The 72,089-nt window shown below is 36.1% G+C and overlaps 3 protein-coding genes across 4 annotated transcripts; all 3 read right to left on the bottom strand.

Moving 5' to 3' along the window:
* Nucleotides 1-15,766: 15,766 nt before the first annotated feature.
* LOC141648028 (uncharacterized) lies at nt 15,767-19,979 on the bottom strand. Its single transcript, XM_074456443.1, has 4 exons — nt 19,864-19,979; nt 17,578-17,835; nt 17,216-17,482; nt 15,767-16,530 (listed from the first exon to the last, which is right to left on the bottom strand). The coding sequence occupies exons 2-4, from the start codon at nt 17,620-17,622 to the stop codon at nt 16,498-16,500; spliced, it is 345 nt and encodes a 114-aa protein (XP_074312544.1). The 5' UTR covers nt 17,623-17,835; nt 19,864-19,979; the 3' UTR covers nt 15,767-16,497.
* A 6,338-nt stretch (nt 19,980-26,317) lies between these two features.
* Nucleotides 26,318-31,602, bottom strand: LOC141648027 (uncharacterized). Of its 2 annotated transcripts, XM_074456442.1 has the most exons (13): nt 31,421-31,602; nt 30,339-30,651; nt 30,045-30,251; nt 29,856-29,948; nt 29,530-29,670; nt 28,597-29,437; nt 28,261-28,521; nt 27,853-28,172; nt 27,577-27,759; nt 27,372-27,482; nt 27,206-27,290; nt 26,970-27,068; nt 26,318-26,591 (listed from the first exon to the last, which is right to left on the bottom strand). In XM_074456442.1, the coding sequence occupies exons 6-13, from the start codon at nt 28,672-28,674 to the stop codon at nt 26,466-26,468; spliced, it is 1,263 nt and encodes a 420-aa protein (XP_074312543.1). In that variant the 5' UTR covers nt 28,675-29,437; nt 29,530-29,670; nt 29,856-29,948; nt 30,045-30,251; nt 30,339-30,651; nt 31,421-31,602; the 3' UTR covers nt 26,318-26,465. The 2 variants fall into 2 exon arrangements, with proteins under 2 accessions (XP_074312543.1, XP_074312542.1); XM_074456441.1 differs by lacking the exons at nt 27,577-27,759; nt 27,853-28,172; nt 28,261-28,521 and having other exon boundaries at nt 29,304-29,437; nt 31,421-31,595.
* A 6,936-nt stretch (nt 31,603-38,538) lies between these two features.
* On the bottom strand, nt 38,539-39,243 carry LOC141649681 (secreted RxLR effector protein 161-like). The gene is made up of 2 exons (XM_074458363.1): nt 39,075-39,243; nt 38,539-38,987 (listed from the first exon to the last, which is right to left on the bottom strand). The coding sequence occupies exons 1-2, from the start codon at nt 39,241-39,243 to the stop codon at nt 38,539-38,541; spliced, it is 618 nt and encodes a 205-aa protein (XP_074314464.1).
* Between the last annotated feature and the right edge of the window lie 32,846 nt (nt 39,244-72,089).

Here is a 72,089-nt window from a genome sequence, read left to right as displayed (position 1 = left end):
CTCAAGAGAACTTTAGCCTTAAAAATGAACTAAAAGCAACAGACAGCGTCACTGTCACCTCTGAGGCTTATGATGAAGTTAAAAGAGTCAACAAGTTCAACAAACATTTAACTAAAGAACTAGAGCGTCTTAGGATGACCCCCACGGACGTCTCTGACCTTGAAAATGTCAACACTACCTTGGTGATGCAAGTTTCCTCACTAACCAAGGAACGTGATGATCTTTTAAAGGACAAAGATGCTCTTGAAAATGAAGTCTATGACCTTGTGGTAGAGATTGTAGACCTAAGAGAAACAGTGTCTGAGACTATTGCTTCTGACAAACACTTAGACAAGTCCAAAGAGAAAATTGAATGTTTGGTCAATGAAAACAAGTGTCTAAAAGGTGAGGTAGTTTGTCTTAAGAAATAAATAGAGGTTCTTCATGAGAGGCTTACCTTTCTTCAAAAGGGTATGCCCGAGTGTAGCACTTCTAGATCTACTCCTCATCATAGATCCGATGAATTCGTTGATCTAAGCAAACGTCTTGATGAGATGACATCTAAGTATGAAGAGTCCAAAGAAAAGGTCAGATATCTCGTGTCTAAACTCAACAACCACACCCATGACTTCATAGTTCAGAAAAGGTTGTCTTTAGAAAGTGTAAACAATGATAAACTCAAAAGGGAAAAAGAAAAGAATTTGCATCTCCTCTCAAGAGTCAATGACTTGACCAATGAACTTGTAAAAGCTAAAAACATCACTGAAAAATGGGAAGGAAGTCAAACCGTGTTAAACTTTCTCACAAGTCAAACCGAGAGATGTAACAAACTTGCTGGTTTGGGCTTCAAATGGAACAGTCAGACAGACTGTTGCATCCAGAAGCCTAAAATTGATTTTAGAAGAAGGAAATACGTTGGTCTTCCCGAGGACATTATTTGCAACTATTGTGGTAAGAATGGTCATGTTTTCAATGGTTGTAGAAAAAGATTTGAGGACATTAACAAGAACATCAAAGTAATAAAGCAAATATGGATTAGGAAAGACACCGTAAGATATGTTGATCACAAAAGGGGACCCAAGTTTGTTTGGGTTCCTAAACTCAAAGTCTAATCTTGTGTAGGGCTTGGTGAGAGGCGGCCGCAATTGGTACTTGGATAGTGGATGCTCTCGTAACATGACGGGTGATAGAAGCCAATTCCTCTCACTTAAAGCATACAATGGTGGCACGGTAAGGTTTGGTGACAACAAGAAAGGTGAAGTAATTGGCATTGGAAAGGTTGGTAAGTCACCATTACTTTGTGTCGACAACGTGCGGCTTGTCAAAGGTTTGAAGCATAATCTCCTTAGCATTTCTCAACTTTGTGATAAGGGTAATATTGTAAAATTTAGTGCTAATGTGTGTCGAATAATTGATGCCACTACTAATGAACTACTACTCGAAGGAAGCCGTGTACTTAACTAATTTGAACACTCTATCCGGTCATACATGTCTTGCATGAGTGTAATGAACAATGATCCTTGGTTATGGCATAAAAGGTTTGGTCATGTTAGTACTAAAACTCTTAATACCCTTAAAAGACTCGACTTAGTTAAAGGTATTCCCAACATGAAGTTTGATTTTGATAAAGTATGTGATGAATGTGCTAGAGGCAAGCATGTTAGAAGTTCCTTTAAATCCAAAAGAATTGTGAGTACATCTCAACCTCTACAACTTCAACATATCGACTTGTGTGGACCAATGAGAACTAGAAGTAGAGGTGGTAGTCGTTATGTGTGTGTGTCATTGTTGATGATTACTCTAGGTTTGTTTGGGCACTCTTCTTAAGCTCTAAGAATGAGGCATTTGATGAGTTTCTAATTTGGTTAAGAAAGATTCAAAATAAACTTGATTTAAACTTGTTTCAATAAGAACCGATCATGGAACTGAATTCGAAAACTCATTATTTGGTGCTTATTGTGATGACAATGGTGTAGACCATAACTTCTCGGCTCCTAGAACCCCACAACAAAATGGTGTGGTTGAAAGGATGAATAGAACCATTGAAGGTATGGCTAGAACAATGTTATTATGTAGTAAGTTGCCTAAGAACTTTTGGGCCGAAGCGGTAAATACCGCTTGCTACATTCATAATCGTGTCATGATAAGGAGTATCTTGAATAAAACTCCCTATGAATTGCTACGTGGAAGAAAACCCAATATTTCATATTTTAGATGTTTTGGAAGCAAATGTTTTGTTCATAACAATGGTAAAAACAACTTGGAAAAGTTCGATCCACGTAGTGATGAAGGAGTATTTATTGGCTACTCCGATCATAGCAAGGCCTATAAAGTTTACAATAAACGAACCATGTTGATTGAAGAAAGCATCCATGTCATTTTTGATGAATCGAGTGTGCTTGGACAGGTACAAAACGTGGAAGAAGAAGAAGATGATGATGATGATGATGAGTTTGAGATTGGTCTTGTTCGAAAAGATTTTGTGTTCGAGGAAATAGAAGCTCACAACGCTGACTTGCAACAGCCATAGGGACTGTTACCTTCAAAGGAAAGCTGTAACTCAGGGGGAACACGTGGTACACCTGCTGCTGTTTCCTCTCTAGATGAAACAGACCCAACGACTGTTGCCTCCACCTCCAGAACTGAATCAACTCAAAACAGTGCTGATGAAGATCACTCCAAGCAAAAAGAAACAGTCACTGTGACTGATGCTGCTGAGGGGGAACAAGAAACTGTTGTTCCAAAGAACTGGAAACATCAAAGCTATCATCCACTCTCTAATCTCACAAGCGACCTCAACTCGGGAATTCGAACAAGATCATCCCTCAACAATCTCGCTCATCTCAACAAATATTGTGCCCACAATGCCTTCCTTTCTCAAATTGAACCCTCAAATGTAACAGTCGCTCTGACTGATGCAGACTGGTTGCTTGCCATGCAAGAAGAACTCAATCAATTCAAGAGAAACGAGGTATGGCACTTAGTCCCTAGACCGCCTAATCGTACCGTCATTGGTTCTAGGTGGGTCTTTTGCAATAAGCTTGATGACTCGGGAGAAATTGTAAGGAACAAGGCTAGACTAGTGGTGCAAGGCTATAACCAACAAGAAGGTATTGACTATGATGAAACCTATGCACCGGTAGCTAGACTTGAGGCCATATGATTACTTATAGCTTTTGCGGCTCACAAAGGCATTAAACTCTTCCAAATGGATGTTAAAACCTCTTTCTTAAATGGATATTTGGAAGAAGATGTCTTTGTAGAGCAACCACCGGGTTTTGAGAACAATGATTTGCCTAACCATGTTTTCAAATTAGAAAAAGCTCTTTATGGTTTAAAACAAGCACCTAGGTATTGGTATGATAGATTGTCTAAATTTCTTATTGAAAATGGTTTTAAAAGAGGCTCCATTGACAAAACATTGTTCTTAAAGTCACAGTCAGACGAAATGTTGGTTGTACAAGTATATGTTGATGACATTATATTTGGTGCAACAAATGAACTCCTTTACTTATATTTTTCGGAACTAATGAAATCGGAGTTTGAAATGAGCATGATGGGTGAGCTAGGATTTATACTTGGGCTCCAAATTAAACAATCAAAGGATGGAATCATGATTCATCAACAAAAGTACATTAAGAAAATGCTTAAGAAATTTGGGATGACAAATGGTAGGTCTCATGATACACCTATGGTAGCCGAGTCCAAATTGGACAAAGATGAACTCGGTAAGAATGTTAGTGAAAAGGTGTATAGAGGTATGATAGGCTCACTTCTCTACTTGACCGCAAGTCGTCCCGACATTCTCTTTAGCGTTTGTTTATGTGCTAGGTTCCAAGCAAATCCGAAAGAATCCCATTTTAAAGCCGTTAAACGAATTCTTCGGTATTTGATTGGAACACAAGATCTCTACTTATGGTATCCCTTACATTGTCCTTTTGATCTCATAGGCTTTTCGGATGCGGACTATGCGGGGTGCACGGTCGATAGAAAGAGCACCTCCGGAATTGCAACATTCTTGGGTCCTTGCTTGATTTCATGGGGCTCAAAGAAACAAAACACGGTAGCTCTTTAAATGGCCGAAAGCGAGTATGTTAGTGCCGCACATTGTTGTTCTCAACTCCTTTGGGTAAGACAACAACTCTTGGATTTTGGTATTATTTTTGACTCTGTTCCCATAATGTGTGATAATACGAGTGCAATAAATATTTCCAAAAATCCTATTCAACACTCTAAAACCAAACATATTGATATTCGTCACCATTTCATTCGTGATCATGTGGAGAAAGGACACGTTAGACTTATCTTTTGCAAAACCGAAAATCAAATTGCCGACATTTTCACTAAGCCACTTTCAAGAGAACATTTTGAGAAATTTAGACTAGAAATTGGGTTAATTAATTGCTTGTGATTTCTAGTGTGAGTCTTGCTAATTTCTCTAATTGATTAAACTAAAATGGTCATATGTTTTAAGTGTTCTAAGTGCATTCATATCATTTTTAGACCGAAAATTGACACCATATTCGTGAGTCGATAATCACTCAACCTCATATCTAAATTTACGTTTATATTATGCTATCTCGCTTTTTATTTCGAGTGATCAATTAAATTAATTGGGCCAACCACCTCCACTTGCCTCATTTATTGTTTGGGCCATTTACTCCCTTAACCCACCGCCCAAACTCCTTCATCCCACAAAACCTTCACCTTCCACTCCCTCCATCTCACCTACCCATTAAATCCTCCTTTTACCCACCATGGTCAAAACCTCGTTTAATACCACTATACCTATCAAAACCGTAAAAATGACTACTCCATCCATCACATCAGACCAACAACCCACCTCACAAACTATGCCAACTCAAAAAGATTCCTATGCCTTTCCTCGACATCAAAACCCATCCACAAATCCATCATCAACCCCTAACCCAGAACCTGTAAACTCTCATCCAACACCTCTCGCCACTATTCCCCCAACTACGGTCCCATCTGACGACGTTCCAATCTCCACCATGGTTGGGCGTCGAACCCGAGGTGGTCGCAAAAAGAATACTGCGGTCTCAAGCTCCTCCATCGAAACTGTGACTGTGGATATCGATGAAAATGAAGAAACTCCGGCTAGTACAACTGAGAATCCGACTATGTCTGCCGATCCCACTCCGACTCCGACAAAGAAAGTAAATAAAAGAAAGGAGAAAGCTACTTCATCTTCCCTACCTCCTATTAATGAAAGTGTCGAACAAAGTGAAGTTGAAACCGCACCGCACCAATTAATCCTCCTGTCGAATCATCTCTTGAACCCCCTTCCAAAAAATCAAAACCCTCAAAGAAAAAATTAGTATACCTCTCACCTTCAGATTCTGTAACCTTAATTTCCAAATGGGATATGGCTAGTGTTTGGGAACAACTTGAAAAATTGGATCTCCCTACCTCCATCTACAAAAACTGTGAAAAATTGATGAACCCCAAAGCTATTCACTCCCCTCGAGTTTATCATCAATCTTGGTACGAATCTCCTGCTTTTCATTCCGTCCGAGATATGATTGCTGCTCAAAGTTGGGAAAATCTTCTGGAAATACGTGAACCTGTGTTTGTAAGTGAAGTGGTTCAGTTTTTCGCGACTCTGCATGTGGACAAGTCCGGTGATTTCCTCACGGCTAAAGTAAATGGTAAACCTCTTAAACTCTTTCAATCTGATTTTGCCACTGCTCTAAATATTCCACCCGGAGGTTATGACAATCTCCCAGCCGAGTCTTGGGTTCCCTTACCATATGCCTCCCCTTTATCAGTTGCAAAAGTCGTGTATCCCAAAGCTGTAACATGTGGACCCGTGAGTAACACCACTATACCCCCTTCTCTTCGCCTAATTTTCAACATTCTGTGTCGCTCCCTTTACCCTTCGGGTGATCGGGCTAAATTATCCATAGCTCAACAATACCTCATCTATCACATAGCCACTCACAAAAAGGTCAATCTAATTGGGCTAATGTTCAAACGCTTTGCCCTCATCTCGGCTAAACTCCGAAAACCCTCAAAAAGTGTCCTTCATCTTCCCTATGGTATGTGGTTGTCGGTGGTGCTTAAGGCACAAGGAGTCCTTATTAGCTCTAGTGTGGGATCTTTGGACATGTGTGACACGATGAGTGACGGGCAAATGGGAAAAATGTTGATTAAGGTTGAAAATGATGAACTTATTTCGGTGAAAATCAAAACGGATCCGGAGGGTGGGTCTTCTAGTCATGTTGGCATGGGTATTTTGAGTGAAGTACTTTAAGCCATTGCGAATTTGAGTGCTTGGGTGAAGCAAGATGCGCTTCAAAAGGTTGCGGCTATCTCGGCTCTTGCCTCCACCGTGGACATGATTCGTGGAGAAGTGGATATCATTTCCACTCTTGTCTCAACCAAGGAGCACGGTGACGATGGTGTAGCTAACCCGTTGGACGAGGATCCCTTGGGTTAAGAGTCGGATGGTGACCAAGCCTCATCCCCTTAAACAAACTCCCCTTCCCATATTATCCTTGCTTTTGTCCCACCTTGTTGCGCCCTTTTTCAAACTTTTTTCACTCTTAATATTTTGCTTGGTGGTGTATGTTAAACTACTTTTAGCCGTGATGAACTATGGTTAGACTATGTTAAACCATATGTTTGTGTTGACCTTGTTATCTTGTCACGCTTATGTGTGTCTTTTTGTGTTTTCTTATGTGTGTTTGCTCTTGAATGCTTTTGACATCCCTGCCCTTTTTTGATGATGTCAAGAGGGGAAAAGGTAAACTCATGCTCTTAATCTCTTTGCATATTGGTTAACCCATAAACTAGGCCTAACCTTCACATCTTTTGCTCTTGTTTTGGGGCAATGTAAACTTGCCATGGTAAGTTTGATCTAAGCTCTTGCTCTATAAGGTAATATAGTCCCTTCTCTCATATGATCTTGCTTGATTAAAATCCTGAAATAAGGTGTTTATATTGCTTACATTCATTTTAGGGCTTGTCATCATCAAAGGGGGAATTTGTTGGGTTCCTTTGATTGATGATAACATGCCCATTTAATGTGTGCCTTCTTAGTTTACCTTTTCAGGATTTATGGTTAAATCAAACTTGGATTAAGAAGTGTTGAATCATTGATCACCCAATTGTATTGAGTCCTAGGTGTCATCTAATGTACAAGTTAGAAAGTAAAGTATTTTAAAGTAATAGAAACAGTCAAGACCACTGTTACTTTCACAAGTAATGTGACGACTGGATCATTGCCTCAATTCGTAACACTTGAACACTTTCTTATCTTTCAAAAGTCATTTACGTGTCTTATATTTTGAAAGATAACTTTCAGATTTTTACAAGGATTTGGCCTTCTAGAAAAAGTGGTTTGAATAATTATCATTCAAATTGTTTTCTCTTTGTGCAAATTTGATCCTTTTGTCTTTCATAAAATAGAGATTGCTTTTTGCCATTTTTGTGAAAGCTTGTCATCATGTGACTTGTTTTCCCTTCTTTGTTTTCTGAAATTGTATGATCTCTTTTGGATAATTTCAAACACTCTTTCTCTCCTTTGCCTTTTGAATAAGAACCCTCTTTTGTGCAAGTTTGGGAAGTTGTTGAGACTCATCACATGTGATGGTCTTTGACCCTTAAAACCCTAACAACCCCCTTGCTCATCCTCTCTATAAAAGGCGTGCCTCATCCTCTCAAAACTCCAAGACTTTTTCTGAGATTTAATCTAAGTTTGCAAATTGTTTTTCAAAGCTTAAAAACCGAGTCTTTACTTTGCAAAGCTTTTAAAAGTTTTCAAGTGTTAGAATCATGGTTACTGTTACTTTAGTATACTAGACTCTCTCACTTATGAATTGTTGATCTTGTAAAGTTGTCCACCTCAATTCTTTTAAGAATAAGCTAGTGGAAACTTGATCCTTATAACATTCTAAGTTTGTGTGTAGAGTTTAGGACGGAGTAGTCTTCAACTCTTTGGCAACCGGAGTAGGTTGCGAGTTGGCTTGTTTCAGAACAGAGTAGTTCTTGAACTTGTGTCACAACCGGAGTAGGTTGTTGTCTTTTTATTGTACATGTTTTTAGTAGTAGGAGTAGATCACTAAAATTAATCAATAAAAAGTAGATTGGACGCAGGCACTTGAGTTCTTGCCGAACCAATTCAAAAATCTCGTGTTTGATTTTCTTTGTTTTATTCCGCTGCTCTTTACTTTGTTTGTCTTGCTTTGCTTAACCTTCGAAGTAACAGTTCCACATACTGTCACATTTGGTCTGCAGTCTGCACTCCATAAACTGAGACAAATAGCTACAGTCAGAACAGTTGTTATTTTCATACTTCAGCAAACATTCATTTTAATACTCGTTTAATCTCGCTATATTATTCGAAGTATTCTCTCATATCTTTTGTTCCTATAACTCACTTTAAATTAATAAAGTTGAAGTTAAAATTTTTAAATAGTATTTAATTCACCCCCTCCCCCTCTTAGGTACTTGAATCCATAAACTCAACAAGGCCTCGTTTGGTTCATCTTGTAGTTTGATTAACACCGGAAAATGCAATTCACGTGAATTATTTTCCTATATACAAATTCACGTGAATCCGAAAAACTTGTTTGGTTGCGGATGTAGGAGTTGAATTTCTAGGAGTTGTCAACTACCTAGGGGGGAGTAGGTAATCCAACTCCTCCATCATGTAGGGATTCAAAACTCCTAGGAAAATTGAATGCCTACATTTTGCCAAAAAAATGGCAACCAAACACTCTCCATTTTTTATAATTTATGGGATTTTAATTTTCCCATGAATTAGATAGGCAATCAAACAAGGCCTAAAATTTGCATATGTAGATATATGAAGAAACTGTTTAATATATGAGTCAAAATATTAAGCCCAATTATGAAAGTTATTATTTGATAAGATATTCGAATACATTATATATATACTAATAGAATAACTTCCTAAATTAAGACCCAACTTATAGCTAAAATATTTTAGGCGGGAAAACTCCAAGCTTTTCCTAATCATTTACTCTTAATAGAGGATTATTCATACCTCTCTCCTATCATCAAACTCACCCAACTCTCACTACTACAAAAAAAGGCTTAGAGAACTCTTGAAAAATGCTTTAGAAAACGCCCCTTAGGCGTTCTCCAACTCAGTGTTCTCTATTGTATAGAGAACGGGCTAGGGAGGCGTTTTATATGCTATACATTAGAGAACGCTTATTGTGTTAGGCGTTTTGTTTTCATGTACTATAGAGAACACTTACAATCGGGAAGCGTTATCTTTCCTGTACCTTAGAGAACGGTTATCAAGGATGATAGCTCTCTATCCCATATAATAGAGAACAGTCGAGATAGATCACTGTTGTCTAACTTTTTCCTTTTTAAAAAAAAAAATAAATATTTTTAATATTACATACCCAATAAAAGTAAATTATATGATAGGATCGAATCATGCATGTATGTTGCCACTGTGATGGGACGAAAACCTGTACGATAATGTAAATTGTGAAGAAGTCACCCCACAAGAGCCTTGAACTCCAAAATCATAAAAATTTCCATTAAGGCAAATTTGAGCTAATGCATGCTCACAACATTGTCACCAATCCAAACAATTTGCCAAAGCGGCTACATTTTATATTCTTGATCACCAAAAAAGTGTATCATCGGCCAATAAAGCATCTCAACATACTTAGTACGAAAAATAAACTCGAAGTTTCCTACTGAGAAAAAAAGTTCTATGAGATAGAACCCAAAAAAAATACTATCAAGCTACAACTCGAAAATATCATCATCGTCGTCGTTGCTACCCGGCTGATGATTTTCAGTAACATATGAAATCCACATCTCCCTAAGCTCGTCAATCATTTGTTGAGAATAAGTGGAAGGGACTTTATCAAAATACTACAATAATTCAAAACAAAAGTATTGTGAGAAAACTAAAAAAAAGGGGTATATCCACACTTGTATGTTAAGCAAGGAACAAATAGCTGCCTGGATTCTATTATCTCAATCATGTAGCGACACACATAATATCCGCAATCATTTGTGTCTAGTGGTTGACGAGGGCACTATTTCACAAGCAAAAAATTTGTGATTCATCGCTAATATAAATTGTGGTAATCCAAGTACTATAAAAATGCATGTGAAATACAATACCTCAATTTTTTTCCACTTAATGTAGGGATTCTTCTTCATTCTTATGATATCTTTTCTGTGTTCCATGCTAAACTTAATGATCCCCCTTGATTTTCAAATGTTAAGCCAAAAAATAATAATTATACTTAAACTCAAGTATAAATACAGCTATTTAGGGGGTTTGGGGTAATATTGAGATATAAGTCAAACATCTAACATACTTGTTGATTATGTTTTGAGCAAATTCACGAGGTTCATTTTCTACTCCTGCTGGATCTAGCCAATGCACCAATCCAACCCATGGACAAATAACAGCCAACATCCAATGTAGACTACACATAAAAAAACAATAATTGATATAAAATAAAAGGAGAAAGAAATCGGGCTAGTTATTAGCATGCCCATCTCATCTCACATAAAAACAAAAATAATTGATATAAAACTAAACGACCACTGATAGGTAGAAAACTAGGTCGTTAAAATACTAGATTTAAGCCACCAAATTAACAATTTATAAGCCAAACTATACTCTAGACTACTCTAAATGATAAAGTAATATAGTGCAAGTAAGGGTCGGTCCCAAGAGAAGGTCTTTTAAGCTAAAAACTCGAAATGTAAACTATTGACTACTAATGACAAAGCTATAGACAAACAATGGTTATTCACAATGACAAACAATAGAGAGACATGAAAAGGGGGGTTTTTGAGTTGATTGGTGACATGAAAACAAGGTAAAATTTGCAAACTTGGTCTAACAAGCAATACAACAAACACTTGGTGAGTAATATGATTCAATAGTTAAGAGGACTTGGTGTAATCCCTCCTTAGTAACCAACAAGGATAAAGTTTGACTCTTTTGTAATTCTCTCCTTATTATCCACCCAATACTATCAAATCAAGATGTTAACATACACAAATTAAACCATCCATGTATATCCTTCAAGTTTAATCAACAATTCATTAAATCATGAGTGAAAATTAAACATGAGCATTAAGGGTTATGCCAAGACAAGAAGCTAGGATCAATTCTCACAAGATTAAACCATACAAATGAGAAAAGACATGAAATTTTCTACTTATTGCATGAATCCTTTAAACCAAATCAACATACAACAAGCTTGCTCCAATTAATCCTAGATAGATTAAACCATTTCTCTAGAATTTGCAATAGTTGGGTAAATAAGATGCAAGAGTGATCAATTCATACATTCATCTACTCAACATAAGAAAATAAGCACAAGGAAAGATCAATGGATAAGTAAAGAGAGATTAAAAGAGTCTTACAATACCAAAGTTGGAAACTTTGGATGAATTACACCAAGATGAAAGACTTAGCCAACCATAGTTTGATTACAACCCAATTTTTGTGGAAAGATTACAATAAAAATGGAAATTGATTAAGGTCTAATTATTACAAGATTAAAACTCAAGCATAAGATTTGATGGTGAGGAGGTTCTCCTTAGATCTCCAAACATGTGGGTATTTATACCCTTGAGCCTCCTTTTTAGGTCACAAACAAATGGGCTTTCGGAAATAGGAAAAAGGAAAACCCGTCGTAATGATCAGGGGAAAACCGCAGGCTCCGGTGTGGGCCGCAGGCTCCGGTGTGGGCCGCAGGCTCCGGTTTCAGCCTGCACCACAATCTTGCGAAAGCCATATCTCTCTCGTTTCTTGGTCAAATAAGGCATGCGACCTACCGTTGGAAAGCTAAAATCACAAGCTTTAACCTCCACTTGGCCTTGCATCGATACGAGGTCTAGAAATCGAGATATGCTCGTTTGAAGTTGACCCTTGTGAAACCGAGTTTTCAATTCTTCATTTTGGCTCTTGTTTGCGCATTCCAAGGCTTCATCTTCCTTTTGTTTGCTTCTCTTGACTTTGCACTTATTCTCTTGGCTTACTCTTGGCCCTCCCTTCTTCACTTTGGTTGACCGTGACTCGGGTTTGACCCTTAATTCGGCTTGTACAAAAACGATTTCTTCACCTCAACTTATCATCATGAAACACTTCTACCTTTGAGATGCAAATGCCAAAAACAAGTTCAATTGACCCAAGTTACAACTAAAGTGGATTTGCCGGTAAATAGAACGATTAACACTCAAAACCGGCTTTGTGACAAGTTTATTCACTTTAAATTACCTAATTAGACGGACACTATTTGACTCTATCAAATACCCCCACACTTAGACTTTTGCTCGTCCCGAGCAAACCCAAGACAAACAATTGAACAAGTCTACAAGCGAGTATGAGTGTAAATGATCACTCTTCCCTAACCCCTTCCTTCTTATATCTCCCTCTTGACAAACCACCAATAAAAGAGAAAATCTAGACTCAAACTTGACACAAACTCTTCTCTCACTCACCCTCCTTATACCATCCCTCACACAAGACACGACACAACTCCAACTCCGACTCATCACGCAACTCCACCCTTCTTATATCACCAAAGAAGTAATGGTCACTCTTGCCTTATCCCAAGGCAATAGCAAAGTGACCCATCAAAATCCTCCTATCAATCACAACTCATCACTACTTATAACACCCCCTTATCACTCCATACAAATGCAACTCATGGTTACTAAGTTGGACAACACCACAACATTCACAACCTAGCAACCCAAGAAGAAACCACCAATTTGGGATAAATTTTTGTGACTCAAAAAGAAATTAAGTCCTAAAGCTAACCTCCTTCCAGACCCTCCTTATCACTCCCTTCTTATCCCTCCATCTTTTTGGTGTTACATTTTTCAATTTTTCAATTTTTCAATTTTTTTTTTTTTGGTGTCGAATATCCCTCATTTTGCCTAAGGTGCCCTTTCGGGTTTTCACCTTAGCTTTTCCTTTCCTCTCATGGTGGCTCGCAACTCATTTCTTCATTTTGCCCGGAATGCCCTTTCGGGTTTTCATCCCGTCCTCGGCCACCTTTCCCAATATTGCCTAGGCGCTCACCCTTGTGGGTTTTCACTTAGCCGGGATTTTTTTTTTTTTTTTTTTCAAAAATATGCATCAAAACATGAAATAAAGCTTACATATATTACAACCAAGCTCCTCCCCCACACTTAGTTTCCACATTGTCCTCAATGTGGAGGAGAGTACTAAAAATGCAAAGGAGAGTAAAGAAATGTGAAAGGAGTACGGGTTGCCTCCCGTAAAGCGCTTTTGGTTTTCGTCGTTTGCTCGACGCCTTTTCAACAATTTTCTTCTTCAAGAATCAAGAGCGGAACAACGCAACACCCTTAGTAACTTGTCATACACACTAGCCCATAAACAAGAAGCATGACCATAGCATAGATCACCCACATAGCAAGCATAAGTAAGGAAATAGTAAACACAAGACAAGTGTCTCAAGTTTTCATGCTTAATCAATGGTTTCTTGTCACGATATGGCTCTTTGAATGATGGAATGGACTTGGTGAAGACCAAGTAAGAATAAGGGGACTTATGAGCTTCTTTGGGTGATAAGCTTGATGGCTTTTCAAAACAAATTTGAGGTGGTTCCTCCTTGAGGGGGTAAACCTCTACAAACTCATTTTCCATTCCCTCTTTTGCATATTCCTTGACCCCCACACTTGTAAGTTTCATGATTTTTGAAGGGTCACAAACATCTTCAAGAGCTACCACCTTCTCTTTTTCTATCACAACCACCTCACAAATCATTGGTCCTTCCTCATTCCTCTCAAACACCTCACTCCTTGATTCTTTAAAGGTCAATTTCGGACAAGAGTTACTACGAACCAAGGAGTTGTTACCAAGATGTGAGGCATCAACTTCGGTACAAGGAATGTGAATAGGGATCTCAATGGATGGTAAGGCCAAAGAAGGTTTCAAGTCACACATATCATCTCCCTCATCAAATAGACCCTCAAAATAAGAGTTGTCAAAGGTGAAAACAACCTCTTCCTCAACCTTACTTCCCTCATGTTCATCTTTTTCAACAATTTGACCCAATGACTCTTCACATGACAACTCCTCACCAAGGCCACTAAGGACCGAGGAGTTGTTCTCATCAACATGACTATTACTCGAGGAACCATCATCACTAGTGCACAAGGTGTCGGTAGATAGCACAACGGGGGAGTGGCATGGAAGTGTGGTGAAAACATAAGCATCCTTCTCATCATCCCAAAAACAATACTCTTTATAAGAGTAGCTCGTATCAAGATTAAGGGGAGGAGGGTTTTCAACCTCAAGATCATTCTCTTTATCATAGGAACCATCATCAAAACACTCATTGTCTAAAGTGTGAATAACCTCTTCATGTTTTACTTCCTCAACAAATTCACTCAACGATCCCACAAGAGTAGAATCCTCACTCATATAACTATGACTCGGGGAATCATCACAAGGAGAGTCACTAGAAACACAAGTGGGTTGTAAGGGAGGTGAAGTAGTCAAGTCACAACTATAACTCTTACCCTCGGGGCACCGGTCATCCTCACTTTGAGGCTCCTCACTATGAATAGCCTCACATGCTACACTAGGGAGTGAATTTCTCAACTCCAATTCTTTACTCGCAATAGCCAACATAAGGAAAAATTTCCACTTCTCTTCATAGTTATAGGTATTGCCAATAAATTCTTGATTAGTCAATTTATCGGTAAGGAACAAAGTTTCTTCATTCAACCCATTATATACCACATTACAAAGCTTTCTCATCTCATAAGGGTATTCACGTAGAGAGTTAAACTCTTTCATTCTATTAAAAAACTTGTAAAATGGTTCATCATGAGTTTGGCGACAATAACGAGTAGCCATCAAATCAAAGAAGTAAACAAACTAAGGCAAGTAAAGGAGTCCTATATTTACAAAGACTAACTACACTAATTAAACACCAATAGTTCAAAAATAAGCTTTAGCTATGTTGCCGTCCCCGGCAACGGCGCCAAAATTTGATAGGTAGAAAACTAGGTCGTTAAAATACTAGATTTAAGCCACCAAATTAACAATTTATAAGCCAAACTATACTCTAGACTACTCTAAATGATAAAGTAATATAGTGCAAGTAAGGGTCGGTCCCAAGAGAAGGTCTTTTAAGCTAAAAACTCGAAATGTAAACTATTGACTACTAATGACAAAGCTATAGACAAACAATGGTTATTCACAATGACAAACAATAGAGAGACATGAAAAGGGGGGTTTTTTAGTTGATTGGTGACATGAAAACAAGGTAAAATTTGCAAACTTGGTCTAACAAGCAATACAACAAACACTTGGTGAGTAATATGATTCAATAGTTAAGAGGACTTGGTGTAATCCCTCCTTAGTAACCAACAAGGATAAAGTTTGACTCTTTTGTAATTCTCTCCTTATTATCCACCCAATACTATCAAATCAAGATGTTAACATACACAAATTAAACCATCCATGTATATCCTTCAAGTTTAATCAACAATTCATTAAATCATGAGTGAAAATTAAACATGAGCATTAAGGGTTATGCCAAGACAAGAAGCTAGGATCAATTCTCACAAGATTAAACCATACAAATGAGAAAAGACATGAAATTTTCTACTTATTGCATGAATCCTTTAAACCAAATCAACATACAACAAGCTTGCTCCAATTAATCCTAGATAGATTAAACCATTTCTCTAGAATTTGCAATAGTTGGGTAAATAAGATGCAAGAGTGATCAATTCATACATTCATCTACTCAACATAAGAAAATAAGCACAAGGAAAGATCAATGGATAAGTAAAGAGAGATTAAAAGAGTCTTACAATACCAAAGTTGGAAACTTTGGATGAATTACACCAAGATGAAAGACTTAGCCAACCATAGTTTGATTACAACCCAATTTTTGTGGAAAGATTACAATAAAAATGGAAATTGATTAAGGTCTAATTATTACAAGATTAAAACTCAAGCATAAGATTTGATGGTGAGGAGGTTCTCCTTAGATCTCCAAACATGTGGGTATTTATACCCTTGAGCCTCCTTTTTAGGTCACAAACAAATGGGCTTTCGGAAATAGGAAAAAGGAAAACCCGTCGTAATGATCAGGGGAAAACCGCAGGCTCCGGTGTGGGCCGCAGGCTCCGGTTTCAGCCTGCACCACAATCTTGCGAAAGCCATATCTCTCTCGTTTCTTGGTCAAATAAGGCATGCGACCTACCGTTGGAAAGCTAAAATCACAAGCTTTAACCTCCACTTGGCCTTGCATCGATACGAGGTCTAGAAATCGAGATATGCTCGTTTGAAGTTGACCCTTGTGAAACCGAGTTTTCAATTCTTCATTTTGGCTCTTGTTTGCGCATTCCAAGGCTTCATCTTCCTTTTGTTTGCTTCTCTTGACTTTGCACTTATTCTCTTGGCTTACTCTTGGCCCTCCCTTCTTCACTTTGGTTGACCGTGACTCGGGTTTGACCCTTAATTCGGCTTGTACAAAAACGATTTCTTCACCTCAACTTATCATCATGAAACACTTCTACCTTTGAGATGCAAATGCCAAAAACAAGTTCAATTGACCCAAGTTACAACTAAAGTGGATTTGCCGGTAAATAGAACGATTAACACTCAAAACCGGCTTTGTGACAAGTTTATTCACTTTAAATTACCTAATTAGACGGACACTATTTGACTCTATCAACCACTTACTAAAGTCAAGCATGTTCAAGAGTCTGTAAGTTCACACAGTCACACATACTTGTGGTATCAAAATGACACTAAATGGACGAGATCTTGCTTAGCTGTTGAGACAGAGGGAATGTCTACGATACGTCGTAAATTAAATTCCCTCCTATTTGTAAGAATACTGTCCTTGCACATCATGTACCCGCATACATCAAAATGACCAAAGAATTCATCACGTTTGATGTTACAGGGTATGTTTCAAAATAAAGTACTATAGTCTACAGGAATATTCTAAATCGTTGTTTTCTCATACATTGACGATACAAAGATAGCAGATCTTCACCAATTTACAATGTGACGAAGTGCAAAATTGTTGCATCATTCTATGACACTCCGTATGAAAGAAAGCCTTCTTAGACACACAGCATACATACCAAACATCTCAGAAGTGGAACAGAGCATTTCCAGCGGTTAACTAGTTCTATACAAAAGCAATTAGTTCTATACAAAAGCTGGAGAAGAGACAGTTTATAGTTACGTTACCTTTTGTATCGGGAAAATCAAGTGCACTGGCCAGATAAAAAAATAACCCTTCCCTTGGCAAATAAATTTTATTTCCCCTTCAGGACATGGCAAGAGAGCATTTGGGTTAATTTCTTCTCTAATACATACTCTATAAAAACCACTTGGTACTGGTTTGCAATGATGCTTGACCACTTCTCCTTCATTTGGAACATACACATCACCAACGGCAACTATATGGACCCATGTTCCACTCTCAATTGCCAAAGAACACAGACTATCAACACCCTAGCCAAGTAACACTATTAGTTTTAGTATCATATAGTAGATTGGAAAAAAATGAGATTTGAACACAATGCTATGTAATTAACATTCCACTTTACCTTCGGAAATGGTTGATCCGTAACAACTTTATCATTTTGTAGCATATCATCCTTATGCTCAGGCCAAGCAACACGATATGTCTCAGTTTGAACTTCTTTCTCTTGAACCTTATATGTCTCCACTTGCACATCTTTCCTTTGAACTTTTTTCTTTTTTGGTGGAAGTTGGTCGTGGGAACTTTGAAGTTGTTTTTCAGAATGATCATTACCACTAAAATCACCTAAGTCACTCTTTTGGCAAAGTTGAAAGTGGGTATCCTGAAGCCCTTGATAAGTAAGGCATTGAGTATAACTATTGAGTTTTGTGGGTTAAACATAAGATATACTTATAAATTTAAAGTGAAGTAGAGTCATTTAGTAAATTAAATATAGTATCATAGAAAATTTAAAACTTGCCAAAATACTACTGACAAGATTAACACAAATATATAAAACCCAATCATTTCACAATTTTTGATGCTATACCCGGGCCTCTGCAACCTGTGCAACCCAATCATTTCACAATTTCGCTCACCCTATCTTATTTTACCTCTTATAATACACAAGTCTTAAACACAGTTAAGTTATCCCAAATTGCTTAAATACCTACACTCCCACCTTTATCACAGTTAAGTTACCTCTAATACCCCTAAGCCAATGATACATAATAAGATTGTTATTCTTAATTTTTTGTTAAATCAATGTAAAGAAAAGGAAAATTGGACAATATAAATGAAACAGAGGGAATAAAAAATCTACAATTGAAAAATAATTTATTAGATTAACCATTAATTTGCCTTGACAAAAGAAAAGAAAAGAAAAAGAAAAAAAACTAGTTTAATTTCAAACCTCAGAGTTCTGATTTTCTTTATTAGTATTATCTTGTTAGAATTTCACAGGATGATAATCTAATTAGACTAATAAATATTTTTAATGACTAAAAAAAAAGATGGATCTTTTTAAATGTATGAAAATTAACAACTAAAGCGAGAGTGATGCATAGGAGCCTCTATTAATAATTTTGCACAAGGACCCAAAAATCATAAGGACAGCCTTGTACCCATCAAACATTAAAAAAATTCAATTTAGACGACATTATCCGTCTTAAGCTTAAGTCGGATAGTGTCATCTCAAGGGAGAGTTACATAAAAATTTATAATCACAATACATTAACAAGAGAAACTGCATCATAATCCCTACCCATCACAATACTTGTTGGGATATATCATGGCTTTTTACTAGGGATGCTAGATTTGTTACACACCTTTAGCTAAAATTTCCTTGGCACAAGTCTTAATTTAATACTCCCTCAACTTTGGTGGTAAAACAAAAATTAGACCCAAAACTACACTATCGGCTCAACAACTACTGGTATGGTACCAAAAATTAGATCACACATTTACAGGAGATGCTAGATTTGTCTCTTTACATCACACTTCACTAGTGTCTGCAGATCCATACTGTAGTATGGTACCAAAAATTAGATTAGATTTTAAGCTAGCTAATTTGCTTACTCTTATATTTTTTTCCGAGTTTACATTTTTTATGCACAAATTTTCATTATAGACGTATAGTGTATGTCCCTCTCACAAATGAAAGTGGGTAGTGCAAGGGAGTGGGAAATGGATACCTCCACTTGCCCTCCCACTTCAATTTTGGGAGAGGGCCACTATCCGTCTATAGCTATAGACGGATAGTGGCCATCAATAATGAGACGGACTGTTTTTTATCACTAAATCTGTTTCTCACTCAGCTTGCAGAAAGACCCGAAGGCTAGACTATCGACTCAACAACTACTGTTATGCATCATTGATTACTCTCTTTGTTCCATGGCAGCCTGTATACTATTCACAGTTTTCCATTTTTTTTTTTACTTTAAAGCACCAAATGTTATTATGCCATTCAGGAACATCCTTTCCTGAGTATGTCTAATGACTTGGCCATCAATCTTGCATCATACTTCACCAAAATTTCCATAATCAACAAAATCATTATTACTGCATTCATTAGGAGCAATATATACTACATACACTCAATTTTTTTTTTACTACACCATTGACGTGATTTCAATTATGACAAATAGCCATTGAGTTATTGTCTATTCCGTTTCGATTATGTGGTTTGGATGTATCCTAAATTAAATATAGATGCACTACACTAATTTATTTTTTCTTCTAAGAATTACTAATTGCTAGTTTGTATCAACTTACCAATGAAAACGAACAGCATATGAACACAAATTGGGAATTAGGGTTTACCTAAAACTGAAATTGAAAATGAAAAATTAGACAAGAATAACCAACTTACCAATTGAAGAGAACAAAAAGGATGAAGGAGGTGATGAAGTGAAGCAGAGCGAACAGCAGACGAAGCGGCGCGCAGAAAATTTAGGAAGAAATTAAACAGGAAGGAAAGTATGTATGTAGCCGCCTAAAAGAGAAGTTATTAATAAATTAATATAATAATAGGAGTAGCAGTAGGCGATTCCTTGTACCCATCCAATAGATAATGGTTATTATCATAGGCGTTCTATATTTTAGTTTTAAATAACCGTTTTGTGTTTGGAGCGTTCTCTATTAATTTAGAAGACGCTTATCATATTAAGATGTTTTCTATCTAGTGTTACTTATTCCTTTTATTGTAGTAGTGTCTTTTACTCTTAATACCCGTGCCTACAAACAAAGGGAAGAAAATAGTGAATATGTGGTAGTATTAAAAATTACAAAAGTTTGAAAATTTATTCCCAATATTTTTGTTGTCTTTTCCAAACAAGTCATGTAAATAGGTCAATGTAAAGTCTAATAAAATTTTAAAGTTATGACGTGTAGGTGGTAGGTCTTATAATTATGCTAAAAACAAATATTTTAGCGTAGAAAGTAGGGTTAAATATGACTATATGCTTTTAAGAGGACCATAGCCCTAGGTGTATCACAATTCTGATTGCCCCCCATCACAAGAGCAACTAAGTCCATTACAAAAGGTCGTACAAAGTTTCAAATAAATTTTTCAGCCCTGTCACTTGAATCTTGTAGAGCGTGCTTGGCAGCGCATCGGGAACAATATTTTTTTTTTCCCTTTTTGTCAACATCGGGAACAATATTAGTAAATGTAGATAAGATTTCAATAATAGTTATATTTATTAATTTAACAGGGTATCAAATCGAGTCCGTTAAATACTGTCACTACCTAGGCTAGGGTATTGGACTTGTTTGTTAATCGATATGATGAAACTACTGCGAAGCCCTAAAAAATTAATATTAATACAGTAGCGTCATATAATTTAACATCAAATCTTGCTTAAACTGGACACTATTTGTTTTAAGCTTAAAACGGGTCAAATATTAATACATAATGGTAATAAGAACAATTTTTTTTTGTTATTTTCTAAGCAATAAATGAGGTGATTTGGTATATATGTATTTAACATGTCTTAAACTTAAGACGGATAGTGTCCGTCTTAAACGAGAATTTCTGATAATTCAAAGTTGGCAATGGAATACTAGTATTATAAGTAAATTATAAATCTCTTTACTTATGAATAATGTCTAGTGGTAGGGGACCTTATGAGAGCGGAGGTCGACGATGAACGACAATCATATACGAAGTTTGTGTCGCGGGAATCCAGTAATATTTTATATACCAAGATAGTAATATAATACTCCCTCTATTTTTTTATATATGACTTTCTCACATTTCGAGACACTCCCTTCTCTCTTCAATACTCCCTCCATCTTTTTATATATAACGTTTTGCATTTACGAGGTAAGCCTTTGACTTTAATATTTACAAAAATATATTTGTTCAAAAAATATAAAAATGATACCATAAAATTCCTTACGAAAAATTCTTTCATATGAGTATACATATCATAATATTTAGTCTTATATTTTAAGAGATATTGAAGAGAGAAGGGAGTGTCTCGAAATGTGAGAAAGTCATATATAAAAAAATAGAGGGAGTATCTCTTAAAATATAAGACTAAATATTATGATATGTATACTCATATGAAAGAATTTTTCGTAAGGAATTTTATGGTATCATTTTTATATTTTTTGAACAAATATATTTTTGTAAATATTAAAGTCAAAGGCTTACCTCGTAAATGCAAAACGTCATATATAAAAAGATGGAGGGAGTAATAAAAATATGCATGTGATTCCTGTAATGATATTTCTTATATTAAATTCCATGGCTTTTGTATATGCTCCCTTTTGATTTCAACTTTCAGTATTTATTTTTCTATAAATAAATAAGTGGAATGGCGATACACTTGCACCAAACGAGTAACAAAAGATATAATACAGAAAACAGTCATAGGATAGCCATATCAGTGATCTAATCTAAGTTCAGGTATTCATCCCATTTCTTCTTTCTCATTCTATACTTTTTTTGTTGAGATATGTTATATAGTGTAGTAAGCTATCCGTCTTAGCATAAAACGGTTAAAGTATCATCTCATATGTGCATATAAAACAAATCTATTGTTTTTCTCTATGTATTTTGCTTTTGTTTTACTCTAATAATATGACCGGTTTTAAGCTTAAGATGAATATGCTCGTCTTAAATGAGAATTTAATTTGTGTTGTGGACTTGTGGTATTCTTATACTTTGGAGTTTCAGGTTTGAACTATAGATTGTAAAAACGGTGGTCTAAGGACTCTTATTAAAGGATTTTAAGTGAAAAGCTTGAGACCATAATTTTCTCCGTCTTAACTTCCCATTTAAATCTCATTAACATTTGCTTAAGTGCACTATTACAAAACTATTTTTCTGACATGCATATTAAAAAGAGGAAAATTTGATATTAATTTAGAAGATCGGGAATAAATTACACATAAATTAAACATTTAATACCCTTTTAAATTTGGTGATGCTTATTCATGTACGAGTTTTACTCTTTCATGAACATAAATGACCATAATATCCTTTTTATTTTAATGATTTTCATTTTAATACCCTTCTCTCATTCTCTCTCTATCTCTTTCATTTACTCTTTTCTCACTTTAACTACCACCCTCCAACCACCACAATCCGTTAGCCATCATTCACCACCCTCACTGCTGCCTCCATTGTATCACTAACCGTCTTGACAACCTCCTCAGACAATTAAAAAAAGAAATACAAAACATTTAACAAAAAAAAAAAAAAAAAAAAAAAAACGAACGAAAATGAAAAACGAAAAAATCAAACAAGCAAAGGAGTAACGCAGTAACATGGTTTTCAATCTATTCATGTACTGCCGCCGGAAAGTATACTCTATACTCTTTTATGGTCGTCCCTCACGCCAATGTCGGAACTGTTTAAACAAACCCTAAATTAATTAGGGTAAATAAATTCTTTAATTTGATACTTTTATAATATAATTGATAAAATTAAGAATTAGAATTATTACTCGATCGATACGAGAATTACCATCCATAATTGTGTAATTTGACGGATTTGACTAATTTTGTGGATTCGATTAAATTTGTGAGGAGAAAATTAGAGAGTTTTTTTTGTTTTGTTTCTAGGCAAAGGGCATGCTATGGAAAAATAATGAAAAAAAGTCCATGAAAGAGTAAAACTCGTCCATGAATGAGCAACTACGTTAATTTAAAAGATAGAGAATAAATTACACATAAATCAATGCAATTAATGCATGTATTAGTATTTATTTTTTCTTTTTATTTCTCTTCAAAAGAAGCTCAAAATTAAATCATTAGTATTTATTGAGTTGATGTAGTCATTATGAAATTGAAACTATTTTATCACACATCATTCATAAATAATCTTTATCCGCTTTTTATAAAAATTTTAAGAGGAGTGTAAGTCGAGAAAAAAAAAAGTTTTCATATTAACTTGCCCAAATAATAATATAATCTCTAGACCTTTAATTAGGATTACAAATTTACAACTTAATACTTCAAACTCATGTCTAGGAAGCTACGACTTGCATAACCAACAAATTAAAATTAGCACCAAGCATGATAACATGATTTTTGAACAACTAAAATGGTGCTCACATTAATAGGATACTAACTAACCACTAACTAAAATGTAAGAAAACTAATTTAATAAATTTTGGAGCACCAACTCCCATATATAGTTTTAACAAATGTGTATATATCCTCTTAAAAATTATAATGAAACTAAAAAATAATACATATAAACTTAATTAAATTTTAATTTTGACATCAAAAAATTAAAATATAACTAAAAAGTTTTAAGAACTCATAATAAAGAGTACACATGGTCTTGAACAAGCTAAGTTAATACAACTTAATACTTCAAACTAAAGTCTAGGACATCACGATATGCATAACCAACACATTAGCCCTAAGTAGGGCAGAGCGCGGATCAGATATCTGATCCAAAGTATTAGTTCGTATCGGATATTTATATTATAAATTCCTAAAATCAGATATTCATATCCAACCAAATGTTTCGGATAACCATTGTTTGGATATCTAAAATAATCGGATTGAATGCGGATATCCATCGTCTTACATGATATGATTTTCTTTCGTATTCTTACTCCAATATAATGTTTTCGACCTAAAATTTAAGTAACACTTACATATTTCTCTAATATTTTACACTTTAGTTAAATTGTTGTATCAGATAAAATTATATTTTTTCGAAACTATACTAGAAAACTATAGTTTCGGATCGGATCAGATATCCAAATGTTTTAATTCTAATATCCATATTCAACCCAAGACCAAACATAACTTTCAGATCAGATATCCAAAAATTTGGATAGGATACGAATCAGATATCGGATCGGTTTAGATAATCGGATTTTTTGCTCGCCCAAAACCTAAGCATGATAACATGATTTTTGAACAACTAAAATGGTGCTCACATTAATATATAGAAAACTAACTAACCACTGACTAAAATGTAGGAAGCTAATTTAATAAATTTTGGAGCACCAACTCCAACCCTTCTAACAAATGCTTATATACCCTTTTAAAAACAAAAGAATATGATCATAATTTGTTTGCAATCGTTATTGTTTTAGCAATTGAGGGCATACAAAAGATGGATAACAGCAGCAGCAGCAGCAGCAGTTCATCTATTAATAATGAAGATCTTCCTGAGATTAGAGTTAGATTTTCGGATATGAAAGTCCGCATCGAGATAACCTGTAGGAAGCAAAGGGGTACTTTAACTAATATTATGAACAAGGTTGAAGAACTACAACTCAACATCACCCATACTAATACCATGACTATTGGGGAAGACACACATGTTACAACCATTGTTGCCCAAGTATATATTTTACTCTTAGTCTCGCATCTCTACTGTACTTTTGAATAATTATCTATCGATCTAGAATAAATTTCGGACTCATTTTTTTAAGAAAAAAATGGAAGGAAATGAAGATTGGGGAGACGAATGTTAGAGATAATCATTTTAGAATCAAGTCATACTAGTAATATTCTTTTAGAATCAAGTCATACTGTAGTCTGTATTTGTTTAGAGGTCCAACCTCGGCCAATGGAGCTTGGTTTTGTACTTTTGTTCATATAATAACTCAATATTATGTTTTAGTTGATCAAAATGAATGTTTTGATTTCAAATATTTACATAAATCCTAAAAATTATTGATTCCTGCTTATTTGGAAAAATACGTTTTTTGGTACGCATTTGGAAAAATACGTTAAGATGGAGTTATGCTTGATAAATTGCACTCAATCATGTCTTACTCTTGTAGTTAAGACTTAAGAGGGAGGTATATATTACTAACAATAGGTCTCAGTTTTAAATCCTCTTCCCATCTGTTGTAATACGACTACAGATTAAGTGCACGCTTCGTTAGATAAGAAAAAAGAGAATAGATTTATTGACCATTAATATGCTAACTAGTGTAGAAATGAACAGTTTTGTTAGATGACAATATTAGAGATTATAACGATTAATTTACTTAATTAATTTGTAACTAGTTTAGATCCCGTGCGAATGCATGGATTTTTAGATCGTGATATATAAAGAAATTAACATATACGGAGTAATAATTAAAGTTTTAATTTTGTGTTAATGGTCGACAAATAAATATAATATTTAAGATACAGTTTTGGTTAAAAAGTAATTATAATATGAGTAAAATATATAGACGCCTTACAATCTAACATATACCGTATAAATATTCACACGTAAAATAATAGATAATTTAAAGTTCTTTGGTAGAATATATTTTGTATAAATATTCACAAATAAGAATTATATATAAGGTAGGCCAACATTTCTATGGAATATAGAAGAAGCAAAAATATTAAGCCCAAAACGTGAGAATAATTACCTAACATATTAAGGGCTAATTTATACACTACTACAAAAAATGTCAAAGAAACCATTGGAATATAGCCAAAGAGACCATTATAGAGATGGTCTCAAGGTCAAAGGTCTCTTAGGGTAAGAGACCATGCAAAAAAAATGATGTCTTTGTTTCAAGGTTAGAAACCAATGTTAGGAGTTAGATGATTTCTTTGGTAGCAGGAGAAATAATCACCAAAGTAAGAAAAATGGTTTCTTATCTAAATTTTAAACACCTTGTTATGAAGATAGATGGTTTCTTATCTTACTACTAGATACCTTGTTAAAGAGATACATGGTTTCTTATCTAAGTACTAGACACCTTGTTATAGAGATATATGGTTTCTTATCCTAAATTAATAATCATCTAATTATTTATATATTATACGCCTTATTATACAATTAATCTCATTTTTTTTTCCAAAATCATCATACACAGTACGCAAAAGTAGAAATCAAATGATTTTCAAAAATCATCATATTATATATATTGATGCAAAAATATTTTCAAATTTACAACTTGAAGCCCAATGTATTTTGTGTCACTAATTGTTTAACACCCAAAAATTAGCATATTTGCCAAAAAATTACCAAATAATGTAGCTAGCTCATTAACTAACTTCTAAACCATCCTCCTCGTCCTCTACTTCTTTGTGCTTGAGAACAAATGTGGTCCACATATCTCTAACCTCATCAATCATTTGTTGCTCATACGTCTTCGGAACATCCTTAAAATACTACAAAAAAAAAAAGCATTAGGAAAACAATTAGTACAATTGTTTACATGTGCAGTTTGGTAACAAACCACGCCAAAACAATTAAGACGTAGTTCAACATTCTAATATCGCAACAGACAAGAAAATAATGTGGTTCATATAAGCCAAAGCACTTGGAGGTTATCCAACACAGCTTCACCCTAGCCTAGCTGCAGCTAAAGCTATGTAGGCTGAACATCATCCTTAGATCCCTCGACCCCCTAGTTCTACTCTTAACAACTTTCATCCAAGAATCAATATACCAATAACATCAAAAACTCATCAACACAAAACTCACAATACAAATTCATCTTGTAGCTATAAAGACAAACATAAAATCTACAATCTAGCGAGTCATACCTGATCAGGAATCACTTGGTGTCTATTTGCAATTGCTTCGAGCATATAACGACAAACATAAAATCCACAATCTAGCGAGTCAACTGGTTGTCGAGGGCACTGATACAAAAAATCAGAATTCCAATGAACTTTAAATTTGATAAAAGTAATGAAAAATCGTCCAATTTATTATGTATATGCATCAAAAAATAAAATGCACTTATAAAGAATATACATAAATTGCTTAACGAACATACCAATGGTTTCCTCCACTTAATAAGTGGTTTCCTTTTCAGTTTCTTAATGTCCTTTCGATGTTCCAGGCTAAACTTTATGATTCCTCTAAATAATTGTAACAAAATTAGATATCTAAAGTAGTGTACGATAACATTAAAGAGGTGATTTTGTTTTATTGTTACATACTCATTGATAATCTCTTCAGCGAATTGAGAGATCTCATTTTCAGAACCCGAAGGATTAAGCCACCAGACTATTCCATTCCATGGACTAATAACAGCTAGCATCCAATGACGACTGTATACAAAAGAGTAGTGAAGTAAATGTAGAACAATCAAACACATCATAAAAAGTTGTTACTAAATCAGTAAAGCACTAAGTGTTTACTTACTTTTCATGAAAAGGAGCAAAGAACGTTTGATTAATATTCAAACCTTCATTCCAACCAAAGACACGAGCTAAGTAGTCGATGCGCTCCCCCTTTTCCAACAGTGATAAGGGTGATAGATAGTTGACGTCACAAAATCCATACATTCCGGAAACACTCTCTTTATGACATTTTTCACTTAAGTACCTTGTACGCATAAAAGAAAAAATCGACTAAACATAATTAGCAATAAAATACACACAATATATAATGTCCTAAACTGAGTAGCGAGGCACTTACTTCATAAAAATGGATATGTGATTTGCTCCAATCTCTCTCTGAAAACACCAATCAAACATATCTTCATAGTTAAGTTCAACATCAATGGAAAAATAACAGACACTTGTAGGGATTGGAACTATGATTTTTTCATCATTTTTTTTCATAACCATAGCTTCGTTCTTTAAAACACGCAATAAATCAGTGGTTAACTTAGCTCGATCCTTATCAGTTATAATGTACTTTCGAGAGCATGATCCTTGAGATGAACACGATCGTGGGGATGTGGTGGTAAACTGATTTTTTGGTTGGAGATCAGCTTTAGCAGTTTCATCATCATCCTGCATTCTCAAAAAATAAAATTAAATGACGTGGCAACTTGTTTCAGAATATGTAAAGCAGTACTTAGTTATGCTAATATGCATTTACCATGTTTCTTGGAAAAATCAAATGACTTGGCCACTTGACAAAGCTGTGTATGGCTTGAACAACTACGGTAAATTCCTCGGTAGGACATGGCAAAGGTGCACAAGGCATAATAGCTTCTATAATACTCACTCGACGGAAACCAGCTGATAGACTATGACAATGAACTGTCACTTTCTCAGCAGACTCTATGAATACCGTTCCGTTAGCAACAATTTGGTGCCCTTGGTCGCCTTCAATCGCTAAGCAACAATCATTCTCTCCCTAATAATATATATAAAACAAGGTTATTCTATTACTAACACCTTTAATCAAATAATAAAAAAAAATGTTTACTACCTCCAGAAATATAGAACGATTACGGCTAGATTGAAGCTGAAAGTTATTGTGTGGATTATGTTGCAACTCGTGGCCCATTTTCGTGGCCAAGGAACACGATAAGGTTCAGTCTCCACACGATAAGGTTCAGTCTCCTCCACTAGAAGCCTTTCTTGATGATTAGGACGGGAGACTCTGTCATCTTTGCACCCTTGGCGAAGTCCAAAACTAGCAGTCAACAATTGGGTGAATGAAACCCCTTCGTCTAACACAGAAGCGTCTATCTGGCCATTAGCACCAGTAGTTTGGACATCAAAACCATTAGCTTGGTTACCAACATGGCCTATGAAAGGATTAGATCGAGTGCTTAGGTTAATCCTGGTGACGAAAAAAAACCAAACGACCGAAGCGTCAAACGGCCATTAGCACCGATGGTTTGGACATTAAAACTCGTAGCTTGGTTACCAACATGGCCTATAAAAGGAATAGATCGAGTGTCGTTTAACCCTGGCTGACCAAAAGAACCAAACTGACCAGAAGCGTCTAACTGGCCATTAGCATCAGTAGTAATGGCTGGAAATCGTCTCAATTGTTCTTCGTTTAAGTTTGACAAAACAAAAGAGGCCAAAAGATTGTGTTGGTTTTTCACAGCTACCAATTCCGACGTCAAATTATTAATTTGAGTGTGCAAATGGCTAGGTGGGATCGGTTTGTTATAGCCAAAATACTCTTTGTTTGTGATCCCAGATCCTACAGCGACAACTTGACCTCCTCGTTCGGGCTTCTTTAATGCTCTAGCTAAAATATCATCTCGGCCACTGGATCCTATTCCTCCATCTTGGGATTGTGCCATCAATGTTCTCTGACACAAACAATAGATAATTCAAGCAATTTAGTAGTAAATTATAAGATACGAGTTTTGGCGATATGAAATAATGCACAAATAATTCTTACAATTTCTTCACCAACTTTCAGATCTGTTGGATTGTTAAAGATTATATGACCATCATCATTAACATCAGAATGAGCTTTAATCCACACTAAATGTCGAGGAACTTCCGTGAAATGGATTTTTTTTTTCAGGAGCTCTTGTTCCTAAAATTAAATAGCGGCTTGTCAAACATAAGATTAGCATAAAAGTAGGTATCGTAATCGTTCTACACTCACCACCATGAACTGATGCACAACAATGATCTTAAAAGATTATACAGTGTAAAAATAAGGACAACCAAAACACGTTCTAACAACAAAACCACGAAGTTAGCTTTATGAAAACTTACAACTTGTTCCTCAAAATACTGGTACCCACGTCTTCCTCCTCGATAGCTTGAATTCTTTAATTGTGATTTTTCCCGAAACTTGGCACTTATTGCCTTTGCATAACATAATGAAACAAAGTTAGAGAAAGAGAATTTGTATGTTCATTAAATACGAAATCTATAATAGCAAAGCTTATATAATAAAATTACTCTAAACTCGGGAGTAGTATAAGTGGCAGTGAATTTGTCCCAAACAGGTTGATGTATCCAACGGTATTTCCATGGCCTCTTTTTTCTAATCTCTCCATCAGATTTGTATAACCAATACTTTCTTAATCTAGTCTTGAAAGCATTCCATCTTTTACTGGCTCGTGTTAGGATCCACTTTCTACGATCTTCTCGTACTATGAACCCTTTCTGCACATTATTTTTATGGTAATTAAAATAAGTTTGTAATAAATAACTTTCTTAATATAAGCAGTTTTGTGATGAATTCTTTCTTACCGCGATGAACTCATAAACCTCATCTAACTTAGCTTGTGGAACGTCCGGCCACTTTCTATAGTTGATGGATACTCGTTCACGAGCAACAACGCCGATGTATGTGGAAAATGAGGTTTTGTGGTCCCCAAATGGCACGTTTCTGCTATTCCACTGCAAGGGAATTTTAGTATTACTATCAATCGCCTTCCCAACTAATGCCAACACAGTACGACCCCTCTCATATTCACGATTTTCGTTCTCAGCATCAGATTCAGGGTCTGATTCTGAATCATTTCGACGTTGATGAGCTTGTTTGTTCTTTTTTGCCATAAACCTGTGCATAAAATTTATAAACTACTCAGAACCAATTCATATCATACAAACATAAATGAACTTCGTACTCATTTTACGATTTGATACCATTTTGAAATTATGGAGTGAACTATATCTTCTCCTTATGGATGTGACCTAGACCTTTACTGGTGTTTAACACTCGAAAACACAGAAGGTCACACTACTACTTTACAATTAATTATCAACTTCTATTACTTAGTGGCATCATTTTTTATTAATCAACTCATAGTCAAATACTAAATAAATTGCATAAAGTTCAACATCATAAGGAGGTAATTAATTACACCACTTGAAAACTAAACATCATAAGCAAGCCAAATACTAAACGAATTGATAGCATTTCTAGTCTTATTACTAGCAGGCCAAATACTAAACGAAATGAAAAATGCCCATATAAACCCTCTTTATTTTTCATTTCTATTCCTTTGAATCTCAATTCCCCATCGTTCAATCGAATATGTTCAACATCATTTCCTTCCTTAAATTCCCATATAAACCCTCTTTGTTTACCTTTCTTAGATCGACCCATCAAAAAACTATTTCCCAAAGTCGGGAATTTCCAATGTAATTCCGGTTTTACAGACACTTCAATATCTCAGTACTAATTTATTGTTGTTAAAGTCGCCATTTTCAATGTAAAGATTGGATCTTTGTGGTTTCTATCTTTGAAAACAAGCATAATTGCATCCCATCAATTAATAAGGAAAACAAAGCTTATTTATACAAAAAAATGAAGAAAGGGGACTCACCTGACAGAAAATCGCGACGGCTGATGAGTAGGTTGGCGATGGCAGGTTGTGGATGGCAAAAATGACCGAGGATTTGGAGAGTATAGAGTAGAAGTTGAGTAGTAATTGGGTTTTCTAGGGTTCAAGAGAGAGTTGGGTGATGGATTTTTTTTCTTTTATGTTTCTAATGATAATTGACTATCCTTATTCTACTTTAATATTTTTTTCAAAAAAGTCAAAAAAATTACTTTGTACGGAGTAGTAGTCTAGTAGTAATGGCGCCATTTTATATGTACCAAAATATATAATTGCGCCAATTTTTTCACATAAGAAACCAGCTTTTTTATGATGGTTTCTTTGTTATGTATATTGAGTGGGGCACACACAACTTAAGAAATCATTTTTCTTTATGGATTGGTTTTTCTGAGATAAGACACCATTTAAACACTTACATGGTTATTTATTGATGATTTCTTATCTACATGTTGTAGTAGTGATAGCTGAAGTAATTTGAGCGGGAAAATTCTTAAATTCGCCTATTCTTTTAGTAAATAGAGGATTTAATGATAAAATCTATGATTATTAGAATCAAGTTAATTAGCAACTTAGTTTGGAATTTAATATTTATGATCATTTATTAGTAAATAAAATAGAATTTTTTGGAAACTTTTTTTATAAGACGGGAAAGTTTATAGTTGTGTTATTCTTTTAGTATATAGGAAATTCGGGCAAATTCACATATTGAAGGAATGGAGGAAATATACGGTCTTCCAATATACATATTGTAATAATAGATTCACTCATTATGTCATTCTTTTAGCTATAAAAAAAATTCACACATGTACTATCTTGACAGTTAATGATAATTTTGTTAATGAGATATGTTGGTCAAATGTGCTATTATCCCCATTTGCTATTTAAATTTGTTATGAGTAAATACAAGAGTTTATATAGCTACACATAGGTCAAAAGGAAAACCTAAAATACTACAAAATAGGAGAAAACTAAGCTAACAACTAACAATAAGATTTACAGTAGCTAACAATTAGGAAGACTAATATCAAGAAGTTAGTTGCGTAAGATATTTCCAACAATTAAGGAGTTGGTTGATGTATATCTTTGACATTCCCGCTCAAGATGGACGGTCTTTGACGGAGTCCAATCTTGCTAGATAATTCAAAAAAGCGCGGTTTGTGAAGCGGTTTAGTTAACGTGTCTGCCAACTGATCGGTGCCATTGATATGTTGTACCTGAATGGAGCCTTGTCGAACCTGTTCTTTGACGAAATGAAACGAGAGTGCAAGGTGCTTTATTCTAGAATGGAATACAGGATTCGCTGAATAGTTCGTGGCACTCAAATTGTCACAAAAAATCGTGGGAGCATGGAGTTGAGTTAATCCAAGCTCTTGGAGAAGCGAGTGTAACCAAAGCAATTCGGAAGTAGTGTTATTTATAGCACGAAATTCCGCTTCCGTCGAGGATAAAGATAGGGCCCGTTGCTTCTTGGAAGACCATGAAATTAGATTTCGACCAAGGTAGACTAGGTAGCCGGAAGTGGACACAAAATCATTTGGATCGCCTCCCCAATCCGCGTCACAAAACGCATGAAGACCGAGAGGGGAGGACTTTGTGAATTGTATGCCTAGGTAAAGTGTGCCCCTAAGATAACGGAGGAGCTGTTTGAGAGCAGACCAGTGAGACGAGGTGGGGTGATTGAGGAATTGAGCTAGTTTATTGACGGGAAACGCAATGTCGGGTCGAGTGAGTGAGAGATATTGAAGACTACCAACGAGGGCGCGGTAGTCAGTCTCATTTTCGATTGGTTGGGAGGGTTCTTTAACTAGTGGAAGGTGGGATATATAACATGGGTGTAGAGGCAGGCTTGCATTCTTGCATATTGTATTTATGCAGTAGGTCGGATAAATACTTGGTCTGATTTCAATTCCCAAGAAGTAAGACAGCGGTCCTAAATCTTTAAGGGAGAATTTGGCCGAGATTTGTGTAATAAATGTGTTAATATGAGATAGGTTCGGTCCAGTGACGATAATATCGTCTACCTAAACGAGCACAAATAGTCGAGTGTGTTCGGTGTTGTAGATAAATAAAGACGTTTCTGAGATAGAGTTTTTAAAACCAAATTGAATGAGATAGTTTTTGAGTTCGGTATACCATGTCCTTGGAGCTTGTTTGAGACCGTAGATGGCCTTGTTGAGCTTGCAGACGTAATCGGGTTTGTCGAAATTCACAAAACCAGGGGGTTGTGTCATGAATACCGTGTCAGTAAGATTCCCTTGAAGGAACGCATTGTTGATATCAATTTGATGTAGGTGCCAACCATTTGTTACAGCGAGAGTAAGAATAAGGCGTATTGTGGTCGGTTTTATGACGGGACTAAAGGTCTCTGAATAGTCAAGGCCGGGTCGTTGATGGAACCCTTTAGCAACTAAGCGAGCTTTGTGTTGCTTAAGACTGCCATCGGGATTATACTTAATTCGAAATAGCCATTTACATCCAACAACATTAGGAGCAAGGTTACGTGTTACGAGTGTCCATGTTTGGTTACGGAGTAGCGCATCATGTTCATCAACCATTGCAGCTCGCCACTTAGGATCAATGAGAGCTTGCTTGGTCGTAGTGGGAGTAACATGAGAGCTAGGTAGGGTCGCGGCTTTGGCATACTTGGGATTGGGTTTGACAATGTTGTTGCTTAGTCGGGTAATGGCGCGGGTAGGAGGTGGTGGAGGAGGCGGTGGGGGAGGTGTTGGGCTGGAGGCAGAGGAGGTGGTGGATGGAGGCGAGGTGGTAGTGGGCGAGGGTGTAGCAGTGGGGGTTTGGGTGGGGGTGGTGGTTTGTACTGGATGTGGAGGCGGTAGTGGCAGGAGAAGAAGGAGGGGAGGTCGTGGCAGGGGAAGAAGGCGTGGGAGATCGTGGGGAGGTATGGGGGATTGAGGGGTGGTCACGGGTGGTAGGGAGTCGATAATTGGGATGGTAAGGTCACACCATTGAGAGGGAGAAAGTGAGGATGAGACGGGTTGTTTTACAAGATCAGAATATGGAAATTCGGTTTCAACAAACCTCACATGTCGAGAAGTGTAAAGCTTTTTAGTTGAAGGATCAAAGCACAAATATGCACTTTGGGTGGTGGAGTAACCAACAAAGACGCAGGGGGTGGATTTCGGTTCAAGTTTGTGATTTGTGTACGGTCGGAGCCATGGGTAACAAAGACATCCGAATGAATGAAGTTTTTGATAATTAGGTTGTTGTTGAAAAAGGAGTTTGTAAGGGGTTTCATTGTGAATGGTGATTGATGGTAGGCGATTAATAAGGTACGTAGCGATGGAAAAAGCATAGGGCCAAAAGGTCATGGGCAGCCGAGCATGGGTAAGGAGTGCGAGCCCGGTTTCAACAATGTGTCGGTGACGACGTTCAAAGAACCCCGTTGTGTTCGGGAGTGTGTGGTGGGGAGGTTAAGTGTGTGACTCCATCGTCAAGGAGGGAAGGGTTTAATTTCTTGTATTCGCCACCGTTATCAGAGTAGAATTGGCGAATAGGTTTGTTAAAGAATTTTTCAATTATGGCTTTAAATCGATGGAATGTGGTGAATGTGTCGGATTTTTTCTTTAATGGGTAGAGCCAAAAATAATGGGTATAATGATCAACAAAAATAATATAATATTTGTAGGAGTCATGGGACATAATAGGTGCGGTCCAAAAGTCGGAGAAAATAAGGTCTAGAGGGGCGTGTGATACAAGGGAAGAGACGGAGAAAGGAAGTTTGTGACTTTTATTAATTAAGCATGCATTACAGTGCGAAAATTGGGAAATGCGAAAATTAAATTGCGAACTTAATAATTTTAAAACAAAGAATTGAAGGGTGTCCTAGACGATGGTGCCACAAGGTGCTCGAAGGGTTTACTGACTACATGGGCTCGGGGTTGGGAGGTTGGAGGAGTCCACTGGTATGAGCCGTCGGTGAAGCGGCCATGGAGGAGAACTCGGCCTGTTTTAAGGTCCTTGAAACAAAAAGAAGAGTGTGAGAAACAAAGTAAAGCATTATTATCTTTGCAGAATTGAGATACGGAAAGTAAAGGGCGAGAAATCGATGGAACTACAAGAACATTAGTAAAATGAAGGGTGTGAGAGAGAGTTGAGAGAGAGAATGAACCATGGTGAGTAATGGGGAGAGTTAAGCCGTCCCCAATTACTAGATCGTCTGGTCCATCATAAGCGGTGTAAAGCGCAAGTGTGTCGAGATCGTTGGTTACATGATGAGAGGCCCCGCTATCAATGAGATAAGAGGTGGAGGGTTGGGTCGAGGTAGTAGCAGTGTGGGCATAAGGGCGAGTTTGTTTCTGCGGTGGTGGTGGGAAGACAACATTGGGATAATCGCGTTTAAAGTCGGGACAATCCCTAATGACATGACCAACATCCCTACAATACGACACTTCGCTTTAAAGGGTTTAGGTTGGGAGTCGGTGTGGTAGGGCTACGGGTTTGGGTCCGGTGGTGATTGTGGGTACGGTTTTGATGGTAGTGATTGGGTGGGTTGGATTGGTGGTAATAGCGGGGTTGGGTTTGGGCATAGGTGCGAGTTGCAGCGTGGGCCGATGGAGCAAAGGTGGTGGCGGAGGGTTTGTGCTTGACAGTGAGTTCATGTTGAATCAATTTCTCATGAAATTGTTCAAACGAAATGGGAACATCACGGGCTCGGACCGTATGGATGACGGACTTGTATAACTCGGGATCAAGGCCACTGATAATTTGGGAAGTGATGTCTTCGGGATCCATTGGCTTCCCGAGTTGGGCTAGTTGAGTGGTACATGCTTTGATGGCAAGCATGTATTCGAAACAGATTTGGTCACCAAGGGTTATGTTACGGAGTCGATCCTTAAGTTGAAGGATATGACCGCGTGACGGATTGGCGTAAGTGGTAGCAAGGGTGGTCCATGCTTCGTGGGATGTGGTAGCGTCAAGGAGAAGGGACGAAACCGACTCATCGAGGGTGCCAGCAACGGCACCGAGGATGAGTTGATCTTGTCGGAACCAAGTCTTGTGGCGGGGTTGGGTGCGGGGTCGGGGTTTGGTTTAGCATCGGTGGGGTTTGGGGTCACGGTTTCAGGCGGTTGTGGGAGTGTGCCGTCAAGGTATGAAAAGAGGCCATAGCCTTTAAGAAGACGGGTTATTTGGTAGCTCCATGAGTGATATGTGGTGGCCGTGAGTTTGGTGTAGTGAGGAAACGAGATTGATAGGAGTGGTTTGGTGGGTTCGTCAATGTTCGGGATGAAGTTGTTGTTGGATGCCATGGATGAGTCGAAGAAAGGAGGGTGATGGCAGGTTGTATGAAAGTCGATATTAGGATCGATGAAGAACCTGATACCATATAAGATAATTGATTGAGTTGATGAATAATTGTATATTAATATGAGTAAATACAAGAGTTTATATAGCTACACATAGGTCAAAAGAAAAACCTAAAATACTATAAAATAGGAGAAAACTAAGCTAACAACTAACAATAATATTTACAGTAGCTAACAATTAGGAAGACTAATATCAAGGAGTTAGTTGCGTAAGATATTTCCAACAATTAAGGAGTTGGTTGATGTATATCTTTGACATTATGTTAGTTGCCATATAATCCTCTCGTCTAAATCATCTGTTTACCTTTGATTACAGTTCTACTTACAAAGAATATAATAAGTAAACAAATGATTAAGACAGAAGAAATATACTGATAATTATGTGAAGAGGGTCAAGGGGATATAGTCATTAATTTGATGAACCAACCTATATAGGTATGAATTTAATTAACTGATACTTCTTGTTTACATGCAGATGCAACCACGCTTTAATTTAACAGTAGAGGATGTCGTGAGAGATCTGCGTTCGATTTTCTAGTAGAGTTGTCTTACTCGTTTCTTTCTTCGCCTTTAGCAAATTTGGTTTTGTTAAAATTCCTAAGCTAGTTAGGTAAATTTGGTATACTATATACCGTACACCTTTTATCTTTTATGTTTTCTCATCTTGGTACTGTTATTGAAATTGCAATGGTGTATCTTTTATTTTAATTTATATGGTGTAGACTTTTATGTTTTATTTGGGCTAAAAATGTAGCTTAGCGTTGTAAACAATAATTATAGGATCTTAATTGCAGCGATAATTACTGATAGATACATACATGGAGTAGTCATTAGATCTGATGAGGAGATTTCTTAAGAACAATAAGAAGATGAATCCTAATGTTTTGCCTTCTCCTGCCTTCCTTAGTCTCTAATTCTCTTTCTGTGTGTTTTCACTCAATTAATATGAATTAGGTTAAAACCACAAACAGGTGTGATCTATTTATATAGGTGGCAGGAGGGGCTTAAATAGATAAGCGGGCCTAATATGTTAATGGCCTGTAAACATTAACCGTAATCCACTTATTCTATTACTCCCAAAAAAAACCCGAAACATTATTTCTAATCGTTTCTAATTAAAGTGACTGACATCAGTAATTAGGTCCACATAATAGAGAATTAATAATTCTTACATTCTCCCACTTGGACCATATTATCGACCAAACATAATGTCACGCATAAGTAGAACCATAAGACGCGTAAACGGCCAAATGAACACATAATGGGTTTGTCTTAATTACCCTGGTCATTCCGAACAACTGGTTGAGTCATGGCGGAAACACTACTATACAAGAGAAGTGGTCCTTCCATGTACTACGGACCGATCGTTTAGAATAATCAGTCTGTACAAGGATCAAACATAATCCCCGATAATGTCCTTGAGGAAAAGAACTGATTCTGTTAATCGTGCAACAACAATGTATACAATAACAATAATACGATACAGAAATTGTTCGGAAATCATCATCATAAGAAAACATAAGTTGATTAATCAAAACATAAGTGTCATCATTACAAAATACTAGCAGGATCCAACATAAATGAAAAGCCTTAATGATTATCCTCCAGGACCCATATCGTAGCATGCTTGAAAATGTCTTTGGAGGTAATCCCTTAGTCAAAGGATCTGCTATGTTAGCACTAGTCATGATGTGCTCAATTGACACGGTGTTTTTCCGAACTTCCTCCTTAACTGATAGGTACTTCATTTCCATGTGCTTTATTCCTTTAGAGTACCTATCATTTTTCGAAAAGAAGACAAATTTGCGGCATTATCACAAAGTAAATTTTCAGCGGCCTTGCAACGGAATTCATAACGCTAAGCCCTGAAAGAAAGTTCCGCAACCATAAAGCTTGAATAGTAGCCTCAAAGCATGCTACAAATTCAGCTTCCATAGTGGATGAGGCGATAATTGTTTGTTTAGCACTCTTCCAGGAGATTGCTTCCCCAGCCAAAGCAAACACATAACCAAAAGTGCTTTTCCTTGAGTCCACACACCCTCCAAAATCTGAGTCAGCATATCCAATAACCTCAAGCTGATCAGTATGTCTATAAGTGAGCATTTTGTTCATTGTTCCCTTTAAGTACCTTAAAACTTTCTTAGCCGCGCTCCAATGACCCATTCCAGGATTGGACTGATATCGACCCAACATACCCACTGCTAAACTTATGTCAGGTCTTGTACAGACTTGTGCATACATTAAGCTTCCAACCAGAGATGCATAAGGAAAGTTTTTCATGGCATTTCATTCTAGTTCAGTCTTAGGACACATACTCAAGCTGAACTTATCCCCTTTCTGAATAGGAACATCATTGGGATTACATTTTACCATGTTAAATCTTTCTAAGACCTTCATGATATAGGCTTTCTGAGACAATCCTAATGTCCTTTGTGATCTGTCTCGAGATATTTCCACCCCGATCACATAGGACGCCTCTCCCATATCCTTCATCTCAAGTTGCTTGATAGGAAATCTTTAGTTTGACGTAGTAGTCCCAAATCACTGCTCGCGATAAGTATGTAATCGACATATAAGACCAAAAATGCAAACTTACTCCCACTGATCTTCAGGTAGATACACTGATCAACAGTGTTTTCTTGAAACCCAAAGGAGGTAATGGTATTATGGAACTTAATATACCATTGCCGAGAAACTTGCTTAAGCCCATAAATGGATTTCTTTAATATACAAACTTTGTCCTCTTTGCCATCAATAACGAAGCCTTCAGGCTGAGCCATGTAGACTTCTTCTTCCAAACTCCCATTCAAGGATGCCGTTTTCACATCCATTTGATGTAGCTCTAAGTCAAAATGAGCTACTAAAGCTAATATAATCCGTAAAGAATCCTTCTTAGAAACTGGAGAGAAGGTTTCATTATAATCAATGCCTTCTTTCTGATTAAAGCCTTTAGCTACCAGTCTGGCTTTATGTCGTTCAATATTACCTAAGGAGTCGCGCTTGGTCTTAAAGACCCACTTGCAGCCGACAGCCTTATGACCTATTGGTAAATTGACCAACTCCCAGACCTCATTCTTAGCCATAGACTCCATCTCTTCTTTCATGGCATTAATCCATTTATCGGAATTATTAACGTTCATATGTTGTGAAAACGTAACCGGATCAGTATCCATACTAATGTCAAATTCACATTGTTGTAGATATATTTCATAGTCATCTGGAATAGCTGACCTTCTAGGTCTTGTGGACCTTCTTAATACTATTTCAGTCTTTGTATCAACAACCTCGGTGGCGATGTTATCATTCGGTGTGAAGGGTTATCAACATTAGGTTCCACAATATCGACTGAGTCAACATTATCATTATGTGGAACTTCATCAATAAAAATTGGGGGCAAAGGAACTGGAATTGCCACCCTAACTTCATTGACGACGACATCCCTTACCTGATCACTCCCACTAACTTCGCCATTCTCAAGGAATTTGGCATTTCCGGTTTCAACAATTCTAGTCTTGTGTGTAGGACAGTAAAACCTATACCCTTTGGACTTTTCTGGATAGCCGATAAAGAACCCACTAATGGTTCTAGGATCAAGCTTTCTTTCATGTGGATTATAAATGCGTGCCTCTACTGGGCATCCCCATACATGTAAGTGTTGAAGACTCGGTTTCCACCCTTTCCACAGTTCAAATGGTGTCTTTGAAACAGCCTTACTGGGAACCCGGTTTCCAACATACACAGCAGTCATAAGGGCATGCATCCACAACTTCATGGGTAGATTGGTATTACTCATCATTGTCCTCACAGCCTCTAATAGGGTCCGATTATGCCTCTCAAAGAACACCATTCATCCATGGAGAACCAGGAGTTGTGTACTGAGGGACAATACCCAAACTTTCAAGGAGTTTTGCAAAAGGACCAGGATGTTGTCCTGATTCATCATATTTGTCATAATACTCACCACCCCTATCTGACCTTATGATTTTCACTTTCTTTCCTAATTGTCTTTTCACCTCCTTAATGTAAACCTCTAAAGCATCTACTGATTGAGATTTTTCATGCAAAAGGTAAAGATAACAATAACGTGAATAATCGTCGATAAAAGTGATGAAATATTTCTCTCCGCTCATGGAGGGAACATCAAATGGACCACATATGTCTGTATGTATAATCTCTAAAAGAGCAGTGCTTCTTGTGGACCCTTTCTTAGTGTGTTTGGTTTGCTTACCCTTAATGCATTCCACACACGTCCCAAAATCCGTAAAATCAAGAGAAGGTAGTATATTGTCTTTAACTAACATGCTCATCCTTTCTTTTGAAATATGGGCCAAACGTTTATGCCACAAGAAAAAGGAACTTTCATTAGACCTTCCACGTTTCGAACTAACATTATTATGTTGGGAAACATTATGAGAAACACAAAGAGATTCTGAAAACAATTTATCTAAATAAATACGATACAATCCGTTTTCCAAAATCTCAGAACCAATAAAAACATTGTCTCGAAACATACTGAAACAACCTTGTCCAAAACTTAATCTAAAACCATAATTATCTAACTTAGAAACTGAAATTAAATTGCGTCCGAAAGAGGGAACATAAAGTGTATCCTCCAAATTCAACTTAAATCCAGTGCTTAATTCCAAGCTAAACCTTCCAATGGCTTCTACGGAGGCTTTATCTTTATTCCCCATGTATAAGGAGGCCTCATTTGGCTTTATGGTTCTTGTCGTAAGGAATCCCTGCAGGGAATTCGAAACATATACATTAGAGCCCGAATCTAGCCACCATGTATTAGAAGGAACTTTAGCATAATTTGATTCAAAACATACTAAAGCCAAAGGCTTACCCTTCTTTTCGAACCAATTCTTACGCTTTATGCAGTCATTCTGAAAGTGCCCAGGTTTCTTACAGAAAGAGCAACTTTCCTGCTTCTTAATATCCTTCTTTATGCCAGATGCAGACAGCTTATCAGAAGGGCCAGACTTCATGCCTTTTCTGTTTCCAAACTTACCTTTAGATTTCCCGCTTTCATGATGCACATGATGTGCTTGGGATAAGCCAGTACTCTTACTTGAGGCATCAGCCTCATCTTTCTGTTTGATTCTTGCTGCTTCCTGAACCAGTTTATTGGTCAATTCATTGACACTCCAAATTTCTTTAACAGTGTTGTAATGAAGATGGAAAGCATCTAACTTATCAGGCAGAGAGTTGATGATAAACTGGGCGAGGAACGGATCCTCAACTTTCATGCCCAGTTTTCCCAACTTAGCTCCCAGATTCGTGATGTGTAACACATGCTGCTGCATGGTGGTCACACTCTCATTATACTTAGCAGTGGTAAGTTCAGACATAAGTCTTCCTGCTACCGCTTTATCGGTAGTCTGAAAGCGTTCCTTAATGATTTGCATGTACTTATTGGTTGTGTTACAGCCTGTCTCCGAAATGGAAGGCTTAATGTTTGGTGCAGTGGTAAGACGTAAAAACTTTTGGCAAAGACTATCAGATTTCTTCCACCAGTTATATTCTTCAAGTACTTCTTTACTCGCATCGTGTCGTTCACCGGAGTCGTCCCAATAAGCACTTGATCGAGTTCAAGGATCCCTAAATAGAACTCGAGATGCTCTTTCCATTCTGAGTAATTAGTACCATCAAGTTGTGGAACTTCTTGGACACAGTTATTGAGAGAGCTTTGCAACGGTACTGCATTATGAACAATGCTCAAAACATTAGGCTTTGAGTTTAACACACAATATCAATTATGAATAAGACTTGAAACTTAAATGAGTAATTCACAAACATTCATTAGGCAAGTATAGTATCTGTGGACAACCTACACATGCTTAATTGCATAATCGAATATACTCTTCTTAATGAGTGTTTCACTTTAACGTCAGGTTACCTGTGGGTAAAACCTTAATACAAGTTAATTTACCCCTTTAGATGATTAGTCGGATATTCACTACATAATTTGAGTCCACTGTGGTGAACCTCAACCTAATGTGAATGTCCAATATGATTCCTTTATGAGACTTGATCGCGTACGAGATGAAATCACTGTGGTGAATTTCAACTCGTCATAATGCGAATGTCTCTTTCATTCGATATCAAAACTATATATATACATAATTAGTATGTATGCTTACAACAATAATGTGATAATTTATATAAACTTAACTGAGATAATAATATTAATATCATACGAGCATACATAATCAATCATGAGGTATCGTAAACTATAATACGAGAAGGAAACTATTCATGCGGAAGATCTTCGATCGAGTGAAACATTAGCTCGATCGAGAACTATAATCAATAAAACATCTCGATCGAGTGACCTTAATACTCGATCGTGATGTGCACTCTTGATGTATCTCGATCGAGTGAAACATTAATTCGATCGAGTGATGCACTAATTCGATCGATAAAAAATTCCCTCGATCGAGTACTCCTCAAAACCCAGGCGACAGACGAAACGCAATCAACAATCAAAAACATCACACGAATCGAAATAATTCGATTAGGGCAGCGGAAACAATCATAATCAAAGGATATATTTTCAACCATGAATGAAAATAATAACATCATAATTAAAACATTAAATTCATTCAAATTAAAAGACATAATTAAAACATTAATCAGAACTATAACTGCAATCATAATCCTGCTCTGATACCACATGTAAACAATAATTATAGGATCTTGATTGCAGCGATAATTACTGATAGATACATACATGGAGTAGTCATTAGATCTGATGAGAAGATTTCTTAAGAACAATAAGAAGATGAATCCTAATGTTTTGCCTTCTCCTGCCTTCCTTAGTCTCTAATTCTCTTTCTGTGTGTTTTCACTCAATTAATATGAATTAGGTTAAAACCACAAACAAGTGTGATCTATTTATATAGGTGGAAGGAGGGGCTTAAATAGATAAGCGGGCTTAAATAGATAAGCGGGCTTAATATGTTAATGACCTGTAAACAGTAACTGTAATCCACTTATTCTATTACTCCCAAAAAAAACCCGAAACATTATTTCTAACCGTTTCTAATTAAAGTGACTGACATCAGTAATTAGGTCCACATAATAGAGAATTAATAATTCTTACAAGCGTATGATACCCGTAATTTTTTTGGTATTATATTTCACAACAGAGAAATAAAAAAATAAACAGTCAATCTAATTACTTCATAAAAGTTCAAAGTCGCAAGATTTTTTGTATGCAAAAGTTAAGAGAACGGTTGTCCTCATAAAACATTTTAGTAAAATTTAACATGCGCGCTTCTATTAAAATGTAAGAGTATAGTTCATTTTCAACCTGTTCTCGTAGTTTACTACTAAAGAGAACAGTTCCTTTAAAGCTCGTTTTCATAGTGTAGTACGTAAGAGTACAAGTTCTTTTTCAACCGTTCTTGAAACCCCTTCTCGTAGTGTAGGACTTAAGAGTACGATTCTTTACTACACTCGTTCTTAAATGTTACTGTCTTTTATAAGCTCCTATTTTTTGGAATGTCTTTTAATTATTGAACCCTTCCAAATATTTTACATCTTTTTAAAACTTACAACTCGAAAAATACTCCTTAAAATATATTTGTATATACTTAATTTCACTGAAATTCAAGTTTGTTAACAATTTTCTAATATTACTTTGTCGGTCTGTTCCGATCATTTGTTCACCTTTGATTTTGTTATAAAGACTAAGGAAAAGGAAGAGACCACTTGTGGTGGTTGTTACTTATTAGTGAATAACAAGTAGATCATAATGAATGTGTATGATCAATTTACCAATCAAAAACCCTCCTAATATCAAACACAAATTTTTGTTTCAGACGGACACTTTTGGTCTTATTTGTCAGACGGATAAAATGTTGCCATTTTTTAAGAAAATGTAACCAATTAATTCACAAAATGTTATGACTAGAGGTGTCATTTTTTACCCTGAAAATGATGTGAACAATAATGGTAACATGTTATAAAAAAATAACAACATTTTATTGTAAAATGATGACATATTACCCGTCTTATTTCAGACCAAAAGCAATGGTCTTAAGAAAAACGGACTGAATATCAAAAGATAAACAAAATTAACAAATCAATTAGACACCATTAAATGAAATAGGTAAACAAATGATCGTAACAGAAGGAATATAAATTTAAAACAAAATTGATTTTGAAAATGATTGTAATCGGAACTTTTTCTCTTTATAAAGTAAAAGTAAAATTTAATCCTGTTAAGATTATAGAGGGGAAAGTATTGCATAGTAAGGGAATTGTATTATTGATAGTTGTTGTTTTACATCGATATGGTGAGATATTTATAATACCTGCCAAGTTAATGAAACTCTAACCTTGATATGGCCAACCCTAATGGTAGCCGGACCTAGTATAGGCTCAATCTCCTAATAAATCCAAACTTGGTTATAATATCTAAATGCATGGAGAAATAATCTAACTTCAATAATCAAGTCAAACCAAGTCTGCTCTATTATTAGTTTACGAAGGACTTCTTCCATTTCAATCAATTTTATAAATTTGATTAAAGTAGCCTTTTCGTACTCAGTAAATGTATAAAAATGTTTGAAATGGAGGAAATAGTACGTTAAGGTATTCAAATTTCCAGTTATAGTTCTTTCGAAAATCTACTCAACACCTGGCTAAAGAACAAATGAATCACTTGGGTATATTACTAATATTAGTATGTGTTTAGTAAATTGTTAACCCTATCAATTTGTTCGAAAAGGCTACAGATACACTAGGTGTACAAAATTTTTGTACACCATCCAATAGCAGCATGACACGTGAGAAACCATGGTAAATTAGGTTAAATGGATTTAGGGTTAGCTTAGTCATTTTGCATATGTAGTTAACTAATATATCGTTAGTTTTATTTCCTATTTCATTTATTTTGTTTCCATTTATATTTAGGCAATTACATAAAAATTAAATTATTTATTATAAAATAACCATTAATGTTTACAAAATAATGAATTTTTGCATCAAACAATTTTTTTGCATCAAATTAACGAAACCCTAATTCAATTACACATCTGACTAAATTAGGGTTCATCCAAAAATTGAATTAGGGATCAAAACAATGAATTTCGTATAACATTTTCCCCTAATTTAATTGTATTAATAAAATTAATGGATCGATTTTTCAATTTTATCGAAATTGTTCATTGTTTTCGTCCTAAAATAAGTAATTCGAATGTAGCCCTAATCCAAAATTCAATTAAACAGAAAATTTTTTTATTCAATTGATGATGAACCCTAATTGAAATCGTTCAATTAAGAATAATGAAACTTAATTTAATGACTGTGTGAATTTCATTGGTTTGGAATTAGTCGAAAAATTGAGGCTAAAAAAAAAAAACAAAAACAAAAGATGTTGTGTTGGGGTTCGAACCCGGGTTCATGAGAATGGGTAAGTTAGTTTTTGCAAGTATACTCGTAACCAGTTAAGCAAGGGGTATCAGCACATCAACTATGCAATATAATTGCATTTTATAGTGTGAAATAATCTCAATTTACGTAATAGTCAAACTTTCTGAATATATTGCCTTAATATTCGGTCATTATTGTTTCCTATTTGGGTGCCCTAAATTTCGGCCATTTTGATTTATATGCATATTCTTTATTTTTGTAAATAAATTATTTAAGGAATATTTTCTATACCATTTAGTTATTTAAATTTATTCTGAAATAATCTTATTATATGGTGTAATCTTATATTTTATATTTTTAATGGATTGTAAATTTATTCTTAAAGATTTGTTTTTTCTTAAACGTGGGTATTTTTGGAGGGAAATTTTGGAGGGAAAAAATGGAGGGAATTTTGAGTTGGGATTGTATTTAAGTTGATCCCTTTGCTCATTTTAACTGGCACACAACTCATCCATAATACACAAAAATTCAAAAACCTTATCAAACTAACCCTAAATTACAAATGGATAAGCGAGATGAAAAAATTGCAAAACTTATGCTACAAAATCGTGTGTTGAAGCATCGACTTGCAAATGAGAAGAAAGGTCGCGCACAAGATGTTTTGGAAATAAGACGGTTCATTCAAGCAATGATGGAAATTATTCCACAAAAGCAATTTGAAGTATCTACCCTTGCCAAAATGTCGAGTACCTATATGAAGAGGAGTTTAATGCGAAAAATGCTCCAATTCTACCCGATGATCATCTTAAATGGCGTCAAGTAGGTGACTTGGAGTATCTACCCATGCCCGTTGCGGACGCTGCAATAGTGGTTCGGGATGAGTTTGGCAATAATGGAGATCAACCTACACCTCCTCCTCCTATCTATTTTGGATGGAGGTCTAGAGATCGATATCGAATGCCGCCACACGCTATTAGAAGCCTCCAGTTTTAGTTTCTTTATAGTTTTTGGTTATTAATTTTTGTCATTTCACACGTTTTGCAAGTTCAGTTTTGTAATCTTGAATTTCATTCAGTTTATGCTACAGAATTTTTAATTGAAATAAATTTGATAGTCATTTCATCAATATCCTTTTAATTATTTGTTTGAATTAAGAATATGTGTGAACATCGAATCGAATTAAACGAATTATGGTTCAAAAGCAATTATACTACTTGAAATAAGTCGTAAACTAAGTTGAAATGGTAAACCCTAAACTGATGGACATGGTGGAAAAAAATGTGGTTTTTGTAGGATTCGAACCCACTATGCATAAGAAGCCCTAAACGGATACACATGGTAAAAAAAATGTGTTTTGTAGGATTCGAACCCGCGTTGCATTAGAAGAGATTTATTGTATGCATTTGAGTATAATGTGAATGGAAATAAATGGAATTAATAAATTAAAATATGATGTCCCAAAATAATATGATTTCTGAAACTTAAGTAAAGTTTCCTAATTTTATGCCCTAAATTTAGGTATAATTTGTAAAATCTTAAAATGAATATATTATAGCAAGATACAATAAAATTAAAAACGGAAAAGATATGAAATATCGTAGTTGATTATGAATAAAATTTGAAATGTAAATTTAAGAGTAATGATTCGAAGATAGAATATTGCATGAATCAAATTGAAGACGGAAAATATATGTTACTAATTAACTAAACTTAAATTCGATTTAGTACATATTGCAATTTAATTGATTAGTAATCGTGCTGATACCCATTGCTCAACTGGTTTTTAATAGTAACGCATAGCATAGGCCAATTCGTGTTCGATTCTGCATAGACACGTTTATGTAATTTTTTTTAAAATTTACCAACTTTAAAACCATTGGCGCGAAATTGAATAATTTGACCAAATTTAAAACCATTGGTGCAAAATTGAATAATTTAAATTAAGTTTGGGAAAAATATTGAATTTCACACAATTGGCGCAAAACTGAATATACTTGTTTGGGTATAGAATATAGGGTTTAATGTATAGAATATAGGGTTTAGGGTTTAGAATATAGGGTTTGGGTTTACAATACAGGGTTTAGGGTTTACAATATAGGTTTACAATATAGGGTTTATGGTTTACAATATAGGGTTTAAGGTTTCTAAGTTTGATTGTATGGAATTACTTAATAATTAGTTCCGATTATAGCTTACTATCGACATTTTACATAAATTAGGAACTAACTTGTTCCGATTATAGCTTACTATCGACATTTTATGTAATTATGTACTAACTAGTTCCGATTATATCTTACTATCGACATTTTACGTAAATTAGGAACTAACTTGTTCCGATTATAGCTTACTATCGACATTTTATGTAATTATGTACTAACTAGTTCCGATTATAGCTCACTATCGACATTTTACGTAAATTAGGAACTAACTTGTTCCGATTATAGCTTATTATCGACATTTTATGTAATTATGTACTAACTAGTTCCGATTATAGCTTACTATCGACATTTTACGTAAATTAGGAACTAACTTGTTCCGATTATAGCTTACTATCGACATTTTATGTAATTATGTACTAACTAGTTCCGATTATAGCTCACTATCGACATTTTATGTAAATTAGGAACTAACTTGTTCCGATTATAGCTTACTATTGACATTTTATGTAATTATGTACTAACTAGTTCCGATTATAGCTCACTATCGACATTTTATGTAAATTAGGAACTAACTTGTTCCGATTATAGCTTACTATCGACATTTTTTGTAATTATGTACTAACTAGTTCCGATTATAGCTTACTATCGACATTTTACGTAAATAGCTTAATATCGACATATTACATAAATATTAGACTAGTTATTATATATTATAATATAAAAAATAAAACAAAAATCTTGTATTTATACTTCAAAAAAGGAAAACCTAAAATATCTACCTAAAACCAAGTTGTTTACAATTGTAATTTTTTTTTAAAAAGGAAAAAAAAAAGTCCTTATAAAACCGGAAATTGCGGACCCTCCCATTCATCTTCCTCCCATTCATCTTCTTCTTCCCTTCTTCCTCTTCAACCCTAAAACCGTCAGTTTAATTAACTGAAGAGTCTATCACACCCGAAATACTCGAGAGGGGGGGGGGGGGGGTGAATTGAGTATTTAAAAAATATGCCTACTTTTTATTTTATATCAAGGTAATTAATTACTTAAAGTTTATTGATTAAACTTAAACTAATTAACTAATTGATTATGAATGTAATGAAAAAAACTGAAAAGAAAGATGCAAGGACACGCGATATTTGAAGTGGTTCAGCTTCACACGTCGAAGCCTACGTCCACTATTCTCGATTAATAATTTTAGTACCTTACTCCGGATTACAAAATTATCAACCCAACTCGTATAGTTAACTCTAACTATAAATCGATTTGAATATCACTAGATATTCGATTTGACTATCTTAAGTTACTAAGAAAGCACTTGATTGTTCTTCTAAGTGTTCACACAATTGAACGAGTAAGAAACAATATGATGTACTATTATCTTATGACGTAATCTTAAAGAAAGAAAAGCAATTTGAAGAGCACGACTTTTCGCAAATATTTTCAAAAACAAAACAACAAGACAATTAAGAATTAAACTCAAATATGTTTTGCAAAGATTGTTATATTTCGAAAAGCTTGGATAAATGAAGAATGATCAATTGTATTTATAGTAGAAGTGGGAACTAGGGTTTGCACGAAACCCTAGGATGCCGTGAGATAGGCGGCTAAGGCTATAAGAGATAAATCTTTATCTCTTTCCTAAATTTAATCCAAGATATTATAGTTTAGGCAAACAAGATAAAAGTAAATCTTATTTGACATTTAAAACTATATCTATAAGATGTTAGGATAAGAAATCAAATCAAATCATATAATATAAAGATAGGAAAATATCTTATATAAATATAAGCTAGATTTGATTAGATAGATTACTTAAACACAACCACCTCACACGCCCCAACGGTTTGCAGCTTACGGCTGAAACCCTAGGCCCGTGTCCAATCTTGGATAAAACCTATCTCCTTGGATTAGGGTTAGATTAGATAGACTAGCAAACCCTAGGTAGCATGACGACCCATAAGTCGTTTTACTAACCAATAGGAATATGCAAGTCACCAATTATAATAACCCATAATTCAACTCTACTATATACACAAAAGATTTCTAAATATGTTTAAAAGAATTTTATCTTTTGAAAAATGATTTTAAAACTATTCAAATCGTGCCTTTAAAATGCTACCTAAAGTTATAGTAGAAACAACTATAACTTTAAGTTTGGTTAGTAAAGTTATAGGTGAAATAGCTATAACTTTACTTCCCCAATACTCTTAATTTAAGATACCGTCATTAGACGAAGACCTATACTAACTAATCTTCCTGGAGATCTTCAGTAAAGGATCTTCTCTTTATCTTGACCAAAAAGCTCTTCATCTTGAGCTTTGTTAAAGACTTGATCTAGCCTTTTGCTTGAATGATCATCATACTTGAAACTTGTTACAGTTGCGTATGATGCTTTAAGAACTTCAAATGTTATAGCTCAAGCTGCTATAACATGACTTGAATGATGCTTCACAAATCTTCAATGTTCTAGCTAAGAGAGCTATAACATTACTTGCTAAACTTGTAATCTTACGTTATTCTAACAAAGACTAGACAAACGATTACAAGCAAGAGTATATAGGAAACGAAGCATACACTTGTCATTATCAAAACTTAATCATATATCTATATGGTCCAACAAATTCCCCCTTTTTGATGATGACAAGTCTCTTAAGATTTGTGACTAAGTGTAAGTTCCCCCTCAACATAATACGATAAAAAGTCATAGACAGTTGAACGCAAGAACAATCACTTATATACAAAGTATAGCATCTAAGGACCTTAAGAGATTAAAGATTCCGACAAGGAGCGAGCTTAGGCAAATACTTAAGTCACGAAGATTTCTTCCCCCTCTTGACATCATCGAAAAGACGAGAAAAGACATAAAACAACTAGAATAATATTAGTCGAGACACAATTTAAGCATGCAAAGAGATATTAGAAAACGAGAAAGTAATCTACATTAACATGCCAAAATAGAAAATAAGCATACTACAAACCAAATTAGTCTAATTGCCAACTGGGCCGAATAAGAACAAGTTTTTAAACCAAATGGGCCGAATGAGAAGTAAGCCAAAATGGGCCGAATTAGACAGTCATTCAAAATATAAAGTCTAACAAAAGAAAAGGCAAGAAAAAGAGGAGGACGGGTTTAAGGAATGTCACGTTTCACGACATTGGGGTTGACATAACCGGGACGGGTCCTAAACTCAAGAGAGTCGAGACGATCAAAGCATGAACGGACATGGTTAGCTTGTGCCGTGAGACATCGCTCAAATTTAAGCACCTTCATTGACAAGGCTTGAGTAGCCTCGTACACAACCCGCATATCCTCATGCATAGCCTTCCCTTCCTTCCACAAAGCCCCACCTTGACTAGCCAAATTAGCTAACGAACTAGAATGACGAACACACTCCTTTGCCGCCCTAGCCGCATCCTTAGCCATAGCATCCACTCGTGCTTCAAGCCCATGTAAATAAGACAAGACTTCACCATGATCCGAACCCTTCGAACCCGAAGCCTCACTCCTGTCTTTTCCCAAACCCGAGACCAACTCCACAACCATCTTATTTTGTGCATCCAATTTCTCACAAATACTTGCCATAAACACTTCCAATTTTTGTTCAACAACCGAGACCACATCCGACGTTTTCTCCACCACATTCCCTTTTGACAAAAACACCAAGTCGGGTCCAATAGCTCCAACTTTCATCAATTTAAGATGAGTGTCACACATCTCATCTTTCACCTTTACACCATAGCTAGAAATCCCAATCACCCCTTTTTGTTCCAAAAGCCGAGAGACCCACATGCCATAAGGCAAATCCAAAGTTGTATAAAATTTTTCTTCAGTGACACAAACACTAGTTTGAATGATTTTATGAAACACAAGACGAGGAAGACTAACTTTGGTTCCCTCGAGCCACTTAGACAACAACAACATCTCATAGCTAGACAACTTATCACGACCACCCCTTCTCGGAACAACCGTGTTCCAAATGAAATTAAGAAAGAATTTCAATTTTGGGGTAAACGGCCCCGCAAGCATGTTACTTGACCCCGTAGCATCAACATCAAACGACTTCTTAATTTTAAGCTTCTCTTCCTCCGTCACATCTCCCCATTCCGCACTCGGATTTATTTCGATCCCATCATCAGGGACCGAAAACAGAGTACAAAAATCGGCAAGGGAGATTTTGACTTCGGTATCATTCACCACCGCATGCAACACATTATTTTTGACAGAGACGGAAGAATAAAATTGGATTACCTCTATAGGATAAACCGGACCAACAAAGGAACAAACTTTCTTCCATTCTTGAAAATTCAAGAAATCCTTAAAGAATTGCAAAGCTTCAATTTTTCCATACCACTTTTCGGAATAGAGACGACCACCATGAATACCGTACCTCATGACATAGTTGACACGGGTTCTTTCATCCGCGGTAAGGCGAAGCTTATCAAGCCCAATTGATGTTGCATTCGGCATATATTCCCAAAACATTGTCCTTTGTGGACCTTCTTGAGTAGCTTCAACCTTAGTTTCTTCCACCGAATCTTCAAACCCCACGGCTTTCTTTTTCCCTTTATTCAACTTCCGTCTTTTCCCTTCTACGTTAGGATCAACGCGGTTATGTTCGGGATTAGTTGGTTTTTGGGTTGATGAAGGTGAGGGAGTTTTGATAGGGACATAGGTTTTAGTGCATGAAGGTTTGGAGGACCCGGTCCGAGTTGTGGACCGAGTTGAGGGCGAGTGAAAACGGGTTGAGGGAGGAGTCATGATGATCAAAGGATTTTGGAGGTTGAGTGTGTAGAAAAGTCTAAAAAGAGATCTTTGGGTTTTGTGTTTGTGATGGTGATGGTGACGGTAGGAGGGAGTATTTATGGGAGTTGGAATCTTATTATGGCAATAGAGATTTAAGGGAAGTAGGATAGTGGAGTGGCGTGTGGAGAGGAGTTAGGTAAGTTTTTGATTATTTTTTTTTTTTTTTTTTTAAAGATTTACCAAAAGATAGACAAGTGGTTAGGGTAAAAGATATGGCAAGATATATAAGGATAAAGTAAGATATGGTAAGAGATAGACTTATGGGAATTTCGGTTTTGGCAGGAAATAAAAACAGTTGGATACGACTCTTGGCTCATAATAAACTTAAAATATATATGACTAGAAAATGGAATATTCTCATAATATAATAAAAATTTGACATAAATAAAAGTGTAACTAAAAATACGAACACAGTCATACAATCTCGTCAAATCTAGTCAGTCATATAGAAAATAAAATTTTTGTGACAAGTTTAGTTGCCACCAATTAAACCAATTTCCAATCGTAAAATCTCAAAACGTTCTCTAGCCAATGCTTTGGTAAAAATGTCAGCCCATTGTTTTTCTGTGCTACAAAATTCCAGTCTTATGTTGCCCTTATCTACATGATCCCGTAGAAAATGGTGTCTAATGTCTATATGCTTAGTTCGTGAGTGCTGTGCAGAATTTTTAGATATAATTATAGCACTTGTGTTGTCACATAAAATAGGTATACACCCTACATTAACACCATAATCACATAGTTGTTGCTTAAGCCATAAAAGTTGAGAACATACGTGTCCACAGCAATGTATTCGGCTTCAGCAGTAGATAACGCAACGGAATTTTGCTTCTTGGATCCCCACGTGATGATACACGGTCCAACAAATGTGGCTATGCCGGAAGTACTTTTTCTGTCAAGTGAACATCCTGCATAATCTGCATCTGAATACCCTATGAGATCGAAATTACACTCAAGAGGGTACCACAGATATAGTTTAGATGTACCAATCAAATACTTCAAGATTCTCTTAACTGCAATCATATGCGATTCTTTAGGGCACGATTGAAATCGAGCACAAACGCATACACTAAACATAATATCCGGACGACTAGCAGTTAAATAAAGAAGTGAGCCAATCATACCTCGATAAGTCGTCTCATCGACAGACTTACCGTTTTCATCCAAAGTCAACTTCTTCTCAGTACCCATAGGAGTTGGCTTAGAATTAGAATTTTCCATACCGAATTTCTTGATTAGGTCCTTGATGTATTTTTGTTGGTGTATCATAATCCCTTCAGGAGTTTGTTGGATTTGGAGTCCAAGGAAGAACTTAAGTTCTCCCATCATGCTCATCTCGAATTCTGAGGTCATTAAATCTGAAAAATACTTGCATAGACGATTATTAGTTGAACCAAAAATAATATCGTCAACGTAAATTTGTACGACTAATAAGTCGGAAACCTCGATTTTTCAGAATAGGGTTTTGTCGACAGATCCTCTTTTAAAACCACTTTCTAGAAGATATTTTGACAATCTGTCGTACCACGATCTCGGAGCTTGTTTCAAACCATACAAAGCTTTATCTAATTTGAAAACGTGGTTTTGAAACTTGCTATCTAGAAATCCTGGGGGTTGTTCAACAAAAACCTCCTCATTCAAATAGCCGTTAAGAAAAGCTGTTTTAACGTCCATTTGAAAAAGTTTTATTCCTTTATGAGCAGCAAATGCTATTAATAATCTAATAGCCTCAAGTCTGGCTATAGGAGCGAAGGTCTCATCGTAGTCAATTCCTTCTTGTTGATTATACCCTTGTACAACCAATCTAGCTTTGTTTCGAACAATAACTCCTGTATCGTCCAGCTTGTTTCTAAACACCCATCTCGTACCGATGACCGTTCGATCTTTAGGTCTTGGAACCAAATGCCACACTTTGTTTCGTTCGAACTGTTGAAGCTCTTCTTGCATAGCAACGATCCAATCTGGTTCGGCAAGTGCTTCTTTGATATTTGTTGGCTCGATGGTTGACAAAAAGGAGTAGAAAGAGCAAAAGTTGTTAAGTCTTCTCCGAGTTCGAACGCCTTCATTCAAACTTCCTAGGATGGTTTCCATTGGATGGGAATCCTTATATTTCCATTTCTTAGAAATACGAGGCACATCTTCATCTGAACTCGTCTCGCCTTCTTCGAATGATTGGAGTTCAAGCCTTGTTCCCCCTGAATCCAAGTCTGGGTTTATAACATAATCAGTTATAACTTTGGACTTAGTTTGTTGATTAGAAGTTGAAGTTATAGCTTCATCAGTTATAACTTTATCCTCCAATTGCTTGGATTGAGAAGAGGTTTTAGTATCATCAACTAAACTCTCAGTACTCTTTCCTTTATCATTCGAAGGGGTTCCTTGTTCATCATTTGTGCCCTCAATTTCTTTATCTTCCTCATCCAATTCCGGAAGTTCATCCCTGGATAATCGGAAATCAGGTTCGTTCAAATCTTCTTCCTCATCCTGTTCAGCTTTGTCAAACATATTATTCTCATCAAAAACAACATGAACACTTTCTTCGATGCATAAGGTTCTTTTATTAAAAACCTTATATGCTTTACTATGATTAGAATAACCGACAAATACCGCTTCGTCACTTCTGGGATCGAATTTGCTTAATCTATTTTTGCCATTATTATGGACGAAACATTTGCTCCCGAAGCAACGTAGATGTGATATGTTAGGTTTACGTCCCCTAAGAAGCTCATAAGGAGTCTTCTTGAGAATAGGTCTAATCAAAGATCGATTATGAACATAGCATGCAGTACTAATAGCTTCAGCCCAGAAATTTCGAGGTAGGCCACTACACAATAACATCGTGCGTGCCATATCCTCCAATGTTCTATTCATACGTTCCACAACACCGTTTTGCTGTGGGGTTCGTGGTGCTGAGAAGTTATGCCCAACACCATTCTCCCTACAATATTGTATGAAAGCTTGGTTATCAAATTCGGTGCCATGATCCGTACGAATGGAAATTAATTTAGATTTATAGTTATTTTGGGCAAGTTTCATTAGAACTGCAAACTCCTCGAAAGTCTCATCTTTTGAGTTTAGAAAGATTGGCCAAACAAATCTAGAATAGTCATCAACTAGAACGAAGACATACCTGGATCCACCTCTACTTCTTACCTTCATTGGGCCACAAAGATCCATGTGCACGAGTTCTAGTGGTTCCTTGGTACTTACTATTCTCTTTGGTTTGAACGATGATCTAACGTGCTTGCAACGGGCACAAGAATCACATAGAGTTTCTTGATCGAATTTGATTGATGGAAGTCCTTCCACCAGATCCCATTTCTTTAGCTTATTCAAAGTTATTGAATTTATGTGAGCAAATCTTTTGTGCCAAAGGCACGGATCATCTGTCGTTACTTTCATGCATGTGAATGAATTAGTAGGAATGTTATTTAAATCGATCATATAGACATTCCTTCTACGGTGTCCTTCAAGCACAACACTACTCGTTCCTTCAATTATTATTCGACAGGAATCTGAATGAAAAACAACTTTATTTCCTTTGTCGCATAATTGAGAGATACTTAGCAAGTTGTGTTTGAGACCACTAACAAGATAAACATCACTAATTACATGAGAAGAGGATATTCCAACTTTACCTACACCGATGATCTTACCCTTATTGTTATCACCAAATGTGACCTTACCTCCATCGAAGGGTTCAAGTGAAAGAAATAAGTTTACATCTCCAGTCTTGTGCCTTGAGCATCCACTGTCAAGGTACCATAGGTTATTTTCTTTCACCACAACCTGCAAAATAATTAGATACAGTTTTTAGGTACCCAAGCTAAGTTGGGTCCTTTGACGTTAGTCACCCTGAAAACTAGATCCTTCCTGATCCAAACCCTTTTAATAACCTTGCGTTTTGGAGGCGAATGGATTTGGTTAATAGTCGTTTTAGGTTTAGTCGTGGGTTCCTTATGTCGCGGTTTTTCAGGTTGTTTTGGAGGAGCTTTGGTTTTGACGGGCTCCTTAGGTTTTGGTGTTTGTTTAGTTTTGGTATCCTTCTTGAAATCAAAGCTCATATCATAGAACCAACGATGATCATTGTTGCGTTTTTCACTGGTACTTGGTTCAGATGGGGTATTGACGCTTTCCTCGAAGATAGTGTCAGATGCTTTGACAAAGTTAATTCCTTTTCTTAAATCCTGAGCATATTTGACACAATTTTCTTGGATATGTCCAGTATGACCACAGTAATTGCAAATCAAGTATTCAGGTAAGTTTGTATATTTTCTCCTTCTGAAGTCTCGTTCGGAAGGGGTTGATTTGCATTTAGAGTGATCTCTACGACCATAGCACTCGTGCCCTAAACCCATTTTCATGTTATTATCTGATTGCTTAGTTAGAAAATTTAGAACACGTGTGCTACCTTCCCATTTTTCATGAACCTTTCTAGCATGCAACAGAAGTTCTTTTAGGGACTCTATTTCCTTGTTGCATTTAGAATGGTCTGACTCTATGATTTTGGGAGGATGAGTCTCTTCATAATTGTTACGAAAGTTTTGGAATCTTTCATTGAGAACTCGAACCGTCTCGGTATGCGTTCTTTTAGTATTTGAAAGAACGGTTTTGAATTCCTTTAATTGCTGAGTCAAAGATTCGATCTCCTTTTTTTTATCTGAGATTACGGTTTCTCTAGCCGTAGCCTTGGACTCAAGAAGCTCTTTGACTTTCCTCAATTCCAATGTTATAGTTTCACTGGCTATAACTTTGGCCTGAAGATGATTAATGTTGAGTTTTAGGTCTGAGGTTATAGCTTCATTAGCTATAACTTTAGACTCAAGAACCTTCTTCTCAGCATTTGTCGAATCTGAAGTTGTAGCTATATTAGCTGTAACTTTAGATTTGAGCTTTTTGGCCTTTGCCTTAAGGAGTTGATTCTCTTGAAAGAATATCGAGAATTTGTTCTTTCAAATCTTTCAATTCCATCTCTTGTTCGTGACACTTATCAAGAGATTGCTCAAAATATTCTATTAAAGCATTCTTAGAAAGTTTCTTGACACTCTTCTTAAGTTCAAGATAGCTTACCTCTTCTTCTTCTTCCAATCGGAATCTCCTAGGAAGCGGCGGTAGGAGTCCACACTATCTTTATCATCATCGAGAAGAGGTCAAGACTAACGTTGCTTAAGCATAGGTTAGCAACTTCTTCTTCTTCTCGATGCTTCGTCGTCCTCGGGGTCGAGATCTCCCCAAAGAAGATGCTATCATAACTTGCTTGAATTCTTTCTTGGTTTTCTCCCGTTTTGCTTTATCTTTGATTCTCTCCCATGTGGGACAGTCCTTAATCATATGACCGGATTCTCCACACTTGAAGCATCCTCTATTAGCAAACGTGTTCTTTGTCTCTGAAGTTTTCTTATTAGAGAACTTATTATTGTTGTTGAACGATTTTGCTTGCTTGTTTCTGAAAATGCGTTTGTTGAACCGTTTAGCAAACAAGACCGTTTCGTCCTCTATTTCTACATCTTCTTCTTCCTTAGCAGAAGCTTGTAGAGACATGCTCTTCTTATTACTGGACTCGGCCTCATCGTCTTCCAGGACGAGTTCATGAGCCATGAGAGCGCCAATAAGTTCTGCATAAGGAAGGGATGTGAGATCTCTGACTTCTTCCATAACCGTGACCTTAGGACGCCATTTCTTGGTTAGACTCCTAAGTACTTTTCTAGAAATATCCTCGGAGTTGAAAGTTTTACCAAGATTTTTGAGCTCATTGACTATAGTAGAAAATCGTGCTGACATGTTATCAAGTGATTCATTATTTTCCATTATAAAGAGTTCATATTTTTGAATCAGCAAGTCAATGCGATATTTCCTTACAGCCGATGTTCCTTCATAGGCCAACTCAAGACCATCCCATATTTCCTTGGCCGAAGTGCAAGAAGAAAAACGATCGAATTCAGTCGATGTCATGCCGTTTTGTAACAGGCTTATCGCTTTCGAGTTTTTCTCAGCCATCTTGTAATCAGCCTCAACATAGTCATCTTCCTTTTTCTCATAGGTAGTGCCTTCCGAAGATGCGACCAAAATTTTATGTGGTCCGTTCTTTATAATCGTCCAGCACTCCCAATCATGTCCTTTTATGTAGTGTGTCATCATGTTTTTCCAAAGTCCATAATTCTTCCCATCAAAGACGGGACACTTAAGATACTTGGAATCCATTTCACACGTGTAAGGCAAATGAATAAAAATAAAATAAAAAGATAAAAAGATAGACGGATCTAGCCTCTTTGCGGTTAGGCAATCAAGAGCACGAGGCTCTGATACCAATTGAAGAGTCTATCACACCCGAAATACTCGAGAGGGGGGGGGTGAATTGAGTATTTAAAAATATGCCTACTTTTTATTTTATATCAAGGTAATTAATTACTTAAAGTTTATTGATTAAACTTTAACTAATTAACTAATTGATTATGAATGTAATGAAAAAAACTGAAAAGAAAGATGCAAGGACACACGATATTTGAAGTGGTTCAGCTTCACACGTCGAAGCCTACGTCCACTATTCTCGATTAATAATTTTAGTACCTTACTCCGGATTACAAAATTATCAACCCAACTCGTATAGTTAACTCTAACTATAACTCGATTTGAATATCACTAGATATTCGATTTGACTATCTTAAGTTACTAAGAAAGCACTTGATTGTTCTTCTAAGTGTTCACACAATTGAACGAGTAAGAAACAATATGAAGTACTATTATCTTATGACGTAATCTTAAAGAAAGAAAAGCAATTTGAAGAGCACGACTTTTCGCAAATATTTTCAAAAACAAAACAACAAGACAATTAAGAATTAAACTCAAATATGTTTTGCAAAGATTGTTATATTTCGAAAAGCTTGGATAAATGAAGAATGATCAATTGTATTTATAGTAGAAGTGGGAACTAGGGTTTGCACGAAACCCTAGGATGCCGTGAGATAGGCGGCTAAGGCTATAAGAGATAAATCTTTATCTCTTTCCTAAATTTAATCCAAGATATTATAGTTTAGGCAAACAAGATAAAAGTAAATCTTATTTGACATTTAAAACTATATCTATAAGATGTTAGGATAAGTAATCAAATCAAATCATATAATATAAAGATAGGAAAATATCTTATATAAATATAAGCTAGATTTGATTAGATAGATTACTTAAACACAACCACCTCACACGCCCCAACGGTTTTGCGACTTACTTGAAACCCTAGGCCCGTGTCCAATCTTGGATAAAACCTATCTCCTTGGATTAGGGTTAGATTAGATAGACTAGCAAACCCTAGGTAGCATGACGACCCATAAGTCGTTTTACTAACCAATAGGAATATGCAAGTCACCAATTATAATAACCCATAATTCAACTCTACTATATACACAAAAGATTTCGAAATATGTTTAAAAGAATTTTATCTTTTGAAAAATGATTTTAAAACTATTCAAATCGTGCCTTTAAAATGCTACCTAAAGTTATAGTAGAAACAGCTATAACTTTAAGTTTGGTTAGTAAAGTTATAGGTGAAATAGCTATAACTTTACTTCCCCAATACTCTTAATTTAAGATACCGTCATTAGACGAAGACCTATACTAACTAATCTTCCTGGAGATCTTCAGTAAAGGATCTTCTCTTTATCTTGACCAAAAAGCTCTTCATCTTGAGCTTTGTTAAAGACTTTGTGACACCCCGCGATAAAGCGGAAAATATAACTTATAAATTAAAGCGAAAATTTAGGAGATTTTTGAAACTTTTAAAATTTAAAGCGCGGGTTCACCAAAATCCAAAACATGAATAAAGAGTGCGGAAATAAAGATTTTAAATTATACAAACGTGATAGTCGAGGTGAGGGAAAATATATCCCTCGAATGACAATACAATAAAAGGTAGGTCTAAACAATCCTAATAAACCAACTACTAGGCCGAAGTGCTCGCTAGCTCACACATGTCTTCACCCCATGAATGCATCACTAATACCTGTCATTCATGTGAACATGAACGCCACAGTCAGTGGGGAGTAACTCAAGGTTCTCCCAGCCACAAAATGTCAAAACGAACATAACAAAGAACTAAAGCAGGTAAGTCATGTAAGACTCTTACGAAAATATGGATATCAAGTTTATGTTTAAACATGGTGATTAAATGAGATGGAACAAGATAGATCAACATTAGCATGATAACGGTTGTTATTCATGTGAGACAATTAAATAATATGAAAGACAAGAATACGGTCATTTATATAATAGCACGCATTTCAAGAAAATACAACATAGATATGAGATTAGAATTCGAATCATGTGAAGCAGTTAAGTAAGGGATCAACCAATGCAATTTACAAGAATAGAAATTGTAGCCATTACTTGGAAAACCACTTAGCAAACATTGTACGGGACGTGGCTACTAATCTCCCATTCATACTTATAGCTTGCATCTCACCATAAGAACGGATGGGAACATCAATCCCGACGATCATATCGCAACTAGAGGGCTTATAGCTCACCCCTAGTATCCAATAGGACCAAGGCAAACAACAAAAGGCATAACTCTTACCTTAAAAGACAAATACCAATATCTATAACCAAGCAAGACCTTTACTACTCATATATCAAAATATAATTCCCCTGGTAGGACGACAATGGTACTCCCAAGACTCAGTCCTAGTCTAAATCGCCGGACTCTCGGGCGAACGGTCCCCGATTCGACATGCGGCAGAACAGTCCGCATCCAAGACTCGATCGACAGAACGGAAGTCGAGAACCCACAATCGGCAGAACAGTCCGAAAGAGGCGGAAAATATGAGCTAAACCCACAATCGGCAGAACAGTCCGAAAGAGGCGTAAAGACAAGTCAAGCAAAATGTATAGCATAAAGGCATTGTCACCAGAATACGATATGAGGTAACCCACAATCGGCAGAACAGTCCGAAAGTGGCGGGAAAAACATAAATCAACCAACTCCCGGCAGAACGGCACGAGAGCGGCGTAAAGGTATATCATAAGAATACGACTCAACCAAGCGATACGAATCAACTTGGAAAGAGACTAATAATGTAATGAGTCGACGATAATCCAAATAAGACATTTCATGCCAAATTATATTCATAAACATGAATAGGTAAACCATTTCTTCAATATTTGTCACTTGAATAAAAATGTAAACAGACGGAAATGAACCATTTATAATAAGCACGACAAGCATTCAATTATTTATGACTCAATTGTAAGATAAACCATTTACTACTCACAAGGCATGGATAATTACATTGATCTCATATTAAAATAGAAACGTGTCATTCAAATAAAATATAACGAGCGATAATGAATAATTTACGTCATGTGAGAATTACGGAATGCAAACCAGTCCAATACCAGTGACAAAATGAGCCCAATAAATAAATGAGAAGAAATCCAATAACTGAATCATATTAAACCCAACAAACAAGACATGTAAAGCCCAACATATTACTCATGTACAACCCAACCATTAAATCATGTTGAACCCAAACATTTGATCATGTGAAGTCCAATAATTTACTCATGTAAAGCCCAAACAAGTTAGTGACTACAATTTATCAAAAATGTGGGAGAAGGGGAAATGAGGAATATGCTCTCGCCCTTAACCGAGACCAACCCAAGTCACTAAGCGTGGCCAACACCACGTCCAACCAACCGTGGCCAACACCACAGCCCACGGCCAGCTCCTGCCCAGCCCCATGGTTACCTCACAACCACCACAACTTCTCTAGATTGCAACATCAAAGGGTGAATAACGAAGTAATTGCACAAGTATTTATATATGTATGAGACGGAAACTCGATAGATTGCAATTACCCACAACTCGAATTCTTACCACCCAAAAACCAGCCTGACACAGCCCCTAAACAACCTGTAAAAGATCACCCAAAACACCACTCACGGCTGTCCCAACGGGTTGTAAACATGCGCCCAAAACAGGGGCAAGCACGCTCCCAAATCTGGGTTTTCAAGCGGGGAAAATCAAGTGTACATGTGACGATACTAACGTGAAGAAAATAAACACGAAAATAATTCCGAGGGACTGATTTGTCCGTCCCGAAACAGAGCTCAAAAATAGCCCTGTCACGGTCCTGAACCGCATTCAGTAGCTCCGTTTCAGCTCCATTCGGAGACGGAAATAAATCCGGGTAGAGAAGGGAATGAGCACGCTTAAAATCTGAGTAACCAACACTCCATTTACCAATAAAAATATTACATGAAAACCAAAAGAAAGTGGCCATAGTAGCCCGCAAGAGAACACAGTAGACATTCGAAACAGGACCTGACCGGATTCACTTTAAGGGGATTAAGCTATGAAAACAGCCCAAACAGACATGTAAAATACTTACTAAACTCACATAATCAATCATACACATGAGAAAGGCATAAAGGTTTAAACTTTACGACCAAAAAAAAATGTAAAACCGAGTTGAAGGGACGGAATTTCGACGCTTTGTCGAGTAACCTATCACCGTTACCTGTTTATGAGCTCTTAAACGTCCAAGGAACCATCCAAGGGTGATTCTAAACCCAAAATGGAAGAGATTAGCTCCAAAAACCGCATCCTTGAAAGACGGCCGAAATGAAACCGGATGAAAGCTTGGCTCTTTTTTATATAGGAAGGAGGAGAATGAGGAGAGGAGGCTAATGGCACAAAAATAATGGAATTTGGTTGAGAAATAAGGGAGGGATCTCAGTTTTAGGGTAGACGAAAATGGAGTTTGTTGTTTGTTGGTTTATGTTGCAGCTGCTTGTTTTATTCGAAAAGAAGAAGACGGAAGGAGTGAGGAGGAAAGCAGGGGACTTGTTAGGGACAACAACAATAATAAAATAATAATGATATATAATAATAATAATAATAATAATAATAATAATAATAATAATAATATAAAAGTAGAGTGTGGGGTGGGTAGGATATGTGTTGTTGACAAACGATTGGTCCGTGTTAAGCTAAGATTCTCAAATAAAATGTGACGGTCTAATGTTAGACGGAATTTAAGGCGGGAATTATTACTATTACAGTCATTATTATTATCCGGCCAAAAATACGTATACATATATTATTATATAAATTGTGCCTTAAAAATATAATTTAATCGTACGTATTTTTATAAAAATGAGCTTTTATATAATACGTTTATAAAAATCGTGTTTGACATAAAATTAGTTTAATTGAGTAATTCAAAAATATATAATATAAAGTAATCAAACGGTTTAATAAATTTTAAATGTCAAAATGAAAAAATTCGCGGGTGTTACAATCACCCCATCTTTTAAAAAGTTTCGTCCTCGAAACTTGAAAATAGAAATGAAATGTCCTATAGAAATAAAACCGGAATTTGAAATCGGTAACCAAAACATTAAAAGGCTACTTATCGTAAGAATCAAAATTCTTTGAAAAGTTTCTACTAAAATTTTTCGACAAAACCAAGTCGAAAGGCAAATCATTTATATAAATCAAAATCAAAACACTTTCAAAAACATTAATGAAGAGTTTTCAAAAGTATAAGTCTCATTCATGGAACGAAATTGCTCTTGTCGTGCACACAAGAACGCTAACTTTCCAAGTCAAAGACAATTTAAAACAAAAATCACTCGCCGACAAGCGTAGAACAAGTTATTAAACGTCTCCAATAACGAGTTCTAACATCCTGTCAACGTTAAAAATTAAAAGGAAAGATAATCTAGTCAAATTTGCTTTTGCAAAAGCCAAAATGGAGGTAAGAGTTTCACTTTTAAACTAAAAAGGGAGTCAAATTCTTGAAAATATAACATTAAACTTTCACCAAGAAATCATAGACAGATCAAAGTTAACCGAAATTGGGTAAAATTTAAAGAAATTTCTGGTTTAGAAATTAAAATCATGATAATTAAATTTATATCCCAAGAACAAAAAGGAATTGAATCAAATTTTCATTTTCAAATCTTTAGAATAGGTAAGGTTTTTCAAAAGTAACATCAACTTAAGGGAGGAGCAAGATGAAGCGAGGAAGAGAGGTATGAACGGAAACGCTTATGGTCAAAGAAGAAGATGAATTAGACAACAAGGAAAAGCTTTCTAACAACCTCAAACACAACATCACCCTAAACGGTCCCGAAAACTTTCTAACAACCAAAACTCATAACTACAACGCTCCCAAGAATTTCCTCAAATTACTTATGTTACTTCTCCTAATTTATTCCCTGAAACAAGATACTCCACTATAAGTGTGATTTCATCACTCCAAATCCTCACATCCACAAATAACTTCCACAAGATCTAGGTCCAGGTTTCCAACAAGGCTATACTCATATCCAACTAGGGTCAACCATGGGTTCCTCCGAAAAGTAAACCCTCCATCAAGAATCCCAATACCAAGCCCTAAACTCCAAGAAAAGTTTCCTCAAATATTCTACAAGGTTCTCATTTCAATACAAGGTGGTAACATATACATTATCAAACCCTCACATCTAAAGCGACTACGAAAGCCAATCACAAACTCAACTTACTTAGTCAATCCTACATCCTCAAATCCACCATTCAGTTTCATCCACCTTAGGTCAAGTACTAAGCACTAGTATCTCAAACATAACCAACCAAGCCAGGTTCCATAACCTTAGTAACCAATGCAACTCAAACTTGACACACAAAATCCACCAATCAAATATACTCACTTTATCAAGGATCTAGGTATAAGAACCATCAAGTATGTCTCATCACACTACCTAAGTCTCTCCAACATCAAATCCTCTCAAAACCAGGATTAAGGGTCAACCACAAACAATCTCCTCAAAAGTCAAATTTTCCAACCAAAGTAAACATTCCTCAACAGAAAGAGTACCATAAAAAGGCGTTAAGGAAGGATAAGTAAGGAACAAAGCACAAGTTAGGGTACAAGAGTAGCTTTCAAAGTAAAACAGAAGAGAGTTTAGTAGGAGGATAAGCACCAAGGGATAAAGAATAAGGCAAGATACACAAGGAATGAGGAACATCTTCGAGGAAGTAGAAGCATTCTTCAAAGGTTGAACAAATCTTCAATTCTCAGCAATAGGCACCAAATCTTGATCACCACATTGGTAAGTGTACAGTCATTGATCTAAGGGCCCGACAATTATAAGATGGCAATCAACAAACATGTTAGAACCTAACAAAGAGCAAACACACTACAGACTACCACCTTAGGACCTTAAGTCTACCCATCTCTCATTCATTATTCAAGGTCAAGTTCAAATTTATATTTGGGGTACACGTGTGTGCGTCGGGAGCAACATAGGCTCTGATACCAACTGTGACACCCCGCGATAAAGCGGAAAATATAACTTATAAATTAAAGCGAAAATTTAGGAGATTTTTGAAACTTTTAAAATTTAAAGCGCGGGTTCACCAAAATCCAAAACATGAATAAAGAGTGCGGAAATAAAGATTTTAAATTATACAAACGTGATAGTCGAGGTGAGGGAAAATATATCCCTCGAATGACAATACAATAAAAGGTAGGTCTAAACAATCCTAATGAACCAACTACTAGGCCGAAGTGCTCGCTAGCTCACACATGTCTTCACCCCATGAATGCATCACTAATACCTGTCATTCATGTGAACATGAACGCCACAGTCAGTGGGGAGTAACTCAAGGTTCTCCCAGCCACAAAATGTCAAAACGAACATAACAAAGAACTAAAGCAGGTAAGTCATGTAAGACTCTTACAAAAATATGGATATCAAGTTTATGTTTAAACATGGTGATTAAATGAGATGGAACAAGATAGATCAACATTAGCATGATAACGGTTGTTATTCATGTGAGACAATTAAATAATATGAAAGACAAGAATACGGTCATTTATATAATAGCACGCATTTCAAGAAAATACAACATAGATATGAGATTAGAATTCGAATCATGTGAAGCAGTTAAGTAAGGGATCAACCAATGCAATTTACAAGAATAGAAATTGTAGCCATTACTTGGAAAACCATGTAGCAAACATTGTACGGGACGTGGCTACTAATCTCCCATTCATACTTATAGCTTGCATCTCACCATAAGAACGGATGGGAACATCAATCCCGACGATCATATCGCAACTAGAGGGCTTATAGCTCACCCCTAGTATCCAATAGGACCAAGGCAAACAACAAAAGGCATAACTCTTACCTTAAAAGACAAATACCAATATCTATAACCAAGCAAGACCTTTACTACTCATATATCAAAATATAATTCCCCTGGTAGGACGACAATGGTATTCCCAAGACTCAGTCCTAGTCTAAATCGCCGACTCTCGGGCGAACGGTCCCCGATTCGACATGCGGCGAACAGTCCGCATCCAAGACTCGATCGACGAACGGAAGTCGAGAACCCACAATCGGCGAACGATCCGAAAGAGGCGGAAAATATGAGCTAAACCCACAATCGGCGAAACGATCCGAAAGAGGCGTAAAGACAAGTCAAGCAAAATGTATAGCATAAAGGCATTGTCACCGAGAATACGATATGAGGTAACCCACAATCGGCGAAACGATCCGAAAGAGGCGGGAAAAACATAAATCAACCAACTCCCGGCAGAACGGCACGAGAGCGGCGTAAAGGTATATCATAAGAATACGACTCAACCAAGCGATACGAATCAACTTGGAAAGAGACTAATAATGTAATGAGCCGACGATAATCCAAATAAGACATTTCATGCCAAATTATATTCATAAACATGAATAGGTAAACCATTTCTTCAATATTTGTCACTTGAATAAAAATGTAAACAGACGGAAATGAACCATTTATAATAAGCACGACAAGCATTCAATTATTTATGACTCAATTGTAAGATAAACCATTTACTACTCACAAGGCATGGATAATTACATTGATCTCATATTAAAATAGAAACGTGTCATTCAAATAAAATATAACGAGCGATAATGAATAATTTACGTCATGTGAGAATTACGGAATGCAAACCAGTCCAATACCAGTGACAAAATGAGCCCAATAAATAAATGAGAAGAAATCCAATAACTGAATCATATTAAACCCAACAAACAAGACATGTAAAGCCCAACATATTACTCATGTACAACCCAACCATTAAATCATGTTGAACCCAAACATTTGATCATGTGAAGTCCAATAATTTACTCATGTAAAGCCCAAACAAGTTAGTGACTACAATTTATCAAAAATGTGGGAGAAGGGGAAATGAGGAATATGCTCTCGCCCTTAACCGAGACCAACCCAAGTCACTAAGCGTGGCCAACACCACGTCCAACCAACCGTGGCCAACACCACAGCCCACGGCCAGCTCCTGCCCAGCCCCATGGTTACCTCACAACCACCACAACTTCTCTAGATTGCAACATCAAAGGGTGAATAACGAAGTAATTGCACAAGTATTTATATATGTATGAGACGGAAACTCGATAGATTGCAATTACCCACAACTCGAATTCTTACCACCCAAAAACCAGCCTGACACAGCCCCTAAACAACCTGTAAAAGATCACCCAAAACACCACTCACGGCTGTCCCAACGGGTTGTAAACAGGCGCCCAAAACAGGGGCAAGCACGGTCCCAAATCTGGGTTTTCAAGCGGGAAAAATCAAGTGTACATGTGACGATACTAACGTGAAGAAAATAAACACGAAAATAATTCCGAGGGACTGATTTGTCCGTCCCGAAACAGAGCTCAAAAATAGCCCTGTCACGGTCCTGAACCGCATTCAGTAGCTCCGTTTCAGCTCCATTCGGAGACGGAAATAAATCCGGGTAGAGAAGGGAATGAGCACGCTTAAAATCTGAGTAACCAACACTCCATTTACCAATAAAAATATTACATGAAAACCAAAAGAAAGTGGCCATAGTAGCCCGCAAGAGAACACAGTAGACATTCGAAACAGGACATGACCGGATTCACTTTAAGGGGATTAAGCTATGAAAACAGCCCAAACAGACATGTAAAATACTTACTAAACTCACATAATCAATCATACACATGAGAAAGGCATAAAGGTTTAAACTTTACGACCAAAAAAAAATGTAAAACCGAGTTGAAGGGACGGAATTTCGACGCTTTGTCGAGTAACCTATCACCGTTACCTGTTTATGAGCTCTTAAACGTCCAAGGAACCATCCAAGGGTGATTCTAAACCCAAAATGGAAGAGATTAGCTCCAAAAACCGCATCCTTGAAAGACGGCCGAAATGAAACCGGATGAAAGCTTGGCTCTTTTTTATATAGGAAGGAGGAGAATGAGGAGGGGAGGCTAATGGCACAAAAATAATGGAATTTGGTTGAGAAATAAGGGAGGGATCTCAGTTTTAGGGTAGACGAAAATGGAGTTTGTTGTTTGTTGGTTTATGTTGCAGCTGCTTGTTTTATTCGAAAAGAAGAAGACGGAAGGAGTGAGGAGGAAAGCAGGGGACTTGTTAGGGACAACAACAATAATAAAATAATAATGATATATAATAATAATAATAATAATAATAATAATAATAATAATAATAATAATAATAATAATAATAATAATAATAATAATAATAATAATAATAATAATAATAATAATAATAATAATAATAATATAAAAGTAGAGTGTGGGGTGGGTAGGATATGTGTTGTCGACAAACGATTGGTCCGTGTTAAGCTAAGATTCTCAAATAAAATGTGACGGTCTAATGTTAGACGGAATTTAAGGCGGGAATTATTACTATTACAGTCATTATTATTATCCGGCCAAAAATACGTATACATATATTATTATATAAATTGTGCCTTAAAAATATAATTTAATCGTACGTATTTTTATAAAAATGAGCTTTTATATAATACGTTTATAAAAATCGTGTTTGACATAAAATTAGTTTAATTGAGTAATTCAAAAATATATAATATAAAGTAATCAAACGGTTTAATAAATTTTAAATGTCAAAATGAAAAAATTCGCGGGTGTTACAGACTTGATCTAGCCTTTTGCTTGAATGATCATCATACTTGAAACTTGTTACAGTTGCGTATGATGCTTTAAGAACTTCCAATGTTATAGCTCAAGCTGCTATAACATGACTTGAATGATGCTTCACAAATCTTCAATGTTATAGCTAAGAGAGCTATAACATTACTTGCTAAACTTGTAATCTTACGTTATTCTAACAAAGACTAGACAAACGATTACAAGCAAGAGTATATAGGAAACGAATCATACACTTGTCATTATCAAAACTTAATCATATATCTATATGGTCCAACATTAACAAAAAAAAAAAAAAACTCATCATCTCTAACCCTAAATTATCAATCACAAAGAAAATATGTCTCAAATTGAAGACGGTGGGCTTGATTGGTCGATATTTGCTCAACCCAAAAATGAGTACCCAATCCCGCATGCAATAACAAAAATAGAAAAACCGCCTGAAATTGAAGGTACCAACGAAACTTCATCCGCGTTTTTGGTGGCTGCATGCAATGACATTATGTCTTTCTACATTATACCTAGGTGTGGATCGTGGCAGAAAATTGCAATGACTCGTTGTTGCAAGGCATGGGCGTATGGTTGGGCGGAATGCAAGAAGACGGTGGATAAGAAGGCAGAAGAAGGTGGTGGTAAGTATTGTCCATGAATATCGATTAGACGATGTAACTGGAATTTTTTTTTGTTAGCATGGCCGTATATTGTTAGGCTAAGTATTCTGTTGGTGAAGATGGTTCATGCAACAGGGTTGACGAAGTTTTAGGGGTTGTTTAATCGGATGTTTTTAAACCCGTATAGAGGGTCTATGCGGGTTTAATCGCTTGTAATGTAATGTAATCGGATGTTTTTAAACCCGCATAGAGGGTCTATGCGGGTTTAATCGCTTGTAATCTATCGGATGGTACTAATCGGATGGTACTATTAGATTAGACTAGGGTTTGTATAATCTATCGTATTGTGTTGTGTTAGATGATGTGTAAATATTGTAATGTCATGTAAATCGCTTTTAATCTGATGGTTTTTCGTGCTAATTTGGTCTAAATTTCGCTAAACATGCAATATCATCATGTAAATCGCTTCTTTAATTTCCGTCTTATAATCGCTTTTATCACCGTAAATAGTTGAAATTTTCGATCATGGTAGTCGGCTTGATAATTTCCGTCGTATAATCGCTTTTATCACCATAGTTGTATACTAAATCAAATTCGTTTAATTTAGTTTATTGCGTAATTGGTTAATTGGTTCATTCGTAATGTGATTCGAGTTTACAAAAATAATAAAAACCGTAACACAATGAAAGTAATCATGATTTCCTTAATCAATGGTAAGTCATCATGAATTTTTTGGTGTTGTCAAATGTCAAAAGGCTGAGTAAGGAGTTCGATAAAGTCATTTTGCATGCAAAATAGTCTAAGATTTACAAATTTGCCAATTCAATTAACTCGAAAAACAGGTTTTACCAATTCGACTAAGTTTTACCAATTCGCGTAACTCGATCAAATTAATGATTGAAATTAACATAAAATTCGTATAAGGTTATTAACGTAAAACTCGTTTATATTAAGGACTAAAACTAACATAAAACTCGTTTATATTAAGGACGACGTTTGATAAATTTCGACTACGTTTTACCAATTCTACTCGTTTAATTTTACTAAGTTTGACAGAATTGGACCCGTTTAATTTGATTAACTTTGACACAAACTCATTAAAATAACCCTATTCAAACACGGTTTTAACCCGTTTTTAATTTTAACCCGTTTGCAAACCCGTTTACTAACACGCCATTAGAAGTCACTAGACAATCATACACAGTCATTATTGCCTATAAATGAATGTAACCTCTCATTCATTAAACCCAACCTACCCTTCATCAATTATTAATCTTCATCCATAATCTCTATCTTCTACCACTTCAACTTCCCCTCTTTCTTTGAAAAAAAACCCTATGGAAGATGAACGTAACCCCGATTGGCGATGGATGTAACGACCGCCTAGAAGAGTTTATC

The sequence above is a fragment of the Silene latifolia genome, chromosome 3 (assembly GCF_048544455.1).
Source record: "Silene latifolia isolate original U9 population chromosome 3, ASM4854445v1, whole genome shotgun sequence".
Lineage (NCBI taxonomy): Eukaryota > Viridiplantae > Streptophyta > Magnoliopsida > Caryophyllales > Caryophyllaceae > Silene > Silene latifolia.
Note: the sequence above shows the minus strand (reverse complement) of the source record. Positions and strands in the feature narration are given on the sequence as shown.

Coding starts and splice junctions, on each gene's coding strand:
- LOC141648027 (XM_074456441.1), bottom strand. CDS start 30,647: ATGGCAAAAAAGAACAAACAAGCTCATCAACGTCGAAATGATTCAGAA. Junction 30,252..30,338: donor AGGTTTATGAGTTCATCGCG/GTAAGAAAGAAT, acceptor AATAATGTGCAG/AAAGGGTTCATAGTACGAGA. Junction 27,483..29,303: donor TCTGGGATCACAAACAAAGA/GTATTTTGGCTA, acceptor TTTTGTATACAG/TCGTCATTGGATGCTAGCTG.
- LOC141649681 (XM_074458363.1), bottom strand. CDS start 39,243: ATGGGAGAGGCGTCCTATGTGATCGGGGTGGAAATATCTCGAGACAGA. Junction 38,988..39,074: donor AGGGGATAAGTTCAGCTTGA/GTATGTGTCCTA, acceptor TGTATGCACAAG/TCTGTACAAGACCTGACATA.
- LOC141648028 (XM_074456443.1), bottom strand. CDS start 17,622: ATGCTACAAAATGATAAAGTTGTTACGGATCAACCATTTCCGAAG. Junction 17,483..17,577: donor CGGATCAACCATTTCCGAAG/GTAAAGTGGAAT, acceptor TTACTTGGCTAG/GGTGTTGATAGTCTGTGTTC. Junction 16,531..17,215: donor TGATTTTCCCGATACAAAAG/GTAACGTAACTA, acceptor TGCATCTCAAAG/GTAGAAGTGTTTCATGATGA.